Below are 71475 nucleotides of genomic sequence, written 5' to 3' on the forward strand. Positions count from 1 at the left end.
TTGGCCGGGTGTGATTCCCAATCAGAGACAGCTGTCGCTCATTGTCTCTGATTGGGGATCATACTTAAGTAGCCTGTTTGCCTACCGTTGTTGTGGGATCTTGTTCCGTGTTAGACTCGTATGTGTTTAGCCTGAGGACTTCACGTTACGTTGTTTCTTGTTTTGTTTCATGTTTATTTGATTGAATAAACATGTTCGCATACCACGCTGCACCTTGGTCTGACCCGTCTCTCAACGATCGTGACATTACTATTGACAGTAATAATAGTAGAATACACCAGGTGCAATTTCCAAATTTTGTTGTACATCAGCAGTTTCTCTTATGTCAGTCACTGGCGGTCACTCAATTAGCCATGTCAGCTAACAATTTTTTGATTGGTATTTAGTTTAGCCAGCTATCTAAACTTGCATGTCAATTAGGCATGCAGGGCATGTGCCCAGGAGCCCTGACCTCCAGGGGGCCCTCATTGATTTTGTTGGTCATTCTCACTCAGATATCATATTAACATGGCATAAGTCATTACAAGAATTGCAGAATTGCAGGAAACCTGTTTAAAACGGCCAAAACAATTCTCCATCCCATGTCAAAATTGATATAATTGCAGGAAATTAGCTGTAAACAGGGGCGCAACTTTCACTGGGGATGGGGGGGGTCATGTCACCACCACATTCTGAAATAGCATTTTTGTCCACCCCAGTTTTATCATTGCAATGTGATACAAAAAACGGCAAGGGTGTGCTTTAGGACCACGGGGATGCCTCCGAGTGGTTGGATGGCTGTTTGGTGTGTTCAGAAGGCTGGATTTAGGACCACGCGGACACCACAGAGCGGGCCGACAGGCTGTGTGAAGGCAAAGCTTCTGGAAGGCTGACCAGCGCGGGAGAGTTGAGCATAGTTCAGTGTGTATGTGTTGCGCTCTTTCACCAAGTTGTAAAAAAAAGCAGAGCAGAAACTGGCTACTATTTAGTTGACTGATTTAGCTGGTAAGGTAACTGCTGTTTAACTTAACAGAAAAAAACTAAACTAGTGTTTATTCGCAGTGCTGAGCTAGTATTGTAACTGACATGCAACGTTAGCTAATGTTTCATCCCGTCTTGACTGAGGTGAATGAATAAGCTACGCTAGTAGTAGCTACCACACCCAGGTCAGCTCTAGCCTCTAGTTATCTGACAGATAGCAATATGAGGTGGCTATTATTACTAACAGCTGTTGTTTGTATGGAAATGTTTTGTAGCCTTTGTTTTGTCCCGTTTCAGAAGTAAATGAACTTGGATGGCTTTCGCCAGTTGATTCGTGACAGTTCGTGACAGTACCCCCGACGCACAGCTCCAGCAGCGCGCCGACACCGGCCTCGGGGACGGCCTGGAGGACGCGGAGCAGGGCGAGTCGGATGACGACGATGGAAGTCCCTCAACAGAGAGGGATCGAGGATATCCCTCACAGGGACCCAGCACCGTTCCTCCGGACCATACCCTACCCACTCCACAAGGTACTGAAAGCCCCCCACCCGGCGCCTCGAATCCAGTATGGAACGGACAGAGTACGCCGGCGCCCCCTCAATGTCCAAAGGAGGTGGAGGGACCTCCCGCACCTCAGTCTCCTGGAGCGGACCAGCCACCGCCGGCCTGAGGAGAGACACATGAAACGAGGGATTAATACGGTAATCAGGGGGGAGTAATGTGACCTCGTTGATTCTCCTCAGGACTTTGAACGGCCCTACAAAACCGCGGGCTCAGCTTCCGGCAAGGCAGGCGGAGGGGCAGATTCCGGGTCGAGAGCCAGACCCGATCCCCCGGTACAAAGACTGGGGCCTCACTGCGGTGACGGTCAGCGTTGGCCTTCTGACGACACACAGCGCGTTGGAGGTGATCATGGGCAGCGTTCCACATCTCCTCCGCACGACGAAACCAGTCATCCACCGCAGGAGCTTCGGTCTGGCTCTGGTGCCATGGTGACAGAACCGGTTGATAACCTAAAACACACTGAAATGGCGTTAGGTTCGTAGAGGAGTGGCAGAGAGAGTTCTGGGCATATTCTTCCCATGGCAGGAACACCGACCACTCCCCCGGCCGGTCCTGGCAATAGGACCTCAGGAACCTACCCACATCCTGATTTACCCGTTCCACCTGCCCATTACTCTCAGGGTGGAACCCAGAGGTCAGGCTGACCGAGACTCCCAGACGTTCCATGAACGCCTTCCAGACTTTTGACGTGAACTGGGGACCTCGGTCAGACACTATCATCTGGTACCCCATAGTGCCGGAAGACGTGAGTAAACAGGGCCTCCGCAGTTTGCAGAGCCGTGGGGAGACCGGGCAGAGGAAAGAGGCGGCAGGCCTTCGAAAAGCGGTCCACAACGACCAGGATGGTGGTGTTCCCCTGAGAGAGAGGCAGATCAGTTTTAAAAAATCGACACTCAAATGAGACCATGGTCGTTGTGAAACTGGTAAAGGTTTTAACTTACCCGCTGGGAGGTGCCTAGGTGCCTTACTCTGGGCGCACACTGAGCAGGAGGAAACATACACCCTCACGTCCTTAGCCAAGGTAGGCCACCAGTACTTTTCGGTCAGGCAGCGCACTGTATGACCGATACCTGGGTGACCAGAGGAGGGTGACGTGTGTGCCCAGTAGATCAGACGATCACGGATAAGCGCAGGCACGTACTGCAGCCCAGCTGGACACTGCGGTGTAGATGGATCTGTGCGTAATGCCTGCGCTATATTCGCGTCCATACTACCGGCGCCACAATGCATGAGTCTGGCAGTATGGGGGTATTGTCTCTGGGCCTCTCCTCTGTATCATACAGCCGGGACAGTGCGTCTGCCTTCACGTTCTTCGTACCCGGAATGTATGACAGTGTGAAATCAAACCAGGTGAAGAATAGGGCCCACCTGGCCTGGCGAGGGTTCAGCCTCCTCGCTGCCCGGATGTACTCCAGGTTACGGTGGTCCGTCCAGATGAGGAAAGGGTGTTTCGCCCCCTCGAGCCAATGTCTCCACACGGTCAGAGCTCGGACAACAGCCAACAGCTCCCGATCACCAACGCCGTAGTTCTGCTCTGCCGGGCTGAGCTTCTTTGAGAAGAACGCACAGGGGCGGAGCTTGGGTGGCGTGCCCGAGCGTTGAGACAGGACTGCTCCCATCCCAACCTCGGACGCATCCACCTCCACTACGAACGGTAGTGATGGATCGGGGTGGGCCAGTACCGGGGCCGAGGTGAACAGTTCCCTCAGGTTACTGAAGGCCCTGTCAGCCTCAGCAGACCAGTGGAGCCGGGACGGCCCACCCTTCAACAGAGATGTAATGGGAGCTGCGACCTTGCCAAAGCTCCGGATAAACCTTCGATAATAGTTGGCGAAGCCAAGGAAGCGCTGCACTTCCTTTACCGTGGTTGGAGTCGGCCAATTACGCACGGCTGCAATGCGGTCTCCCTCCATCTCCACACCTGTGGTAGAAATGCGGTATCCGAGGAAGGAGACGGACTGCTGGAAAAACATACACTTTTCTGCCTTAGCATAAAGGTAATTTTCCAACAGTCGGGCCAGTACTTTGCGAACCAGGGACACATGCTTGGCGAGCATAGCGGAATACACCAAAATGTCATCAATGTAGACCACTACACCGCGACCAAGCATGTCCCGAAACACCTCGTTCACAAAGGACTGGAAGAATGAGGGAGCATTCATCAAACCATAGGGCATCACCAGGTATTCATAATGCCCCGTGGTTGTGCTTGTCACAAGCTGGGCTAGAACTCCGGTCTCAGATGTGGAGAGCTGGGGGGTTCTACCCCTTAGCCACAGAGGAGGTATAGTTGGACCCAAATGAAACACCCAAGGCAATACTCCAGGCAAGTAGATTTAATGTAAAAACAAAGGTTCTTCGCACTTCAAAAATAGTCCAACAAAAGTTCGTCTCCGAAGGAGGTATATTAACAGAGGTAGAGTAACAAAACAGGAGGCAAAACAAAATAACTCCACGAGGGAGAAAAACAAACTAAAGATAACTTAGAAAAGCTTACTTGGAAAGACACGGTGGGACAAAGCAGGAGACACATAGCCAGGACTCAAAACCAAGTGAGAAACAAGGGGAAAACACACAGCTAAAATACTCAAGGGGAAACAAGGCACAGGTGACCTGGATCAAGCTAATAAGGACACACGAGGAAGAACTAAGGCAGAGGGGGAACACCGATGACCTCTAGAGGCCCGGAGACAAACAGGAGGCAGGAAGCTGACAGTACCCCCTCCTCTAGGAACGACTCTGACGTTCCTTCCAGAACACCCCTGGCCTCAGGGTGCGAAAATCTCGGATCAAACCTGGGTCCAGGATGTCCCTGGCTGGAACCCAGGAGCGCTCCTCTGGCCCGTAGCCCTCCCAGTCCACCAGATACTGCAGAGAGTTCTGGACCCTCCGGGAGTCCAGTATCCGGCGGACTGTGTAGGCTGGCTGGCCGTCAATGATCCTGGGAGGTGGCGGGGGTCTGCGTGGGGGGGGCAAAGGGAGAAGACAAGACAGGTTTAAGTAGTGAAACATGGAAAGTGGGGTTAATTCTAAGGGAGCGAGGGAGAACCAAACGATAAGAAACAGGGTTAACTTTTCTAGCTATGCGGAAAGGGCCGATGTATCTCTGGGAAAGCTTCTTGGATTCGACCCGGAGGGGCAGGTTCTTAGTGGCCAACCAAACTCTCTGACCAGGCTCGGAAACTAGGGGCGTCGGCGGTGGCGATTAGCCTGACTTTGGTATCTCTGGGAGGTCCGAAGGAGGGTACGCCTGGCCTTCTTCCAGGTCCGCCTACAGCGTTGGACAAAGCGCTGGGCCGAGGGAACACCAACTTGCGCCTCTTCCTCTGGAAATAATGGAGGGTTGTAACCGAACTGGCATTCGAAGGGGGACAATCCGGTGGCTGAGGACTGGAGGGTGTTGTGGGCATATTCAGCCCAAATGATATAGGTGGCCCAAGACGTGGGATTACTGGCCGCCATACACCGCAGGGTGGTCTCCAGATCCTGATTAATCCGTTCCGTTTGGCCATTAGACTCTGGATGGAACCCCGACGATAGGCTGGCTGTGGCCCCAATAAGCCTGCAGAAGGCCCCCAAAACCGGGACGAGAATTGGGGACCTCGGTCGGAGACCACGTCCAGGGGAATACCAAATATCCGGAAGACATGGTTCATGAGGAGCTCGGCAGTCTCCTTAGCCGAGGGCAGCTTGGGCAGGGGAATAAACCGAGCAGCCTTAGAGAACCGGTCTACCACCACTAGGATGACGGTGTTGCCCTGGGATGGAGGAAGTCCCGTAACAAAGTCCAGAGAAAGGTGTGACCATGGCCTTCGAGGAATAGGTAAGGGCTGGAGCAGTCCCTGGGGTCGCTGGCGTGTCGACTTTCCCTGGTTGCACACAGGGCAGGCCTCAACATAGACCTGCACGTCCTTCTTGATGGACGGCCACCAAAACCGCCGTCGGAGGAATTCCAGTGTGCGAGCACTGCCTGGATGGCATGTCAAGGGCGACTCATGACCCCACTGCAAGACGCGGGCCCGAACAGAGAGAGGAACGTACAGGCGACCGGCAGGACCACCGCCTGGATCGGGCTCATGGACAAGGGCTTCCGTGACCACTCTTTCTAGTTCCCACTGAAGAGGTGCGACGATCCTAGACCTCGGAATAATCGATGCCAAGGGCTTCTCTTGTACCTCTGGAGAATAGGCTCGAGACAGGGCATCCGGCTTGACGTTCTTGGTGCCAGGTCGGTAAGACAGGAGGAACTGGAATCGATTAAAGAAAAGGGACCATCGTGCTTGCCGAGGGTTCATCCGCTTAGCCTGTTGGAGATATTCCAGGTTCTTGTGGTCTGTGAGAACCTGGAAAGGGTGCTGAGCCCCCTCAAGCCAATGGCGCCACTCTTCCAAGGCCAGTTTTACCGCAAGCAACTCTCGATCCCCCACGTGGTAGTTGCGCTCGGCCTCAGACAGGCGGCGAGACATGAAGGCACAAGGGTGTAATCTCCCATCCTCACCCCTCTGTGACAGGACGGCTCCCACCCCCACCTCTGAGGCGTCCACCTCCACCACGAAAGGTCTTTCTGGGTCAGGGATCACCAGAATCGGAGCAGAAGTGAAGCGGCGCTTGAGATCCTCGAAGGCCCCTGCTGCTTCCGGACCCCAGTGAATCTTGGTCCCTCCTCCCTTGGTAAGCGTCGTCAAGGGGGCTACCACCGAGCTGAAATTCTTGATGAACTTCCGATAGAAGTTAGAAAAGCCAATGAACCGTTGAACCTCCTTGACCGTGGCAGGTGTGGGCCAGCAGTGGACCGCTTTGACCTTCTTGGGATCCATCTCTAGGTGCCCGGGAGTGACAATAAACCGAGAAACTGAGTCTGAGAAACATGAAATTCACACTTCTCAGGTTTAACGTAGAGGTGATTGTCAAGGAGCCTCTGGAGAACCCTGCTAACATGCCCCTCATGCTCCTTCAGAGACCTCGAGAAGATGAGGATATCGTCCAGGTACACGAAGACGAACAGATTAAGCATATCCCGGAGAACATCATTAATCAGGGCTTGGAATACTGCGGGAGCATTGGTGAGCCTGAACGGCATCACCCGATATTCATAGTGCCCTGTGGGCGTGTTGAACGCCGTCTTCCATTCGTCTCCTTGCCGGATCCGCACGAGATGGTAAGCATTGCGGAGATCCAGTTTAGTAAAAATGGAAGCCCCTTGAAGCAGCTCAAAAGCAGTGGCCATGAGAGGAAGGGGGTATCGATTCTGAACCGTGATCTTGTTGAGTCCCCGGTAATCAATACAAGGCCTAAGACCCCCGTCTTTCTTTTCAACAAAAAAAAAGCCCGCCCCAGCCGGGGAAGTAGAGGCATAGATGAGGCCGGCTGCCAAGGACTCCTTAATGTAGGTGTCCATAGCTGCGTGCTCGGGGAGGACAAGGAAAAGATCCGACCTCTAGGGAGGGCAGCACCCAGGGAGTAGCTCAATGGCACAGTCATACGTGCGATGAGGCGGTAAGGAAGTAGCCCGGGCCTTGCTGAACACTGCCTTGAACCGATGGTAAACACTGGGGACTCGGGAGACGTCAACAGACTCTTGAAACTGGGTACTAGGGGCTGAGGGACTCTGAAGCATGCAGGTGAGTTGGCAAGTGGGACCCCAGCTTAGAATGGTGCCCGTAGGCCAGTCGATCTGGGGATTATGTCTGCATAGCCAAGGGTGACCCAGGATAATAGGATACTCGGAGAGTCAATGAGATAGAAGGTCTCCTCCTGCTGGTGTTGAGAGATGGTAAGTCGCAGGGACTGAGTCGCCTCTGTAACCTTTCCTGGTTCCAGAGGTCTGCCATCTAAGGCTGTAACTGCCTGGGGTTGAGGAAGTAGTTGGGTAGGGATCTTAAGTTCCTTAGCCAAGGTTACATCCAGGGAAATCACCTGCGGCACCGGAATCGATCATAGCCTGGACCCGATGCTGGTGGCCCTCCCAGGACAGAATGGCTGGAATAGCCAGGACAGCGTTAGTAGGAGGAGCTCTAATTCTCCCCATCACAGCCCTCCTGTAGCTGGGCGGGGACAGGCGTTTCCTGAAAGCTCGGGGCAAGTGGAGCGGAAGTGGCCGGCAACCCCGCAGTAGAGGCACCGACGGCTCCCTCATGCGACGTTCCCTTTCGTTGGGAGAAAGCCTGGAACGGCCTAACTGCATGCTCTCCGGGAATCCTGGAGCAGTTCAGGAGCCGGGGAAGCTCTGAATGACGGAGTCCAAACAGGAGAAACAGAGCTGCTCAGAGGAACTTGGGACTGAGACATCTGGCGGCGAGCCGTTCTCCGCTCTCTTAGACGATTGTCCAGGCGGATGGCCAAGGCTATGAGGGACTCGAGATCTCCAGCTGGTTCTCGGGTGGCTAACTCATCTTGAAGGGGCTCAGATAACCCTCCCTGAAAACAGACCCTCAGCGCTTCATCATTCCATCCGCTCCTTGCTGCTATGGTCCGGAAATCAATGGCAAAATCTGCCGTGCTTGGGAGCCCTGACGGAGAGACAGTAGGCGCTTGGGAAGCCTCCCGCCCACTGACAGGATGATCGAACACCCGCTTGAACTCTTCTACAAATGCAGCGTGGGAGTCACAACAGGCCTCCTGGGACTGCCACACCGCAGAGGCCCAGGCGAGCGCCTTGTCTGAAAGAAGGGTAATGATGTAGGCAATCTTGGAACGGTCTGTGGGAAAACTTGAGGGTTGGAGCTCGAAGGTGAGGGAGCATTGGGTGAGGAAACCCTGGCAAGAGCTGGGATCCCCAGCAAAGGGCTTGGGGAGGTGGTAGTCGGGGGCTCCGCCACTAGAGAAGGCCTGTCGTCACTGGGGGTGACCTGGGGGAAGGGGAGAGAACCAGGGAGGCGTTCAAAGAGCTGGCGGAGGGAACTCATCATTTCGGCCAGGAGTTGAGAATGACTAGCCATCAGCTCTTCTTGTCGGCTGAGAACGGCTTCATGGCGCTGGAAAGAAGCCTCATGTTGAGTGATCACCGCCAACAGGTCCTGGGAACTGAGTGTTTCTGGGTCCATGATTGACTTGGTTTTTCTGTCACAAGCTGGGCTAGAACTCCGGTCTCAGATGTGGAGAGCTGGGGGTTCTACCCCTTAGCCACAGAGGAGGTATAGTTGGACCCAAATGAAACACCCAAGGCAATACTCCAGGCAAGTAGATTTAATGTAAAAACAAAGGTTCTTCGCACTTCAAAATAGTCCAACAAAAGTTCGTCTCCGAAGGAGGTATATTAACAGAGGTAGAGTAACAAAACAGGAGGCAAAACAAAATAACTCCACGAGGGGAGAAAACAAACTAAAGATAACTTAGAAAAGCTTACTTGGAAAGACACGGTGGGACAAAGCAGGAGACACATAGCCAGGACTCAAAAACCAAGTGAGAAACAAGGGGAAAACACACAGCTAAAATACTCAAGGGGGAAACAAGGCACAGGTGACCTGGATCAAGCTAATAAGGACACACGAGGAAGAACTAAGGCAGAGGGGAACACCGATGACCTCTAGAGGCCCGGAGACAAACAGGAGGCAGGAAGCTGACAGTGCTGAATGCTGTCTTCCACTCATCTCCCTCTCGGATACGCACCAGGTTGTACGCACTCCTGAGATCTAATTTAGTGAAGAAGCGCGCTCCATGCAATGACTCAACCACTGACGGAATGAGGGGGAGAGGATAACTAAATCTAATCGTCTCCTTGTTCAGTGGTCGATAGTCAATGCACGGGGCGCAGACCGCCGTCTTTCTTCACAAAAAATAAACTTGAGGAGGCGGGTCTAGTGGAGGGACGTATGTACCCCTGGCGCAGGGACTCAGTGACGTATGTCTCCATAGCCTCTGTCTCCTCCTGCGACAAGGGATACACATGACTCCTGGGAGGTACAGCGTCTACCAGAAGGTTTATTGCGTAATCCCCCGCCCGATGAGGTGGCAATTTAGTTGCTTTATTCTTGGAGAAAACTTGTGCCGGATCATGGTATTCGGGGGGAATGCGCACGGTGGAGGCACCGTCTGGACTTTCCACCGTGGTTGCACCAACGGAAACACCCAGACACCTACCCTGACACTCTCGCGACCACCCCGTGAGAACCCTCTGCGGCCATGAGAAAGTGGGGTTGTTGAGTGCTAGCCACGGAATACCTAACACCACAGGGAAAGCAGGAGACTCAATGATGGAAAAAGTGACCTGCTCACAATGCGTCTCATGTGTGATCATGGTGACTGGTACCGTGACTTCCTTTATCAACCCAGACCCTAATGGTCGACTATCAAGTGCTCTGATGGGGCGTGGAATGGATAGTGGAACTAATGAAATGCCCTGGCGGCGTGCGAAAGTTTTATCCATTAAGTTCCCAGCTGCGCCTGAATCTACTAGTGCTTTACACTTGGGAACTCTCATGTAATCAGGGAAGTATATGGGTGTGGTACAGTGCGCAAGTGTGAGTGTGAGTGCTCAATACCTGGGGTGATGCGAGAGTGCCCTGCCGGCTGCCTCCTGACCCAAAAGAGCACTAACGACAACGTGTGGTGGAATGTCCCTTCGTGCCATCCGATTGGCACTGGCGCTGTCGTCTTCCGCTCTCTCTGTGCGCGGTACCACTGGTTGCCAGCAGGTTATCCAGACGAATGGCCATGTCCACCATTTCAGTAAAAGACAAACTGGTGTCACGGCAGGCTAGCTCCCGTCGGACGTCCTCCTGTAGATGGCACCGGAACTGGTTGATCAGGGCCCGCTCGTTCCACCCGGATCCTGCTGCCAGAATCCGGAACTCCTGTGCAAACTCCTGTACTGTCCTCGTCCCCTGCCTCAAGTGGACCAGCTGCTCACCCGCCTCTCGACCCTCGGGCGGGTGATCGAAAACCGCCCCCCGAAATAGGCGGGCGAACTCCCTGTAGTCCTCCAACACGGCTCCTCCTTCTCTCCAAACCGCGTTGGCCCACTCCCGAGAGGCAGGAAATGAGGACGGACACCTGCTTTCGATCTAATGGTGCCGGCCTGACACTGGAGCAGTACAGCTCCAGTTGGAGAAGGAATCCCTGACATAGAGCCGGCGTCCCATCGAACGCCTGTGGTCGAGATATCTGGATCCCTCCGGGTGCTGTGATGTAGGTGGCTGGATCCGGTTGGCCAGCTGGTCTCGACGGATCGGTTCCTCTTCTCTCCAGGCGTTGGACGACCTGAAGAACCTGACCCATCGTTTCCCCCAAGCTGGCCAGCATAGTGGAATGTTCCTGGACCCTTGCCACTATTCCAGGCATGCGCTCCTCTCCTGCTGACTCCATAGAGGTGAGTGATTCTGTGATGAGGTGTGAATGACGGAGTCAGGCGCAGGAGGTAAAACACCGAAATCCAGAGTTTATTCAGTGTACATGAATAAAGCGCAGCAAGCGTCAAAACGAAACTAGCACAAGGGAAAAATCCACCTTGGCTACATACAAGGAAAGAGTAGCTCAACCGCGCTACTCACTCTCACAATGAACAATCACTCACAAAGGACAAGGGGGCAGAGGGAACACTTATACACAGACTAATGAGGGAATGAGTACCAGGTGTGTGTGATTGACAAGACAAGACAAGACAAATGGAGTGATGATAAATGGAGCGGTAGTGGCTAGTAAGCCGGTGACGATGAACGCCGAAACCTGCCCGAGCAAGGAGGAGGGGCAGCCTCGGCTGAATTCGTGACACTGAGAAATATGGGTGATCAATATTTAGGCCTATTTCTATGCAATGTAGTAAATTATAGCCTAATCATAGGCCTGTTTAGGAAGTACATTTCCTTGGAAGATAACTGCCCAGTGCTTCTCCGCCCATGCATAGGCTTTAGCCTACTCTATTTAATTGAGACCACACGCACACCTGATCTCACAGGTAAATCTTGGTGGGGCATACTAAAAAAAATAAGATTACATGCATGCCAGCAAAGCCACTACACAACACACCACAACACTAAACAATACATTAATTGCACTACAACGGTGGCAAACAATGCCCACAAACTGTTAGGGCATACATAAAGCTGTCCCAACAGCAGAGTCCCAACAGCAGTCCCAACACCTTACCACTGCTACACCTCGCTATCAGTGGAGCCTTGTCTGGCAGCGAAACAGTTCATTCAGCCTCATTTACTGCCTTTTAAAAAAAACATAGCTGATATGGTTGACTTGCTTAAACAAATGTGGTTTCTACTGACATTTGAGATGTACAAACTATGGCATAAGGGGACGACGAGCGGATAAGAGGCAATCCGTAATTTCGATTAAGACAATAATGAGAGAGCTAGGACGGACATAGTCAATATAGCCCTCCTGTAGCTCAGTTGGTAGAGCATGGCACTTGCAACGCCAGGGTTCGATTCCCACAGTGGGCCAGTATGAAAAATGTATGCACTCACAAATGTAAGTCGCTCTGGATAAGAGCGTCTGCTAAATGACTAAAATGTTTTAAAAAATAACTTTTTGTTCAGCACTTTTGAAATGTACAGCGACAGAATTCAGAACATGGGCCGTTCTTACAGTATTCTCCCTGTACAGTCAGAACAGTAGGATAAATAAAGGGGGCATATAAGCAGACAATTAAAGCTCTTACAATATTAAATGATGACATTTCTCTAAAACAGGTTATAGGCTACCTGTGCACCACCAAGTCAGAACAGTAGGCTAAGTTATGAGGGGGAAAGGGACCAAATTATTAGGGTGAGGCACATGGGCTACTAACATCTTACTACACAACATACACTTAGTATTACTTTCTTAGCTACAGTATACATATCTCCCTGGCATATTACATCATTTATGCAGCAGCATTTTTGGACTCACCTTGTTCTGCTGTGCTCACAGATTTTGTCATCAAACTTTTTCATCAAAGTCTGGCATTCTCTTGATTTATGGTGCTTTCAAGAAAACTGGGACCTCGGGGGAAAAAACAAGGTCGAATCATGACGTCAGTTATCTTCAGGACAGAGCTCTAGAAAGAGGCCCGACTTCCCGACTTGCAATTCTGAGTTGGATGACCGTTCAAAACTTATTTTCCCAGTCGGAGCTCGTTTTTTTCAGAGTTCCCAGCTATCTTGAACACACTAAAGTCTGAGATTTCCCAGTTCCGAGTTTCCAGTTGTTTTGAACGCGGCAGAAGTCATGCTTGATTGACAGCATGGCCAATGTTGAATGTTAGCTTGTTATGTAATGTCCAATGGGCGATGTGCACCGATACGTTTTATCTATAATTTATCTTCATTATTTATCTTCATATGAAAAGGATTTGCCTGAATATTGTCGACTTGATTCATGATGATGACTGCTAGCTTGCTAGCTAAGATTTAGAAAGTATGATGTTGACATGATCAATCCAATCAAAGCTGCGGTAGGTATAACGTGATTTGACGTTATTTTATCTGTGGCCAATGACCTTGAGCCTTCTTGGATGGGCACTTCTAATGTAACTCAATGGCAGCACCCAAGGGACTTGAATTTCTGAGCTCTCCCCTTAGATTTTGTGGTGACATAGTGTCCCCATGAGTGACAGAACACTGAGCCAATCATGGCACAAGTAGAGAACATTACCAACCCCTACGCTCCTTATTTTCCGTTGGCTGCCCCACCACCACAGAAAGCACTGAGCTAGGCTGAAACACCTGCATTTTGGAGCTGCCTTACTCAAGAAAGAAAAAAAGAGACCATGTTTGTATGTGGCTTTATAAACTTTTTTTTACATTGTTTGCAAACTGATATGTGATACGTATCTGCCCCACCTGCCCTGAATGACGGGTCGCCACTGGGAAGCAGCAAGAACGATGACAGCTACACTTGCTACCTTTTGCATAGGTCTATTGGATATTGCATACCTTTAAGGACTATTTGCAGGCAAAGACCAATAAATGGGTAATCAATACTTGCTGAATATGAAAAGGCGCAATGCTCGCTCACCATAGTAGCCTAACCTATGTGCGCGTTGTGCCTTTTACTTTTCAATTATTATTCTTTATTTTTTATTGTACTTCGACTCACGTTGACTGAGCGCCCTCCACTTCGTTCCATTATCAATATTTATTTACAGACACTGTAGTAAACTACAGTCTAATCATATTTAAGTTAATTTTACATTCAAGTTAACTGCCACGTTATTCTCCGCCCATGTAGTCAGCCTACTCTATTTCAATGGGACCAAGCATACGAGGCGCACTTGAACTCTCACGCCCAACTAGGAGAGGTAGGCTACTGAAATTGAAGCAGCGAATTCTATGTGTGAATAATGCAAAAAATATGTGCTTTTAATACAATGGGTAGGCTAACGCATACAAAGCAGAAAGAGGACCGTTTCCAAATAATCTGTGGGACAACAAAAATATTTTAATCCCAAAGTCGTCTTGTCTGACCGCCCACTCCTGTCCACAGCATGAAAAATGCAGACCGCAACGCAATGATCTCTGTCGGGACCCGCAGCTCTCGCAGGCATCCCGCGGGAAATCAGCCCTCTAGTGCAGTCAGTAGGCCTACACAACGCTATGCTCATCATGTCTTATCAGATGGTGACAGGGGTCACAGCAGGATCAGACAGCCAGAGAAGACCAGTCTACTGAGCTCAGGTGAATTCAGCAGTTTATTAACAATATCAGTGAATGATACAAAGTTCCATCTTGAATTAATGGGTAGACCTACAGGAAAGCAGCTTAAGCTTAAAGCTACAGTCTGGGATCAGGGAATAATGGTCATTTCAATTATTGAACCATTGATTATATTATTAGATAATATTATAAAAATATGAGGAAGACCTGATAGAAGCTATTGATGATGTTGAATGGATACAGATATGTTTGAATGCCCAGTCATGTTCATATAATCTCAGACATACATTACTGCAGTTTAAGACCATCCATTATCCCAGAAACCCTAGACCCACTCCAATTTGCATACCGCCCCAACAGATCCACATATGATGCAATCTCTGTTGCACTCCACACTGCCCTTTCCCACCTTGACAAAAGAACCACCTACGTGAGAATGCTATTAATTGACTACAGCTCAGCGTTCAACACCATAGTGCCCTCAAAGCTCATCACTAAGCTAAGGACCCTGGGACTAAACACCTCCCTCTGCAACTGGATCCTGGACATCCTGACGGGCCGCCCCCAGGTGGTAAGGGTAGATAACAACACATCTGCCACGCTGATCCTCAACACAGGGGCCCCTCATGGGTGCGTGCTCAGTCCCCTCCTGTACTCCCTGTTCACCCATGACTGCATGGCCAGGCACGACTCCAACACCATCATTAAGTTTGCCAACGACACAACAGTGGTAGGCCTGATCACCGACAACGATGAGACAGCCTATAGGGAGGAGGTCAGAGACCTTGCCGTGTGGTGCCAGGATAACAACCTCTCCCTCAACGTGATCAAGACAAAGGAGATGACTGTGGACTACAGGAAAAGGAGGACCGAGTACGCCCCCATTCTCATCGATGGGGCTGTAGTGGAGCACGTTGAGAGCTTCAAATTCCTTGGTGTCCACATCACCAACAAACTATCATGGTCCAAACACACCAAGACAGTCGTGAAGAGGGCACGACAAAGCCTATTCCCCTCAGGAGACTGAAAAGATTTGGCATGGGTCCTCAGATCCTCCAAAAGTTCTACAGCTGCACCATCGAGAGCATCCTGACTGGTTGCATCACTGCCTGGTATGGCAACTGCTCTGCCTCTGACCGCAAGGCACTACAGAGGGTAGTGCGTACGGCCCAGTACGTCACTGGGGCCAAGCTTCCTGCCATCCAGGACCTATATACCAGGCGGTGTCAGAGGAAGGCCCTAAAAATTGTCAAAGACTCAAGCCACCCTAGTCATTTTTTTTTTTTCATTTTCATTTTTTACTTATCTATTTTTTACTTAACACTTATTTTTCTTAAAACTGCATTGTTGGTTAAGGGCTTGTAAGTAAGCATTTCACTGTAAGGTCTACACCTGTTGTATTCGGTGCATGTGACAAATACAATTAGATTTGATTTGATTATTTGCATATGTTATGGCCTTGTGAAGGCTGGCTGAACTCTGGAGAGTTTTTCATCCATAAAATGAAGTTCATGGGGGCTCCCGAGTGGCACAGCGGTCCAAGGCATCGCAGTGCTAGATGCGTCACAGACCCTGGTTCGATCCCAGGCTGTATGACAACCGGCCTTGATCAGGAGTCCCATAGGGCGGCGCACAATTGGCCCAGCGTCGTCCGGGTTAGGGGAGGGTTTGGCCGGGGGGGGGGCTTTACTTGGCTCATCACGCTCTAGCGACTCCTTGTGGCGGGCCGGGCCGGGCGCCTGCAGGCTGACCTCGGTCGTCAGGTGAACAGTGTTTCCTCAGACACATTGGTGCGGCTGTCTTCTGGGTTAAGTAGGCGGGTGTTAAGAAGCGTGGTTTGGCGGGTCATGTTTCAGAGGACGCATGACTCGACCTTCGCCTCCCGAGCCTGTTGGGGAGTTGCAGCGATGAGACAAGATCGAAATTGGGAAGAAAAAGGGGGTGAAATACAAAAAAAGACTAAAACAAAAAAATTCAGTTCATGGGTAAAACAATCGTTTCAATATTTTTCTAATTGATTTATATAACATCCCTAAAATATATAAATACTAAATGATCAAATAAGTGTCTACAGTATTTGTCCAAATGTAACTTGTCTTTAATATACTTTTATTGTGTCTCTATGGTTTGGTTTGGGGGGGGCTAGGTCTGATTTCAAGGTTTTACTGCTAACCTACAAAGCATTACATGGGCTTGCTCCTACCTATCTCTCCGATTTGGTCCTGCCGTACATACCTACACATATGCTACGGTCACAAGACGCAGGCCTCCTTATTGTCCCTAGAATTTATAAGCAAACAGCTGGAGGCAGGGCTTTCTCCTATAGAGCTCCATTTTTATGGAATGGCCTGCCTATCCATGTGAGAGACGCAGACTCGGTCTCCGACCTTTAAGACTTTACTAAAGACTAATCTCTTCAGTAGGTCCTTTGATTGAGTGTAGTCTGGCCCAGGGGTGCGAAGGTGAACGGAAAGACACTAGAGCGACAAACCACTCTTGCTTTCTCTGCCTGGCCGGTTCCTGTCTCTCCATTGGGATTCTCTGCCTCTGACCCTATTACGGGGGCTGAGTCACTGGCTTACTGGTGCTTTCCATGCCATCCCTAGGAGGGGTGCATCACTTGAGTGGGTTGAGTCACTGACGTGATCTTCCTGTCCGGTTTGTCGCTCCCTCGGGCTAGTGCAGTGGAGGAGATCTTCGTGGGCTATACTCAGCCTTGTCTCAGGGTAGTAGGTTGGTGGTCTGTTGATATCCCTCTGGTGGTGTGGGGGCTGTGCTTTGGCAAAGTGGGTGGGGTTATATCCTGCCTGGTTGGCCCTGTCCGGGGGTATCGTCGGACGGGGCCACAGTGTCTCCCAACCCCCCAGCCTCCAGTATCTATGCTGCAATAGTCTATGTGCCGGGGGGCTAGGGTCAGTCTGTTATATCTGGTGTTATTCTCCTGTCTTATCCGGTGTCCTGTGTGAATTTAAGTATGCTCCCTCTAATTCTCTCTCTCCCTCTCTCCCTCCCTCCCATCCCGGAGGACCTGAGCCCTATGACCATGCCTCAGGACTACCTGGCCTGACGACTCCTTGCTGTCCCCAGTCCACCTGGTCGTGCTGCTGCTCCAGTTTCCACTCTTCTGCCTGCAGCTATGGAACCCTGACCGTGCTACCTTGTCCCAGACCTGCTGTTTTCAACTCTCTCTCTCTACCGCACCTGCTATTTCAACCTCTAAATGCCCGGCTATGAAAAGCCAAGTGACATTTACTCCTGATGTACTGACCTGTTGCAACCTCTACAACCACTGTGAGTTTTTTTTCCTCTGGTTGCACATTTAACATGCTGGTAGAAATTAGGTAGAACGGATTTAAGTTTCCCGGCCGGGGACTTTAATGCAGGGAAACTTAAATCCGTTCTACCTAATTTCTACCAGCATGTTAAATGTGCAACCAGAGGGAAAAAAACTCTAGACCACCTTTACTCCACACACAGAGACGCATACCAAGCTCTCCCTCGCCCTCCATTTGGCAAATCTGACCATAACTCTATCCTCCTGATTCCTGCTTATAAGCAAAAACTAAATCAGGAAGCACCAGTGACTCGGTTAATAAAAAAGTGGTCAGATGACGCAGATGCTAAGCTACAGGACTGTTTTGCTAGCACAGACTGGAACATGTTCCGGGATTCTTCAGACAGCATTGAGGAGTACACCACATCAGTCACTGGCTTCATCAATAAGTGCATCGATGATGTCGTCCCCCACAGTGACCGTACGTACATACCCCAACCAGAAGCCATGGATTACAGGAAACATCTGCACTGAGCTAAAGGGTAGAGCTGCCGCTTTCAAGGAACGGGACTCTAACCCGGACGCTTATAAGAAATCCCGCTATGACCTCCGACGAACCATCAAACAGGCAAAGAGTCAATACAGGACTAAGATTGAATCGTACTACACTGGCTCTGACGCTCGTCGGATGTGGCAGGGCTTGAAAACTATTACAGACTACAAAGGGAAGCACAGCCGCGAGCTGCCCAGTGACACAAGCCTACCAGACGAGCTAAACCACTTCTATGCTCGCTTCGAGGCAAGCAACACTGAAACATGCATGAGAGCACCAGCTGTTCCGGATGACTATGTGATCACGCTCTCCGTAGCCGATGTGAGTAAGACTTTTAAGCAGGTCAACATTCACAAGGCCGCAGGGCCAGACGGATTACCAGGACGTGTACTCCGAGCATGTGCTGACCAACTGGCAAGTGTCTTCACTGACATTTTCAACATGTCCCTGACTGAGTCTGTAATACCAACATGTTTCAAGCAGACCACCATAGTCCCCGTGCCCAAGGACTCTAAGATAACCTGCCTAAATGACTACCGACCCGTAGCACTGACGTCTGTAGCCATGAAGTGCTTTGAAAGGCTGGTCATGGCTCACATCAACAGCATTATCCCAGAAACCCTAGACCCACTCCAATTTGCATACCGCCCCAACAGATCCACAGATGATGCAATCTCTATTGCACTCCACACTGCCCTTTCCCACCTGGACAAGAGGAACACCTACGTGAGAATGATATTCATTGACTACAGCTCAGCATTCAACACCATAGTGCCCTCTAAGCTCATCACTAACCTAAGGATCCTGGGACTAAACACCTCCCTCTGCAACTGGATCCTGGACTTCCTGACGGGCCGCCCCCAGGTGGTAAGGGTAGGTAACAACACATCTGCCACACTGATCCTCAACACGGGGGCCCCTCAGGGGTGCGTGCTCATACATCTGCCACACTGATCCTCAACACGGGGGCCCCTCAGGGGTGCGTGCTCAGTCCCCTCCTGTACTCTCTGTTCACCCATGACTGCATGGCCAGGCACGACTCCAACACCATCATTAAGTTTGCCGACGACACAACAGTGGTAGGCCTGATCACCGACAACGATGAGACAGCCTATAGGGAGGAGGTCAGAGACATGGCCGTGTGGTGCCAGGACAACAACCTCTCCCTCAACGTGACCAAGACAAAGGAGATGATTGTGGACTACAGGAAAAAAAAAAAGAGGACTGAGCACGCCCCCATTCTCATCGACGGGGCTGTAGTGGAACAGGTTGAGAGCTTCAAGTTCCTTGGTGTCCACATCACCAACGAACTATCATGGTCCAAACACACCAAGACAGTCGTGAAGAGGGCACGACAAAGCCTATTCACCCTCAGGAGACTGAAAAGATTTGGCATGGGTCCTCAGATCCTCAAAAATTTTTACAGCTGCACCATCGAGAGCATCCTGACTGGTTGCATCACCGCCTGGTATGGCAACTGCTTGGCCTCCGACCGCTAGGCACTACAGAGGGTAGTGCGTACGGCCCAGTACATCACTGGGGCCAAGCTTCCTGCCATCCAGGACCTCTATACCAGGCGGTGTCAGAGGAAGGCCCTCAAAATTGTCAAAGACTCAAGCCACCCTAGTCATAGACTGTTCTCTCTGCTACCGCACGGCAAGCGGTACCGGAGTGCCAAGTCTAGGTCCAAAAGACTTCTCAACAGCTTCTACCCCAAGCCATAAGACTCCTGAACAGCTAATCATGGCTACCCGGACTATTTGCACTGCCCCCCCACCCCATCCTTTTTACGCTGCTGCTACTCTGTTAATTATTTATGCATAGTCACTTTAACTCTACCCACATGTACATATTACCTCAACTACCTCAACTAGCCGGTGCCCCCGCACATTGACTCTGCAACGGTACCCCCCTGTATATATAGCCTCCCTACTGTCACTTTATTTTACTTCTGCTCTTTTTTCTCTCAACACTTTTTTTGTTGTTGTTTTATTTAAAAAAATAATAAAAAAAATGCACTGTTGGTTAAGGGCTGTAAGTAAGCATTTCACTGTAATGTCTGCACCTGTTGTATTCGGCGCATGTGACCAATACAATTTGATTTGATTTGATTTGATTATTATTTGACCCTGCTGGTCATCTCTGAACGTTTGAACATCTTGGAGAAAAATCTGGCCTTAATGGCCATGTACTGTTATAATCTCCACCCGGCACAGCCAGAAGGGGACTGGCCACCCCTCAGAGCCTGGTTCCTCTCTAGGTTTCTTCCTAGGTTTCTGCCTTTCTAGGGAGTTTTTACTAGCCACCATGCTTCGACATCTGCATTGCTTGCTGTTTGGGGTTTTAGGCTGGGTTTCTGTATAGCACTTTGTGACATCTGCTGATGTAAAAAGGGCTTTATAATTAAAATGTGATTGATTTGATTGATTGATAATGCAAAAAAATTATGAAAATGGAAGGGCGGGGCTTGGGTCTGTGCGTGTGGGTGTTTGAGTGAGAAAGACACAGTGGAGAGCCAACCAGTAATAGCACAGCCCCCTTCATTATCGACGCATTGTGCCGTGCCGACAACATCAGAGAACCATTCCAGACTCTGAAGTCAGGAGGACTTCGAGAGTTAGGTGTTAGCCATACTAAGATGCCATTGTCTTTCTTTTAAATTGATATAAATTGGTTCGTGAATAAACAGATAAATTAAGTTATTCTTAACACACCAACAGCATGTTATGGGCGGGGTTATGTCCAGCTGGGCGGTGCCCTCGCGCTGGACTTGTGCATGTTGACCACGCCCCTTCTGCATTTCGGAGAAGATGGCGTCGCAAGTACAGAGAGGAGTGCCTCTAAGTGCGGTAAGCATATCATGATATTTGACACTATCTATAATCTGTTGGGATTTGTATGTAGAAGTAAATTGCTGTGCAGTAAATTTAGAAGTATGGCGATAGTCTTGTTGGTTCGATCGCATAATGTGATGTATGTTTTGGAGCTAGCTAACCAATATCCTTTGGGAATGTTGATTGCCGTTAGCGCGTGCGATATTGATAACCCCCAGTCCCCATACAAAGTGGAACATCTTTTGAACAGCGGAGCTGGATATTTCGGTGTTGTCGTTTGCTAGATAAATACATAACTATTTCTGAACTTGGGGAAAATATATACTTTGTAGAGGCGTTTCTCATCATCTCATGTCATGCGGTGTTGTTGTGGTGACGTGCAATATTTTTCTGTGTCACACACCGAGTAGCCCAATGGCGCTCATCCACTATTGTCAAAAACGAGTTGCGTCGAGAGATTCGGAAATCCGGGAGATTGAATTGTGTTCAAATCAAAGCGCCAGATTGCCTAACGGGCGTGTTTTCACGGCGTTGTAAAGCAGATGGCAACCACCACGAAACAGCGTATGGGAACGTGAGCAGATTACGTTGAAAACAACGGTCGGCCATCTTGGACGCTGTCTCCAGTTCATAGCTATAATATATACCCCAATGATTCCACTCCTCGGTCACAGTATGGTTGCTGTTGCTGCATCCAAGCTATCTTATGCCATTCAAATGGGGAAATAGTGTCAATTTTCACCGTATAGCCAATAATGACCACATTGGCCCGGACATGCATCTTATATCATTTAAAACGATCCTCTCCATGTGACCTGGGGTCTGCTTGGGGAGGCTTCTGAATCTACAGGCGTGTGTGTGTTTGAGAGGAGGGGGAGGTTGAAGATGGAGAGGTTTGTGTGAGATGAATGAAGGCAGTGAGTATTGGGTGTGCTTTTCACACTTTAAACTCACAGGTTGTGGGGATGGACCCACGTAGGTTAATCAGTCAGGACATGTAGGTTAATCAGTCAGGACATGTAGGGTTGTCAGTCATCTGGGAATCAGTCAGGACATGTAGGTTAATCAGTCAGGACATGTAGGGTTGTCAGTCATCTGGGAATGGAGTAGGCCTGAAAAATAAAAAAAGGAGAGCTGCACACTCTAGGAGCTCAGATGCAATAATATAATAACCAGATAACCAACGTTTTGACAGACAAGCTGTCTTCATCAGGGTATAATGACAAACACTGCGGGTCTGTGTGTGTCCTTTGACACTATATAAACTAGTGACCCGGTGTGTGTGTCCTTTGACACTATATAAACTAGTGACCCGCAGTGTTTGTCATTATAGCCTGATGAAGACAGCTTGTCTGTCAACGTTGTTTATCAGGTTATACAATTATTGCATCTGAGCTCCTAGAGTGTGCGGCTCTCCTTTTCTTTTTCAGGTGTTCTACTCCGCTAGCCAGCACCTCGCATAAACAGATGTGCGTTTCTTTCGCCTCCAAATGGAGTAGACCTAATATAATGTTTCCTGAAGGAGGTGGTAATATACCAAATTTGATCCATTTAATGTCATCAACATAGGCTAACTCTACTCCTCCCTTAACAGCTCTGTCCCAAGTTCCTCCACACAAACTCCACCAGCCACACCTGGCCCTTCAGCGCCATCGCTGAATTAATAGGTGAGTCATCATCATCAGCCGTACTGTCCAGTCGCCAAGTTAACCGGTGTCACCTGTCATATTTGTCCAATCGCTGTGTCCAACTGTGAGTCGTTAAGTCATTCCTGTCCAATCGCTGAGCATCATGGTGTTAAAATGGCTACTCTCAGAGGCAATGTTCTGCACTCACTTTGTGACCTATTTTATCCTGCTGAGCGTTTCATTTTTGGATGGGATTCTTTTCCCATCCCAACAGTGTTTATGGATGGGTCTTCTTTGTCCCCTGGGGTAGACTTATAGACTGACCCACAGCGGTCCCTGGGGATGTCTGTTTTCCAGAGTAGGGTTGCAAAGGGAGGAAATATTCTCAGTAACTTTCAAAATGTACTGTACTTTGGAAACGTTTGGGAATTTTCATAACATGGAATCTAACTTTTTGATGTATGCTACATGTAACCTATGCTGTATGACACACTAATGTGCATGCAAATGAAATGTTCCATGCATGGGGAGTGCATTTTAACACGACACACTGAAGAGCTTAAGATCTCTGAACCCTACAATGAGTGGGAATATAACCTCATTGATGTTCAATGAATATCACTCTCAATTCAAATCACACTAAGGAATATGCTATTTTCTTTCCCCTGCCATGCCTTCCCCTCCCCTCCTATACTCACTTTGCCTCTCTACCTTTCTACTACCATTCCCCAGACTGTACTAAAAAAAGTTATTGTTCTAGGCTGCTATCGCACATAAACTACTCAAGATCGACAGAGAATGCTAAAGCTCTCTGAACCCTACAATGAGTTGGAATATAACCTAATGGAAGCTCAAGGACTATCACTCTAAATCCCCTGTCTTGCCTCCTGGCCCCTCCTTTCTAGCTTTCTCCCTTCTCCACTCTCCCAAGTTGGCAGTCATGGATGTTGCATATAAGAACATTTTACCCTTGCTAAGAAATAATCCATGTGCTAGGCTGCTCTGTCACATAAACTACTCGAGAGCGTCAGAGAAAGAGGGAATTCAAATATACGCCGTAATGCCTCTCTGATACCCTACAATGAGTGGGAATATAACCTAATGGATGTTCAAGGACCCCTGCCCTCCTCGGCTCTCCTTCCTCACTTTTATAATAATAATAATAATATGCCATTTAGCAGACGCTTTTATCCAAAGCTACTTAGTCATACGTGCATACATTTTTTTGTGTATGGGTGGTCCCGGGGTTCGAACCCACTACCTTGGCGTTACAAGCGCCGTGCTCTACCAGCTGAGCTACAGAGGACCTTTTCCTCGCATCTCCTTGATTTGCTTTCGAATTACGTCATTGTGATTATACTTTTTTTTTCTTGAACCATATTACCATAGTTTCTGACAATTAGCCTACAGCAGTGTGTCTGGATAAGGCACTTTATCCCGCAGGCTAGGCCTATAGCCTATCTCACAGCAGTCCTGTCCCTGGGGTGGTCTTTTTCAACAGACACTTTCAGCCTCCATGATGATTAATCCCGTTCCCTTATCACGCGGCTCCAGGCTAACATTTTCCCCTGGTGGCACTAACTTTTTCAGTTGGCGGCACCAGCCCATAATTTGGTTGCACCATCCAAATAAATTCTTGCAACGTCACGCAATAGAAATAATAGGAGTAATCATCTTATAAAGTGATTATAAGGTCATTCACAAAGCTTTAGTAAGTAGTGTGTAATAGACTACTGAGATGGTATTCAATAAATAAGTTGTTACATCTAACAAGTCTAAGCAGGAATGCATGATTCAAGATTTTTTGATATGCAACCTAATCCAGTGATTGTCTTGCATTTTTTAGTTATATTTTCATGTCAAAATAGGGCGCCAGAATGTCCAGATTTTTTTTGTGAGAATGTGAGAGGCTCGCTCATTACAGCAGCTGGCCCCAGCGAAACAGGCACAGCGGGAGGGCAGACAGTTTCATTAAAAGAATCATGAGTATAATGCAGTTTGCTGTTTAACCAAATCAAGGTTTTATTTGCCCCAAAAATAGGACATTTTGATTGAGGTGACCAGGTAGAATGTGTAGCCAATTAAAATGTAACTCGCACAGCAAGTCATAGGGTCGACTAAATGGTTGCAGTCTGGAGCCCTGCTTATCAGTCATTGAGCAATGAGCAGTTTCTCAGGCAGGTCTCTGTTGCTGCAGTGCAGTCTGCCTGTCTGCAGTCTGTCTGCCAACCCAGTTTAGTATTCAGCCTGTCACCAGATACCGTCTCAGATGTCCATCACATTTCTTTGCATGTCTCTGCTACAGTTTCCTCCTATCTCCTTCTCTTATCTCCATCTTTCTCTGTGTTCCAGTATCTCACACTCTTGATTTCCTTCCATACCCCTCACTTTTCCTAACCCATTCCACTCTTTCTCTCTCTTTCTACCTCTACCTGGAGCAATAAAGGCTTAGGATATAGCAATATCTCTCATCAGCCCAGTGTTTCCCATCTAGCCAGTACACACACACTGCCAACCCCACCTCGCCAGTGTGGCTTTGGACAGGCCTTTGGATTCAAGCCTGCTCCAGACAGAATAATGGAGAGAGGGGGAGCTAGACAATAGAAGATAGTAGTACAAAGATGGCGGTAGGGAGGAACATTTGAAAAGGAGATGGCTGGATGGATAGCGGGAGGGAGGGATTTTGAAGATAGTTCTGGGGAGAGTGAGACCTGACCACATGTTTGTGTTAGCTGATGTTCCAGTAGTGTCTTGAAGATGTTGCATCTACAGCAGAGGCTGGGGTTGCATCCTCTGTTACAGCTGTCAAAGGCAGCCTGTTGTAATTGTCCACATTGCACAAGCAAAGGAGGACATATTATATCTATCACACTTTACATTACACAGCTTTGAATGTTATCTGGGGTGTCTAAAACCCTGATGCGTGGTAGTTTTCCACAGTATTAGCAACACAGATGGCAATGTGGTTTGGCTTGGACTCCTATGCTGGTTTGGCGTGGATGTGTTGGCGTTGGGCAAATGGCTTGGGTGGTCTGCTATGGTGGCATACACTATGAAAGGGATTCGTTATTTGTAAAACAACATAGTGTAAAAACAATATTTTGTCAAATGTCATTTCTAATGTATTCTGTTCATATTCCTCTATGCTTACAAGTCCTCTATTTCCATGTCTTTCCCCAGATAATGCCTATGATCCAGATGTCAATGCCAAGCAGTTCTGGATTGATAAGACCCAGTTTAAAGGCCAAGACTGCCTCATCTTCATGGACAATGGAAATGGGCTGGACTATGAAAAGATGCACAAGATGCTCAGGTATGGACAGTTCTCTTAACCACTACCACTACTTTAGCAGGGTGAATCAGGTTAGATAAAAGCCTGGACAAAAGTCCTGCAGGGAACACCCCCTTCGGGACCATCACGTGACGTCCTGATGACACTGGTGAATGTCCTGAGAACGTCCTGACCTGGTCCTCCATGACGTCCAGGGAACTTACAGAAGTCCCCCAGAGAACGTTCCCTTGGGACCATCATGTAATGTCTTGACGATTGGAAAAACAAATGTTCAGAGAACATCCTGAAAATGTCTAAAGGGACGTTCCCGGAACAAACCAGGGACAAGTAAAAAAATTAATAATGTATGCTGTGCTATAAGAATGCAAGTTTATGATTCATGTACATAAAAAAACATTTTTCTCTATCTTTCTCTCTCCTCAGCTTCGGTTACAGTGAGAAGACAGTCATAAACGGCCAGCACCCGATTGGTCTCTACGGTAACGGTTTCAAGTCGGGGTCCATGCGTCTGGGACGAGACGCCATCGTGTTCTCCAAGTCGCTAGATGGAGACTCCATGCATGTGGGCATGCTCTCCCAGAGCTACCTGGCACAGATCAAAGCAGAGCAGATCATCGTACCCATCGTCTCCTTCCAACGCGTCGGACTCAACCAGTATATCCTTTTATAGAGAGACTATACACACACACACACATCATAGTGCTTAAACTGTCATCACCTTCAAACAGTTTGGACAGGTGGGATGTAGATCTATAGATGTACTTGTACACAGTGTCATTTGATAGTGCCAATCTTAAATACGGCTAGCTATTTAGGTCTATCGGTTGTATTGTTCCTGTGTGTGTTGTCCTTGACTTCTGGTGCACTCCGTGTGAATGAGAAGCACAAGGCCAGTCTGCAGGACATCCTGTACTACTCTCTCTTTAAGACGGAGAACGAGCTGCTCACAGAGCTCAAAGCCATCAACTCCACCTGCTCCACGGGCTCTTCAGGAACACGCATCATCATCTGGAGCCTGCGCAGGTCAGACACATACACACTTGAGTATTTCTCTCTTACAGATTCCATATAAGGACATTTTCCTCTCTTTCCTTCTCCCTCAACTACGTGGAATTGACTTTCAAATGTCACTTCTCCTTTGAAATTGCCACTCTCTCGGCCATCAGATTACTCCCTTGGTGGAATTGTAGGTTTCACTTTCGCCTTCCCCTTGAACATAGTCAAAACCTAAAATTCCACCATTAGGGGTCAGCCCTGAGGCCCTTTTTGAAGTGTGGAGCAAGTAAAACCGTTGAGTAGGAGTCTATACAGTAAGTGTTTATTTTTGTCCACAGGACATTAACAGGACAAACAGAGTTTGATTTCACAACATCCAGTTACGACATCAGAATCCCGTTGGATGTCTTGGAGAGCACCAGTGAGCAATACAGGCGGTCGGAGCTGCTCACAAAACCAGAGAGTTACTACTCGCTACGTGTAAGTATTAGTATAGTGATGTTATATTGACGTTCCATACAGCATTTCACACAACAGAGCGTAGCTTTAGCTGGATTGAAATAATTTATCCTTTGACTAGTGCAGCATTTTCCAAACTCGGTTTTGCCTAGCACTACACAGCTGATTAAAATAATCAAAGCTTGAGTTGATTATTTGAATCAGCTGTGTAAAGCTAGGGCAAAAGCCAAAAGGTGCACCCCTTGGGGTCCCCAGGACAGTGTTTGGAAACGCTGGACTAGTGTGTTATCATTTGTATGTGTGAAATAGCCTATTTTATTTCATTTTTTTCCTAGTGTTGTATTTTGATTGATTGTTGATTTATTTTTTATTTTAACTTTATTTAACTAGGCAAGTCAGTTAAGAACAAATTCTTAATTACAATGACGGCCTACACCGGCCAAACCCGGACGACGCTGGGCTGATTGTTTATTGTATTCTCTCAATGTGTTGTTTGTGTGCTCAGGCATACTGCAGTATTCTGTACCTGAAGCCGCGTATGCAGATCGTCATTCGAGGGCAAAAAGTGAAGACTGAGCTCATCTCCAAGAGCCTGGCATACATCGCGAAGGACTATTACAAGCCCAACTTCGTGGTATCCTACCCCACCCAGGAGCCTCTGTGGATGGCTTTACTGTGTGTTGGTGTTGTCACATCCTGGAGACACTACTTCTGTTTTGTTTTGGAGGGAAAATAGAAATAGTCAAATATGGGTACTATGCTCTACATACAAGAAATACCATCAGCTACTGCCATAGACACAATGCTTTTATAAGCTTGCAATAATAATCAGTTACTTATGTTTAACTAATATTAGTTCAATACATTCCATAGCTAGATGTTCATGTTCAGCACAGTGATACAATAGGGTATTTTTCACAAAGGGAAGAGGATATGTGTCATCTGCTCTCCTTCCTGTTTGAGGCCTTAAGTCCTGTACCAGAACAGACGTATTCCCATCACCTTTGGGTACAACACCAAGAGCAAAGACCAATACGGCATCATGATGTACCACAAGAACCGCCTCATAAAACCTTATGAGCGAGTGGGCGTTCAACTCAAGGTAAAAGAGTGTATTTGTATGTTTGTGCGAGTGGATTGTGCATGTGCATAAGAAAAAGTATTGCCATCTATTGTGGTACTCTGATGCCTTATGTCCTCCATCACTGACCCATAACCACCTCTACCCCCGTCAGGCCAACATCCAAGGTCTCGGGGTAATTGGGGTTATCGAGTGTAACTTTCTGGAGCCCACCCACAACAAGCAAGATTTTGACAATACCGACAAATACAGGTAAGGACTCTTACCACATATAGGTGAGGAGGAGAGTGCTCCCTTCAAGAACACTTCCTGAAGAACTGTTTTCCACTCAATGAAACAAAACAATCTGACTATTTTGCAGCTATCTGCCCACACACTTTAAAGATAGTGTACTTTCAATAATTTAGCTGGATAAATCAGCACTATGTAAACTGTCATTGTTTATTTCTTATTTTCTTTGTGCAGGAAAACCATCAACAACTTGGGGGTAAAGCTGGAGGACTACTGGAAAGAGATCCGCTTTAAAAGAGACAAAGAAGATCCTAACAGCACCGTACCAGTGGAAGACACCATGTAAGTAAAACACTCCTCTGTCTTCCTTTCTCCTTTCCTCTTTGTCTCCGTCCCTCCTCTAACTGGTTCTTCTGTGTATCTCTATCCCCATAGGAAGCGCCCGGACCAGAACTGGGTGCAATGTGACACCTGCCTGCGCTGGAGGAAGCTGCCAGATGGGATTGATTGCAGACTGCTCCCAGAGAAGTGGTTCTGCCACATGAACCCCGACCCCCAGTTCAGGTGTGTCCCGAACCCACCTAGATCAAATGAACATGCTTATAACATGTTTTGTGGGCCCCCTCGGTCTTTGTTTGTATGTTTGTGTGCATGTCTACTTGCCTACCGGAATGTACAGTGCAAAAGTATTCAGACCCCTTCACTTTTTTCACATTTTGTTACGTTACAGCCTTATTCTAAAATTAATTAAATTGTTTTTTCCCCCTCATCAATCTACACACAATACCCCATAATCACAAAGCAAAAACAGGTTTTTAGATATTTTTGCAAATTTATAAAAAAAAAAAAAAAAAGACTGATATATCACATTTCCAGAAGTATTCAGACCCTTTACTCAGTACCTTGTTGAAGCACCTTAGGCAGCGATTACAGCCTTGAGTCTTCTTGGGTATGACACTTCAAGCTTGGCACACCTGTATTTGGGGAGATTCTTCTCTGCAGATCCTTTCAAGCTTTGTCAGGTTGGATGGGGAGCGTCGATGCACAGCTATTTTCATGTCTCCAGAGATGTTCGATCAGGTTCAAGTCCGGGCTCTGGCTGGGCCACTCAAGGATATTCAGAAACTTGTCCCGAAGCCAGTCCTGCGTTGTCTTGGTTGTGTGCTTAGGTTCGTTGTCCTGTTGGAAGGTGAACCTTCGCCCCAGTCTGAGGTCCTGAGCACTCTGGAGCAGGTTTTCATCAAGGATCTCTCTGTACTTTGCTCCGTTCAACTTTCCCTCGATCCTGACTAGTCTCCCAGTCCCTGCTGCTGAAAAATATCCCCACAGCATGATGCTACCACCACCATGCTTCACCATAGAGATGGTGCCATGTTTCCTCCAGACGTGACGCTTGGCATTCAGACCAAAGAGTTCAATCTTGAGAATCTGGTTTCATGGTCTGAGAGTCCTTAAGGTGTCTTTTGGCAAACTCCATGCGGGCTGTCATGTGCCTTTTACTGAGGAGTGGCCTCCGTCTGCTCACTCTACCATAAAGGCCTGATTGGTGGAGTGCTGCAGAGATGGTTGTCCTTCTGGAAGGTTCTCCCATCTCCACAGAGGAACTCTGGAGCTCTGTCAGAGTGACCAAGGCCCTTCTCCCCGATTGCACAATTTGGCCGGGTGGCCAGCTCTAGGAAGATTCTTGGTGGTTCCAAACTTCTTCCATTTAAGAATGATGGAGGCCACTGTGTTCTTGGGAACCTTCGATGCTGCAGACATTTTTTGGTACCCTTCCCCAGATCTGTGCCTCGACACAATCCTGTCTCGGAGCTCTACAGACAATTCCTTCGACCTCATGGCTTGGTTTCTGCTCTGACATGCACTGTCAACTGTGGGACCTTATATACACAGGTGTGTGCCTTTTGCAAATCATGTCCAATCAATTGAATTTACCATAGGTGGACTCCAAGTTGTAGAAACATCTGAAGGATGATCAATGGAAACATGATGCACCTGAGCTCAATTTCGAGTCTCATAGCAAAGGGTCTGAATACTTATGTAAATAAGGTATTTCTGTTTTTTATTTGTAATACATTTACACACAAAAAACAACCAGTTTTTGCTTAGTTATTATGGGGTATTGTGTGTAGATTGATGAGGGACATTTTTTATTTAATCGATTATAGAATAAGGCTGTAACGTAACAAAATGTGGAAAAAGTCAAGGGGTCTGAATACTTTCCGAATGCACTGTATGTATTTGTATGTGTGTACCAGTGTGTGATGTTGCCATGGCAGTATATGGGCATTCATTATCAGCTGCCTTTTCCAGGAGCTGCATGGTGGAGGAAGAGCCTGAAGACTCTGATGATGACCAACCTTCATACCAGAAAACCTACAAGCAACAGTGAGAATCCAACCATATACTGTAGAATTAATGCTGCATCTAAAGATATTTTGAATGCATAACTGAACATCTAGGCTATTTGCAGATAATTGACCTTGAGGCTGAAACATGCATCATTATTTTGTCAATGTATGGAGTGAAAAACCAACGTTAGGCCTTCCGCAAAATGCGGTAAGATTGATAATAGTGCTTTGTGTGATTTGTTGATGGAAGCAAAATAATCCTGACATATTTCTGATGCTGGTTCGCGGCACAAGTTGCTTGTGTTGTCATTATGCTGCGAGTTTACCCGCCACAGTTGTCATGTTTGGTAGTAGCCAGGCCATTTATTCTAGTGCAAAACATTTGAATTCTACCGAAGGTTTAGCTGGACGCAGATAAAGAAAAAAGAAAAAAACATGTTGCACAAATGGCTGACAACCGCGTGTATATGTTTAGACTTACTTGTTTTCAGAATTTACTATCAAACGCAAAGTAGCTAGCTGGCATGCATAGTCACCTTCGTGCTTGAAGTTGAGTGTGAAATCGCACGTGCCTAAAAATAAGGACGAATGAGCAGGTGTTCAGATTAGAAAAGTCTAAAACCCAAAGAACTAGAAAAGTACATTTCCTGAAGAAAATGTGGTGTGGTTGCTAGCTTGTTTTAAAGTATTTATGGTTTTGAAATATGTATAGTAGTGGTAGTGTCTGCAGTAGTAATGGTGGTGACTGGTTGTAGTTGAAAAAGTAGGTAGATGGAAAAATGGATTGGCTGATTGATTAATTGATTGGATAGGATATCCTGAACATGTTAAAGTTGGTTTGGTGTCTTTAGGGAAGAGGGACCCACTGGCAGGAGAAGGGCACCCATTCCCTCGGAGCACATCTGTCCCCAGGGGGATACACAAGTCGAGTCAATAGTTGAATTTGAATCTACTTGAAGTTATGAACAAAGCAAATTGATAAAATTTGCAGGAAACGTTCATGACATGATTTGTCTGATTTACGTACACAGGGTTGTGTGAAGATTGTGGCTTATCCTTCAGACCTGTTAGGAAAGAAAAGTCTGTGTCAAATACTGGATGTTCAAATACTATACTTTGAGGGTTTTCTCTAGCCTGCCTGGAGTGTCAGATGGTCAGATTTGCAATTTTGGGACTATTCTATTGGTCCAGTAAGCCAGGCAAGCTCAGTCAAGCAAAAATAAAGTGTATGTGTGTGGGTACATGTAGTGATTCACACTTGTATCCCGAAGCCCTGGGCAAACGCAACACGCAACCATTGTTACATTTTATGGAGAGTCCTGCATGGGCATGACATTTTAGCGCAAGCCCTACCCATGCCGTTGCCGTATAGGCCCTACCCTACCCAGGCCGTTGACGTTCAGGCCCTACCCTACCCAGGCCGTTGACGTTCAGGCCCTACCCTACCCAGGCCGTTGACGTTCAGGCCCTACCCTACCCAGGCCAATTGCTCAACCCGAAATTAGAAATAAAGTAACTTCCTTTGTTAGTATCTATAGCTGATTGTCTTTGTCTGTCCCTCGCTCCCTGCGCTGCCCCATGCACTGTGAGTATCCAGAGTAATGGCTCCGTTTGGGCTGCTCAATGATGAGACATGAGAAGCTGACGTTAGCTAGCTACTTTTCGTCACTTTAAACAGCTGTAACTTTTTTTTTATTATTATTATTTACAGCTGTTTTGGGCCTCCCGAGTGGCACAGTGGTCTAAGGCACTGCATCGCAGTGCTAGCTGTGCCACTAGAGATCCTGGTTCGAGTCCAGGCTCTGTCGCAGCCGGCTGCGACCGGGAGACCCATGGGGCGGCGCACAATTGGCCCAGCGTCATCCAGGTAGGGGAGGGTTTGGCCGGCAGGGATATTCTTGTCCCATCGTGCACTAGTGACTCCTGTGGCGGGCCAGGCATAGTGCATGCTGACACGGTCGCCAGGTGTACGGTGTTTCCTTTGACACATTGGTGCGGCTCGGCTGGGTCGTGTTTCGGAGGACGCACGGCTCTCGACCTTCGCCTCTCCCGAGTCCGTACGGGAGTTGCAGCGATGGGACTGTAACTACCAAAAATAAAACAAGAAAAAACAAGAAATGTTTTGCATTGTTGCATTTAGAGTGAATGGAATGTTGAAAGTGGTGTCACACTGGGACCTTTAGAATGTTGAGGAAATCCCATGGAAGTGGATGGAGGACAAAAATAAGGACAAAAAGCTTACAGTTTAAAAAGTATAAAAGATGTCAAAAAGTTGTATGTAAGCAACTCAATCCAAACGGTGTAAGAGGAGTAGCGTGCAGAAGAAGAAGTATGTCGAAGATTTAAAGTGGGGACTCATGCTTTAAGCCCCTCTAATAATAAGACTATGAGAGAAATCTGGAGTTGTGCATTGCTTTCAGCAAGCACACCTAACTGTTGACTTGACAGATTTTGGAAAACAGTAGGAAAGGAGTTAACGTTGTACAGTCAGGTCCATTATTGGCACCCTTGTAAAGATTAGCAAAAAATTATGTATAAAATAAATAATATAATTACTGAGCTATATTGTTTTATTATTTTATATCAATACAAATAATTGTTCAGAGAAAGAGATTTTGTTTAACAACTAATACATTTTGTTCTAAAAAATCTACACTACCGGTAAAATATTTTAGAACACCTACTCATTCAAGGGTTTTTCTTTATTTTTACTATTTTCACCTAGTAACCTTTCGGTTACTGGCACAACGCTCTTAACCACTAAGCTACCTGCCGCCCTATTTTGATTTGTTTAACCCTTTTTTGGTTACTACATGATTCCATATGTGTTATTTCATAGTTTTGATGTCTTCACTATTATTCTACAATGTAAAAAATAAAGAAAAACCCTTGAATGAGTAGGTGTTCTAAAACTTTTGACCGGTAGTGTAGATGTCAAAACTATTGTTACCCTTTAAGATTCTTAATTAAATCTGCATTAACAGGCTACTTTTTAAAGTTAATCTCAGTTTAAGGAACTGTATTGTGGCCTTCCATGGCTTCCTGTTTCACTGGGGTATAAAAATGAGGTAACACGCATGTCATCCATCACCATGGGAAAAGGCAAAGAACTCACAATCGAAAAGAGACATACATGGTTGTTGACCTTCATAAATCTGACAATGGCTAAAAATAATTTTGAACCCCCCAAAAAAATACAACCTACCACTATTAGGGCATCAATTTAGAAGTTTAAAACCGCTGGAACAGTGGTAAACCTGCCAGGTATTGGACGCATGTGTATCTTGGCCCCACGCACAGTGAGGAAGATGGTTCGGGAGGCAAATAAAAGAGCCAAAGGTGGAGAATTACAGGACTTCATCGCATCAACGGGTCGCCAAATCTATAATTAGACGCCACGTCCATGCCAATAGGCTCCTTAGAAGGGTTTCCAGAAAAAGCCTTTATTGAGAGCAACAAACAAATGTACATGCCTAGAGTTTGATAAACGCCATTGGCACTTCGATTTGAACCGGTGCTATGGTCAGATGACATGAAAATAAAGCTCTTTGGCCATGCACACCAGTCAGTGGTGGGTTAGGCGTCAAAATAAGGATGCATATGCAGAACATAACCTCATACCTACTGTAAAATATGGTGGTGGATCTTGACTAAAATGTAAATGTTATGGGGCTATTTTGCTTCCACTGGTCCTGGGGCACTTGTTAAGGTCAACAGCATCATTAACTTTACCAAATACCAGGACGTTTTAGCCAAAAACCTGGTTGGCTCTGCCAGGAGGCTGAAACTTCGAGGCCACAAGTGGATCTTCCAGCAAGACAATAACCCCAAGCACACATCAAAATCCACCAAGAAATTGTCACAAAATCAACATTTTGCAATGGCCATCTCAGTCCCCTGACTTGAACCCCATTGAAAACCTTTTGCTCACCTTTATCAAGGGTGCCAATAATATTTTACCTGATAGGCTATTCCATAGAATGTGTATGATGTCAGCAGGTGAGAGATTAATGCAATTATGGCTTTTCATTTTCAATTAAATCAAATCTCAATGGTGCCAGTGTTATTTTCTTAAACATTGTTTTCTATGTCAGTCAATCTGTGCTCTATTTCACAGTGAAAGGAACACCAAAATGCAGCAGGAGTGGAAACGACAACAGGTTAGCTATTTCTGTCTGTGTGTGTGTGTCCGTCTGTGTATGTGTCACACCCTGGTTCATGCCTACCGGTATGTTATGCCCATACATGTTTTGTTCTACCTTATATGTTGTGTACCCTGCCCAAACTACCCTGTTGTGTATGTCCTAATGCCTGGCCCTGGTGTGTGTGTGTCAGTATGAAGATGAGCAGAAGAAGTCCGAGCGGATGCGGATCGCGGCGCTGGCTCGGCAAAACGAGGCTCTGAGGCGCCAACAGGAGGACCTGAAACTGCAGCTTATAAAGACATCGGTGGGTCTAGCTATGTCATATAGCAGCGCCTAGTACAGAGGCCAGGAGGACTAGCTAGTTGAATAAAAACAGCCAATACGAAGTCTTCCTACTCATGTCCTTCCCTTCCTCTGTCATGTGTAGAGCTTCAGGACAGCTGTACAGATGTCTCCAGCTGCTGCTCCCCCCACAGTCAGAGTTAATGTGAAGGCACCACTGAGCTCTAGGGCTTCCACAGCGTCACCACTCAGTGCTAGGCCCAGATCTTCTCCTCTCAGGATCTCTCCCCTCACACAATCAGGTACGTCTACTGGGAACTGCGTGTGTTATGTTGATGGCGATGTTTCTGATAATGTAGGTGTTGATATAAATGTACAGGGGGGAAAAAAGTATTTGATCCCCTGCTGATTTTGTACGTTTGCCCACTGACAAAGAAATGATCAGTCTATAATTTTAATGGTAGGTTTATTTGAACAGTGAGAGACAGAATAACAACAACAAAATCCAGAAAAAACGCATGTCAAAATTTTTATGAATTGATTTGCATTTTAATGAGGGAAATAAGTATTTGACCCCTCTGCAAAACATGACTTAGTACTTGGTGGCAAAACCCTTGTTAGCAATCACAGAGGTCAGACGTTTCTTGTAGTTGGCCACCAGGTTTGCACACATCTCAGGAGGGATTTTGTCCCACTCTTCTTTGCAGATCTTCTCCAAGTCATTAAGGTTTCGAGGCTGATGTTTGGCAACTCGAACCTTCAGCTCCCTCCACATATTTTCTATGGGATTAAGGTCTGGAGACTGGCTAGGCCACTCCAGGACCTTAATGTCCTCCTTCTTGAGCCACTCCTTTGTTGCCTTGGCCGTGTGTTTTGGGTCATTGTCATGCTGGAATACACATCCACGACCCATTTTCAATGCCCTGGCTGAGGGAAGGAGGTTCTCACCCAAGATTTGAAGTACATGGCCCCGTCCATCGTCCCTTTGATGCGGTGAAGTTGTCCTGTCCCCTTAGCAGAAAAACACCCCCAAAGCATAATGTTTCCACCTCCATGTTTGACGGTGGGGATGGTGTTCTTGGGGTCATAGGCAGCATTCCTCCTCCTCGAAACACGGCGAGTTGAGTTGATGCCAAATAGCTCGATTTTGGTCTTATGTGACCACAACGCTTTTCACCCAGTTCTCCTCTGAATCATTCAGATGTTCATTGGCAAACTTCAGACGGGCCTGTATATGTGCTTTCTTGAGCAGGGGGACTTTGCGGGCGCTGCAGGATTTCAGTCCTTCACTGCGTAGTGTGTTACCAATTGTTTTCTTGTGACTATGGTCCCAGCTGCCTTGAGATCATTGACAAGATCCTCCCGTGTAGTTCTGGGCTGATTCCTCACCGTTCTCATGATCATTGCAACTCCACGAGGTGAGATCTTGCATGGAGCCCCAGGCCGAGGGAGATTGACAGTCCTTTTGTGTTTCTTCCATTTGCGAATAATCGCACCAACTGTTGTCACCTTCTCACCAAGCTGCTTGGCGATGGTCTTGTAGCCCATTCCAGCCTTGTGTAGGTCTACAATCTTGTCACTGACATCCTTGGAGAGCTCTTGGGTCTTGGCCATGGTGGAGAGTTTGGAATCTGATTGATTGATTGCTTCTGTGGACAGGTTTATTTTATACAGGTAACAAGCTGAGATTATGAGCACTCTCTTTAAGAGTGTGCTCCTAATCTCAGCTCGTTACCTGTATAAAAGACACCAGGGAGCCAGAAATCTTTCTGATTGAGAGGGGGTCAAATACTTATTTCCCTCATTAAAATGCAAATCAATTCATAACATTTTTGTCATGCGTTTTTCTTTTCTTTTTCTTTTTGTTATTCTGTCTCTCACTGTTCAAATAAACCTACCATTAAAATTATAGACTGATAATTTCTTTGTCAGTGGGCAAATGTACAAAATCAGCAGGGGATCAAATACTTTTTTCCCTCACTGTATGTCTCTCTCTCTTCATAGGGACCAGCCCTTCCTCCAACCACATGCCCATCATCTCTAGCGTGTGCTCTCTTTCAACCCCTCCAGCCCCTTCAACCCCTTCAAGGTAGGCCCACTGTCTTGAGTGGTTTTCTCTCTTCTCTTGTATGCTCTCTCTCTCTCTCTTAGTGTTTGTACGACATATCATTGCCACAAGACACATAGAAATTCTGTCAATAGTCATTGTTATTAGTTCATTAGTGCATAATAAGCCCCATACCCTCTCTGTAGAATGAAGAGAACATTGGCAATAACCTCTGAAAGGGACACCAAAAGACCCAGGGTGAACGGTTTCCACCAAAACACCTCTATGGGGACTGCATCAACGGCGGCAGAGACTAATGTGTCATCCCCGTCAGTCATCATCCCTATTGACGATGACGATGATGAGATCACAGATGACGATGACATTGTTATCTTGGAGACCAACAGCACCCCTATTCCAAAGAAGGCAACCTTTGACATGGCCAAGGTAAAGTCAGAGAGTAGGGCCGTGGAAACACCTTCTGGCACTGGCAACGTTAAGACCAATGGCATAGGAACAAGCTCCATGGAGACGGGAACCGCAGCGACCAACCCCTCCCCTCCACCACCTCCCTCAGAGCAGATGAGCATCACCACCCAGACAGACATACGGGGCGAAGTGAAGGATGAAGAGGAGGAGGAACGAAAGAAAAGGGAGGAAGGAGAGAAGGAAAGGGAGAAGGAGAGAATAGAGAACCGGACAAAAGTGAAGAACAAAAAAGAGGACGACAAGAAGAAGAGGGAGAAGGAGGAAAGAGAGAGGAAGAGAACAGAACCAGGCCCATCCACACCATGCCCATCCACACCAGGCCCATCCTCTGCAGGCCCATCCACACCAGGCCCATCCACACCAGGCCCATCCTCTGCAGGCCCATCCACACCAGGCGCATCCTCTGCAGGCGCATCCTCTGCAGGCGCATCCTCTGCAGGCCCATCCACACCAGGCCCATCCACACCAGGCCCATCCACACCAGGCCCATCCGCACCAGGCCCATCGTCTGCTGGCCCATCAGCCCCAGACCCATTAGACCGTCCTCTGATTGACTTCCGTAACCTGTCGGAGGCCCAGGAGCAGCAGGACCAGCTGCTGGAGCTCATGCAGGCTGCAGCCCATGAGAGGGACCAGTTCAAGGAGCAGGTCCACAAGCTGACCTGCCAGCTCCATGACCTGGAGGGCAGCATGCAGGAGCTCTCCCAGGCCGCTGTGAAGAGAGAGCAATGCCACCAGGTCTGTCAGACTGGAACAGGGGGTGGAGAAGGAGAGCAGGCGGAGGGGAGGAAGGTCAGTGACCAGCTGGCTGTACAGGTGGACACTCTGCTCCAGGACCTCAGCAACGCCAACTGTGAACGTGACATGCTACGCTCCCAGGTGAGTGGACATTTTGTCCCCCTGCCTTTATAGATATGCTGTTGATATTTTACCGTACCATGAAAAATACTGGATTGATGGAAACCTGATGTACCAGGTGTGTGTAGGATGAAGAGGTGGTGATGGGGCAATGTACCATGCTGTGTGTAAATGAACATGAATCAGGGTGTCTATCTGATGTGATTTCTTATCTCCCTCCTCCACATAATCCTCTGCCGACCATTCCCTTCTGTGCCCTTGTCTGCTCTCCCACCCCCAGGTAGAGGCTATGAAAGAGGAGAGGGGCAACCTCTGGTCCCAGTGTGAGACGCTGCAGCTGGACGTGGTGGAGCTGAGGAGGGAGAAACAAGAGTGGGAGAGAGAGAAACAAGAGAGAGAGAAAGAGGAGCGAGAAGCAGCTCAGGCTGCCCAGACAGAGAGGGGAGACATAGCGGTCACTAGTGCTGCTAATGGCTCGACCTCGGAGGCGCCCCAAACGTGAGGATAAGATTTTCACTTTTGTTTCCTTCAGTATTCCTGTATGGTCATCAAATCATCGGTGCCTTCAGAAAGTATTCATACCCCTTGACTTATTCCACATCTTGTTGTGTTACAGCCTGAATTCAAAATTGATTAAATATATTTTTTTCTCTCACCCACCTACACACAATACCCTATAATGACGAAGTGAAAACATGTTTTTAGACATTTTTGCACAATTATTTAAATGAAATACAGAAATCTCATTTACATAAGTATTCACACCCAAGTCAATAAATGTTAGAATCGTCTTTTGCATGATTACAGCTGTGAGTCTTTCTGGGTAAGTCTCTAAGAGCTTTGCACACCTGGATTGTACAATATTTGCACATTATTCTTTTGAAAATCTTCAAGCTCTGTCAAGTTGGTTGTTGATCATTGCTAGACAGCCTTTTTCAAGTCTTGCCATAGATTTTCAAGCCAATTTAAGTTTATTGTCCCTGCTGAAAGGTTAATTTGTCTCCCAAGTGTCTGTTGGAATGCAGACTGAACCAGGTTTTCTTCTAGGATTTTGCGTGTGCTTAGCTCTATTATGTTTTGTTTTATCCTAAAAAACTCCTGAATTCTTGCAGAGGACAAGCATACCCATAACATGATGCAGCCACCAGCATGCTTGAAAATATGAAGAGTGGTACTCAGTGATGTGTTTGTGTTGGATTTGCCCCAATCATAACATTTTATATTCAGGACATAAACTGCCTTATTTGCGAACAGGATGCATGTTTTAGAATATTTTTATTCTGTACAGGCTTCCTTCTCTCCACTCTGTCAATTAGGTTAGTATTGTAGAGTAACTACAATGTTGATCAATCCTCAGTTTTCTCTTATCACAGCCATTAAACTCTAACTATTTGAAAGTCACCATTGGCCTCATGGTGAAATCCCTAAGCGGTTTCCTTCCTCTCCGGCAACTGAGTGTATTGATACACCATCCAAAGTGTAACTTAAAACTTCACCATGCTCAAAGGGATATTCAATGTCATTTTTTATAATTTGTTTTTACACCCATCTACCAATAGGTGCCCTTCTTTGCGAGGCATTGGAAAACCTCCCTGGTCTTTGTGGTTGAATCTGTGTTTGAAATTCACTGCTCGACTGAGGGACCTTACAGATGATTATATCTGTGGGGTACAGAGATGAGGTAGTCATAAAAATAAAAAAAATCTATGCAACTTATTATCTGACTTGTTAAGCACATTTTTACTCCAGAACCTATTTAGGCAAACCATAACAAAGGGGTTGAATACTTATTGATTCAAGACATTTCAGCTTTTCATTTTTTATGAATTTGTAAAATTGTCTAAAAACATAATTCCACTTTGACATTATGGGGTATTGTGTGTAGGCCAGTGACAGTCTCAATTTAATCAATTTTAAATTCATACTGTAACACAACAAAATGTGGAAAAAGTCAAGGGGTGTGAATACTTTCTGAATGGCACTGTACATGTTGATCACCATTTTTCTGTTTCTGTCTCTCTCTCTCAGACTGAGGGAGCTTCGGAGGAGCATTGGTCGTCTCCTCGTCACGTTTGTCCCAGCGTTGGACCTCGAACAAGTCAACTACGACTGTCCAGTCATCGACGAGATCCTCGACCAGGTTCTTACTGATGTGGAGACATTGGGGCCTGCGTAGGGGCCTGGGGGCGGGATATGGATGGAGGGGTTGTCCTCCATCTAACTCTGTGAGGAGAGGCAGACCTGGAGATGGTCACAGAGACTTCCTGCCTCTCCTTTTACCTCAGCGTTTTTAAATTTTTTAAAATGGATTTTCTATGGATTTTTTTACAAGTGAAAGAGGGAATGAACTGAAAAGTATTTATTTGTATTGCTGTACAAACACTTTTATATTGTTCCATGACCATGGTGGTACTTAATGATGCAACAAACCGTAAGCTATTTTGCACTGAAACTTTGGGGTTACTGAGTTCAACCTCTCCTTCTCACAGACACTTACTACTCCAATGTGGATGGAGGCTCTAGAATCTTGTCAGTGTTCCGGGAAGATGTTTTTCTCTTCGACTACAGGTGACCACAGTGAACTTTCCTGGAATGACGTCAGGAACAGAGGAGTTTTCAGTTGATGAGTGTAGGGATGTAATCTCTGCCATGGACTGTTCTGTGGCTTGGTAGAAGGACACCCTTCTCTCCCAAAACAGACCTAGCAATCAGTTCTACATCGTTCCTAGATCAAGACAGATTAAGTTCAGTATTCAATGTTGCATTCACTCTTATGTGCTCATGTTCATTTATTTACTAAGAAATATTGAAGCCTTTTTCACCCAAATCTTGAGTTAACATATATTTTTTATTTTGTATTGTATGTTTTATAACTAGGGGTACCATATCCATAAGCTCTCCCCTCACTCTTGTCACACGTTTGTCTTATCAGATCCCTCTCTGTTCTTTGAGCTGAGACTGATGTTTCTCTTGAAATAACAGGGTTTTTGCACTCCAGAGGATTTCAAACGTATTCCTACCTCTGGGACACTAACAAAATTGTAAATTATTAAGTAAAAGTTCTGTATGCGGGCGGAGATTGTAATGCAAGAGATGGGGGATGAGTCCAGAGAAGTATTTCAAAGCAGGATCAAAGTGTTAGCCAGCTCAAACCACTCCAAACCTTCTAGTTCATGAAGAAAGATTGACTCATTGAGGTCCATATTCAACTGAACCTTTATTAATAAACTGGAAAATCAGCAGCTATATCTGGAATGTTAACAAAGTTAACTGGTTAATTTATTCATCCTGGTTAATTTATTGATTTGTGATTTATCCCTCAATTGGGATTAGAGCGTGGGAATGTGTTTTGTTTTCTCGACAAGAGGACATTTTGGTTGTCCTTTTAGCAATGCAACTGTCCCGGATGTATTATTTCTTTTAAAAATATATTTATTTTTTTCACTGTTCTAACAATGTGTTATGTGACTTTTATTTCAATGTATAGCCCCTTACGTCACTGGCAACAAAAGATACACACATTAATGCTGTAATACATTACCAACATTGCTTCTTAAAGTATACAGTATGCAATGAAAAAACAGTAGACCTAGAAAGCCCAATAACATTTACTGACTAACAAATCCTCTGTCACTTTCACAATTCCATACATGATCAGTAATAATTCACTTGGTTGGGAAGGCATCAAAACTGAAGCAATAAGGTCATTGTGTCATCAGAAGAGCACCTAGCAAGTGCATATTTGATGAATGGCTGAAATTACATTACATCAATCACTTACAATGGCTTGCATGTCGTCATATGTTATTCTGCTATACTGAAATGTCTTTTGAATGCAGATTGACAATCTTGAAATTACCCATACACAGTATGAGTCATAAAACCCGGAAATGGTTCCAATCGTTTTCATCATTAAGTTTTCCATCTGCGATTTTAGAATTACGTCATACTGTATAAAGTCAGTGTTTCGTGTAGGCTTACCTTGGCGTGACGTTTTGATAACTGCACAAATCTCTCTCGGATAAGGTAACTTGTATCAATAATTCGCGTTGAGAATGTTTAAGAGTAAATTGAGGCGAATATATTGATAAAATCTCACGTTGTCCGAGAGAGAATTACACAGCTATCAAAACGTTACGCCAAGATAAGCCTACACCAAACACAATTAATTGACAATGTGAAAAATGAATGGCGAAAAACAACAACATTGGAACCATTTCTGTGTTTATATGGGTATTATGGGTGTTTTTATGTGTCCACTGTGGCGGACTATAGTAATGGCGTCTTTTTGTAGGCACTAACCACCATGGTTCGTTAAATGAAGCTTATGGGAAAATCTATGGAGTTTTTGTAGGGTTTTTGGATAAATGCCGAAAATAAGGTCTGTGGCAAACACAGGCTTAGGAGATCTTATAGGTTTTGTTCTATGAGATAATCATCAGCTAACATCACTGTCTTAAGCATTTGTCATTGGAAAAAAACGTTGCATAAAGGCATAATTCATTAATGTCATGTTAACTCATAGAACAAAACATATAAGATCTCATTAGCCTGTGACCTTATTTTCGGCGTGTATTCCAAAACCCTATTATTTCCCCGTTAGTTTTGCCCATAGGAATGGCTGTTTTTAGGACTACAAGCTGGCGAGCTCTATAGACACCAAGTCATAAACCCCGCCCATTTCTACAATTTGTCTTCTTACATTTGATTTGAAACCTAACCTTAAATTAAGACCAAAAAGCACTTTTTTGTGTGTGCCAATTTTGACTTTGTGGCTGTGGAATCTGTGGCTATAGAAGCTCGTGTAAACCCTGGACTACTCTGGTATTACCCGCCCCTTCCCCTCTCAGCCTATCAGTGCTTACTTCTCTACCGGAAGTTCTGGCCGAACTCTACGCGGGAAAGCAATGTTGTTTTTCGCTGCTCTCTGATTGTTTACTCGACTCCTCGCGGGACGCAGCAGAAAAGTTAAACAGTGGAAAAAACTGGTAGGCAGAGATAAATGCATATCTGAATAATGAAATATTTAATATAACATAAATGTTCATGTGTGTTCGCAAGTGGGTGTACTTCATCTCACAGAGCTAACTAATTAACCTAACTTGGCCCTGGCTTTACTAAGCAAACCAGTAGCTACCAAGCTAACTCTTTAAAACAATGAATGTAACTATAAGCATTTGAAAGTTGGTAATGGCCCAACTTTCTCCACTGCCTTCTCAGTATGTATTGCAAGTGACTGTCGGTGTCAACAACACAACAGCTGTTGTTTGTTCAGTTGCTGTAACTAGCTAACTAGCTAGTATCTCTCTGTAGCTATGCCATCTTTACTGTTAGCTACTCTCTGCCTGTATTTAGTAGCAAGATGAAGGTGATAACATGTGAGATTGCGTGGCACAACAAAGAGCCTGTCTACAGTCTGGACTTCCAGCACAACTCTGAGGGCTGCATACACAGGCTGGCCACAGCAGGAGTGGACACCACTGTCAGGGTGAGTAGCTACTAACGTTATCTGTTTAAAACAACACCACCATTGTCGTTTAATCATTCCTTCTCTGGGGTTGTTTCAAGGGTCCAATCTGGAATTGAGACCAGTCTCTATATCTCTCTATTGCTCTCTATCGTTCATTCTCTCACATACATACACGCACACACTGTGAACACTTTGTATGCATTAGCAGAGTGCCTCACACACACACAGAGAGAGCTTAGTAAGGGAACTATTTAATAATGCATTGTATGGTGATATGCTATTAAGAGAGACAATGACCTAACGAGTGTAGTGGGTCTGTGTGATGCTGTAATGTGTGATGTCACTTCCTGTGGTCAGTTGTGGCGTGTGGAGATGGGGCCTGATGGGAAGGCTGTGGTGGACTTCCTGTCCAACCTGGCACGGCACACCAAGGCTGTCAACGTGGTGCGCTTCTGCCCCAACAGCGAGCTGCTCGCATCTGGAGGAGATGGTGGGTCTCGACGTAGTAAACGTATATATCAACACAGCGGGACTGTAATATATAAAGATGTGATTAGATACAGTATATTGCCACCCTTGCATGATTCACTATTTCTTCTAAAATATGTTGAAAAAACATATGTTTATACGTGTATTTCTTTGATTTACAACTGCACAGGACCAAGAGAAGAAAAATATCTAAGCTGAAATTATTCAAAATCAGAATTAATTTGGTTAGAGGTAATTATTCTCATTTACTGTGTAATTAATCAAATCTGTGATACATTGCAGGTGCCTACAGGGTAAGAATTGCCATTCAAACGGTTTAAAAAAGATAAAACAGAACATTCTTCTCCATTGTAAAGTGCAAGGGTGCCAATCAATGCTCTATAGCCTATACAGTATACACTAGATTACTGATCAGGGCGCTGTGTTGAAGCCACCATGCCTCCATCTTGGTACTCTCCCACCATTGTAAAAAATAGTTTGGAAGCTATAGAAATGCTTTGTTAATGTCTGCATTTGTCTTTGCCGCATTCATTCTATTACAGACACCTTAATTCATACTTTTAAATTATATTATGTGAGCTAAACATAAAAAAGATATAAAAACAATTTCCTTAAAATATCATTTTTAGACATGACTAATGTTACTGTCCCCACTACACCTAAAGAATAATTAAATACATGTAATTTTGTCCTTGCAACATCCTACTGAGGAGTGCCAATATGGCCAACCGGTGGCTTCAAAGCAGCTCAATGGCCAATACATAACATCAGCAATCCAGGGTTTATATACAGTGGGGAGAACAAGTATTTGATACACTGCCGATTTTGCAGGTTTTCCTACTTACAAAGCATGTAGATGTCTGTAATTTTTATCAGAGGTACACTTCAATTGTGAGAGACGGAATCTAAAACAAAAATCCATAAAATCACATTGTATGATTTTTAAGTAATTAATTTGCATTTTATTGCATGACATAAGTATTTGATCACCTACCAACCAGTAAGAATTCCGGCTCTCACAGACCTGTTAGTTTTTCTTTAAGAAGCCCTCCTGTTCTCCACTTATTACCTGTATTAACTGCACCTGTTTGAACTTGTTACCTGTATAAAAGACACCTGTCCACACACTCAATCAAACAGACTCCAACCTCCACAATGGCCAAGACCAGAGAGCTGTGTAAGGACATCAGGGATACAATTGTAGACCTGCACAAGGCTGGGATGGGCTACAGGACAATAGGCAAGCAGCTTGGTGAGAAGGCAACAACTGTTGGCGCAATTATTAGAAAATGGAAGAAGTTCAAGATGACGGTCAATCATGTCCAGGCCCGTCTGAAGTTTGCCAATGACCATCTGGATGATCCAGAGGAGGAATGGGAGAAGGTCATGTGGTCTGATGAGACAAAAATATAGCTTTTTGGTCTAAACTCCACTCGCCGTGTTTGGAGGAAGAAGAAGGATGAGTACAACCCCAAGAACACCATCCCAACCGTGAAGCATGGAGGTGGAAACATCATTCTTTGGGGATGCTTTTCTGCAAAGGGGACAGGACGACTGCACCGTATTGAGGGGAGGATGGATGGGAACTTGTATCGCGAGATCTTGGCCAAGAACCTCCTTCCCTCAGTAAGAGCATTGAAGATGGGTCGTGACTGGGTCTTCCAGCATGACAACGACCCGAAACACACAGCCAGGGCAACTAAGGAGTGGCTCCGTAAGAAGCATCTCAAGGTCCTGGAGTGGCCTAGCCAGTCTCCAGACCTGAACCCAATAGAAAATCTTTGGAGGCAGCTGAAAGTCCGTATTGCCCAGCGACAGCCCCGAAACCTGAAGGATCTGGAGAAGGTCTGTATGGAGGAGTGGGCCCTGCTGCAGTGTGTGCAAACCTGGTCAAGGCCTACAGGAAACGTATGATCTCTGTAATTGCAAACAAAGGTTTCTGTACCAAATATTAAGTTCTGCTTTTCTGATGTATCAAATACTTATCTCATGCAATAAAATGCAAATTAATTACTTAATCATACAATGTGATTTTATGGATTTTTGTTTTAGAATCCGTCTCTCACAGTTGAAGTGTACCTATGATAAAAAATTACAGACCTCTACATGCTTTGTAAGTAGGAAAACCTGCAAAATCGGCAGTGTATCAAATACTTGTTCTCCCCACTGTACATCATTGGTGCCACGTGCCAGTATATTTGACTGCATCTGTATGACAGAAAATGGTTTGCCATAAAGATATAACATATATAGCAAATATAACTATAGCATAGTTGACAAATAAAATGGAACAAGGGTGATCAGCATCTCCAATTGTAATCAATTGATGCCAACACTGAACAATAATACGCTATTTATATTTACATTTTAGTCATTTAGCAGACACTTATCCAGAGCAACTTACAGTAATGAGTGCATGTCTTTTTTGTACTTTACTATGTTCAAGTCATAGCTAGGCAGAATCTCAAACCGAACACTTGGCCCCTAAACACTTTATATATTGCCCACTTGCTGATGTGTTCGATAGTGATCACTCGAGTCTGCAAGTGTCTTGGCCAAAATGAGCATTGAGACGATGCACACTCGATGTCCCAACTGCCACTTATCAATATTCTAAATCCATTCGCGAGAATGCTTCCTGCGCCCTGTCTTGTGGAATGGCTCACTTTGAAACTCGTGCAGACGCATACACCGATAGACAGTGAGAAAACGACATGTCTCTACTCCTGCACAAAATATGTGCGAGTATTTCCATCGTCAGTGACTTCATCTGCTAATTTAGCTTGTTGTAGACTGCTTTGATAACAAATACTCAGTCCACAGTTTGTTGTTCCATGTGTGTGTGCTAATGACTGTGTTGATGACTGTGTGTAACAGATTCAGCCATCCTGCTGTGGAAGCTGAACGACAGTAAGGAGCCTGAGCAGACCCCGTCGTTCCAGGAGGAGGAGGATTGTCAGCTCAACAAGGAGAGCTGGAGCGTGGTCAAGACCCTGCGGTGAGACCCTTTAATCACTCCCCTTATCTATAATACATTGTTCCCTCCCTGTGTATTACTTCATAATCACATTCGTGACTGTTTGTGTGTGCATTGTTTAAATGGTGTTGTGTTTTGTAGGGGACACATTGAGGATGTGTATGATATCAGCTGGACCCGGGATGGGAACTTCATGGTCTCTGGTTCTGTGGACAACACTGCCATTATGTGGGATGTAACAAAGGGTAAGACGTGTCTATTCAGTTACAGTTGCGGCCAAATACTGTATATTGGCACCCTTGCACTTTTCTTAAATAATTCCCTATGTCTTCTAAAGTTAAAATTGAAGAAAAACATTTGGTCTCCTCACCTTATTGGATTTTCAACATTGCAGAATTAATAGTATTTTTGTAAACTTTTTTAAAACTTTTAATTTAGAAAATAAAGACATGGCATGGACAAATTATTGGCACCAATAAGGTGTGGTGGCCTAAAGTTTAGTATTTAAGAAATCTGCAAGGGTTCCAAAATATTTGGCCACAACTGTATACCTCTGTGTTGTCTATATTGTGTGTATTGTATGTGTGTGTGGATGTTATTCAGTAAGGGATAATCAATGAGGGGCTATGCGTTCTATGAAAAATAATGAACAACGTGGAAGGTGTGTTCCACGATGCGCTAGCGGAGTGTAACTGACATTCCACAGAGTTGCATTATTTTCCAGAGAACGCATAGAGCCCCGAGTTGATTATCCCTTTTATACCATGGCTATAATTTAACACATTTGCCACTAGAAATGTGTTCAACATCCACTGAAGTGGAGAGCAAGTTTACTAGATAGCTACAGTAGTTGCTGTGGTAACCAAACAACCAGACTTGCTAGTTTAGCTAACCAAACCATCAGTCCTAGAAAGCCATTATGAAAATGCCAATAATGTTTTCAATTCAGCTTTTGCTTTCAAAAGCAGCTCAAACATAGAACATGTAAGAATGAACTATAGCCATTTATTTATACCGTGCAAATATACCGAGCGTTATAGGGAAATAATGCATGCTCTAGAATGCCAATCAGAAATAAGTATAACACAGGTAATAACTGTTGTATTTCTCAGGTCAGAAGCTGTGCATCTTTAACGACCATAAGAGCTATGTGCAGGGAGTGACCTGGGACCCGCTGGGCCAGTATGTGGCCACACTCAGCTGTGACAGGTAGGAACACAACACACACAGCCACTGGTCTCCCGTAAGATGCCATTTTGTCTCTCCTTTTATCGGTGATCAGTGGGACTAACATGATACGTAAACAATGAACCAACATGGACTCGTAGATTGATAAGGTCTGAACCTTCTTAAACAATGTGATATGATTGATAATCTGACTGTCTTCCCTCCCTCAGGGTGATGCGTGTGTACAGTACTCAGAGCAGGAGGAAGGCCTACAGTGTCAGTAAGATGAGCTCTGGATCAGCTGCGGAGGGAGAGGTCAGTATGAGCTGAGTGGACAAATGTTCTCCCATAGATGGGTTAGCTGACAACGTCAAGAAAACCATGTGCATGCTTCAATGGGGCAGAAGTCTGTGTTGTGATTCTGCATAGCCAGATAGCTACCAACAATGACAAGAAGCTACCATGTGGGGAATCGTAAGTGACTTGCTTCAGCCAGTTTCATCTTGTTCTTGATACCATGTCTTGTTTTGAGGTGTTTTGACTGATTTCATGCCAATGCTAATATGGCTAAACTTCGGTAGCTAGCTAACCAACAACTGTAACGATGTATTTGAGGCAAGTGCTCATTGTGCCAATGTATTTATGTTTTACAATAAACATTGGAGACGAACTATAGCTTACATGTTGTCAACACTCTAAGCCAACTCCGTCTGTTTTGCCCCGTATGTGTCAGTTTTGTTGCTAAACAACCAACCCGTCTACACACACACACACACACTTTACACACACAATTTACATTGACACTAAACACAATCATACACACACCGAACATTCATTAATGTCTGTGAGCAGGTGAAACAGTACCGAATGTTCCATGACGACAGCATGAGGTCTTTCTTCAGACGCCTCACCTTCACACCGGACGGCTCCTTCCTGCTCGCCCCAGGTAAACACACGCACCCGCACACACAGAAACAATTAAGCCTTGTTCATATTGGCAGTTTGAAGTGACTCAAATACTATTTTTCTGCATCCGATTCGAATCAGTTTTATTTCCTGCAGTCTGAACAGCCAAAACAGACATGGATTCAGATATTTCAAGCCACATTTTAAACCACCTTCGTAGGTGGTTTGAAGTCAGATACAAAACTGATTCTTGGCCATGCGACTTGTCTGAATGTTCAAATCTGATTTATTTAAATTATTTTGCATATCTTGTTGCTTGCTAGCTGCTCTGTTGACAATTTGACAAGAACATGTGGTAGCTTGTTAATTGTTTACAAACAAATTAGTGAATGTGCTAGAAAGCTAAACAGCTATCTAGCTAGCTAGTTGACTGCTGTGTCCCTCTCTGTGTCCCGCTCTGTGTCCCTCTCCCCCCCCCCCTTCCTCTGTCTGTTTTCTGTCTCTCTCTGTAGCGGGGTGTGTGGAGGCAGGGGAGAACATCACCAACACCACCTACGTCTTCTCCAGGAAGAGCCTCAAGAGGTAACTGCTGCCAACCAATAGCCCTTTGTGGACAATACAGATTAATTGAACTGAAACTGTCCAGGTCTGGAGTTAGCTGCTCTCTCTGGGTCTGTTGCTCTAGGTCTGTATTTCCCAACTCCAATCCTCCAGTACCCCCAACAACACACATTTTGTTGGATAGCTTGATGATTAGTTGACAAGTAGAATCAGGTGTGCTTGTCCGGGGACTGGAGTTGGGAACCACTGCCCTACTGTAGAGGTCTTAGAGCTTGGTGATATGGACTAACATCCATATTGCCATAAATTGCCTGAATTGATGCGAGAACAATACGTTTATAACATTAATGTGCACCATTAACAAAAAAAGAATTATCCTTAAAACTACTACTACTAGTTTGATGGTTGTAGCCATCAATTGTCCTATTAACAATCACCCATATTAGCAAACATTTAATTTACAACTTCACATTTCGTAATGAACGATATCAGCCAAATGCCTGCAATAAGTGATCAGTGTCGATCATTTTCAGTTTATCGTCCGAGCTCTAAAAGGTCTTGCTCTCTTAGTGTGTATCTGTGACTGTATCAGAGTAAGTGTAAAACTGGATGCATCCTAGGCCCATAGCTCACCTGCCCTGCCCTGCTAAAGCCACCCTGGCTGTACGCTGTTGCCCCGTCTACTTTGAGCTGAGGACCAAGAAGGGAGAGGGTAAAGACACACAGCTCTTCTACTGATTATTACTCATTTATATATTTCATTTATTCAGCAAACTATATTACCCAAGATATAAAAGGATAGCTAACTCCCTTCCTCTCTCTCCCTCCTCCCCACTCCTCTCCCTGCTCCCCAGATGGCAGTGCCCAGCCCCTGCCCAACACGTTTGGCTTGCCCTACAGACTGTTGTTTGCTGTGGCCTCCGAGGATTCCATCTTCCTCTATGACACTCAGCAGACCCTACCCTTCGGCTACGTCTCCAACCTCCACTACCACACACTCAGCGACCTCACCTGGTAGACACAGACACACACACACACACACACACTCTTCCTTGAGGCAGATACTGTATCTTCTATTTCTGTGTTTTTGATGAGCTTGAGGTAGAAGATTCCTTGACCACAGATTTAGGATCCGATGACCCTACTACTCCCAATCCTAAACTGCACTGAACAATATCTGATCCTGTATCAGTGTTTAGGGGTAACTTCTAACTACTGTTTAATTTGTTGTTGTTGTTGTGTGGCATTGTTCCAGTCTGTGGTGTTTTCACCCAGTCTCTTTAGTGATGTCATATCCTTTTGTAGGTCTCGAGACGGTTCCTTCCTGGCGGTGTCGTCTACAGACGGCTACTGCTCCTTCCTGTCCTTCTCCCCTGGCGAGCTGGGCACCCCCCTCAAGGAGCCCCCCGTCCTGGAGGTCGTCACCCCTGGCAACGGCCCTGAAAAGAAGGGCAAGAAGGCTGCAGCGGCCCGCACGGTGTCCCCTGTCCCCAAAACCACAGAGAGCACCGCCCCTGTTCACCCCAACCCTAAAGAGGCCCCCAGCACCCCCCTATCCTCCCTCACCTCCCCTGCCACTCCTCTGGCCCCTGGAGGAGAGGAGAAGAAGAACCCTGGCAAAGCCAAGCCCCAGCCCCGTAGGATCACCCTCAACACCCTGGAGGGGTGGGGCAAGCCCAGCACCCCCAAAGCGCCTGCTGCTAGTGCCCCCAAAACCCCCACCACAGCCAGCATCAGCACACTCGCCACCCCCCAGCAGCCTAGCCTTACCCCCAACACCCCCCTCAACCCCTCTACCCCCAACACCCCCCTCTCCCCCTCTATATCCCAGCCCTGCCTCACCCCAAAGGCCCAATGCAGCAGCGGTAAAACCCTGGGCCCCAGCACCCCTAAAGGACCCGCCCCCAGGTAAGAGCACAAATACAAGATGTCATGGATCATGTCATTACTTTTTTATCCACAGACCATTGTGTGTCTGTGTTTGTGTGTGTCTTTACCTGTCTCTGTTTATATGTATGCCTGTGAGTCAGAGTTGGTGCGTGTATAATGTGAGAGTGTGAGTAGCTTTTTGCATGCTAAAATGTACCTTGATCCTGGTTGAATCCCTCATTATGTGAGCCACCGCTACAATCAAGGGATGGATGAAACCCTCGCTGTAATGGCTGCCCCTGGTCCATAATCTCATAACAATCCTGATCTCAGTAAAAAAGAGAAAAAATCTCACTTTTCCTGCTAGCACTGACTTTGCTGATAACTACTTTATTGAAGAAAAATTTACTTACTTTGATATGTGGTTGTCCCACCTAGTTGTCTTAAGATGACTGCACTAACTGTAAGTCGCTCTGGAAAAGAGCATCTGCTAAATTACTCAAATGTAAATGTAATGCTGCTTGATGCTATAGCCTAGATGCTAAAACGAGCTAGCCTGAATGTAAAGGCAGCACACGGCATGTAGGCTACGCTCTCTCTCGTTAATGCAAGACTATGGTAGGTAAATATATGCCACATCACTGGATGGAAATGAGCAGTTAGATGGGGAGAGGCTGGTGGGAGATGGGAGCACCTGCCAGGCAGCATGCTTAGTGTAGGGAAGGACATTGAACCATTTTTCCCCTACTGTTTCCATTTATGGAAATGGTTGTGAATTATTTTGTAAACTTAGATTTTCAGATGCTGCAGATGACTTTCATTTTGTGTGTGTGTGTGACAAAATAATGAGAGCGCTTGCGGTGTGTTTGGTCATTAGCTACTGTCTGTCAGAACAAAACCCTGTCTGGTATTCAGGGTTTGTTGAACCCCCCACAGCTAATCAAATGCTGATTATCCTGAGAAGCTGCCGGCAGACAATGGATGGGCCGTGTGTGTGACATCAGTCTATATAAACACAGATTGAATGAGGAGAGAAGGGGCAGAAGTGAAGTTCGATTTGTTATTATTTGCAGGTTTACTTTTTATCAATGAATCCTAAATAAGGTGGGAGTGTTTCTTATGTAGGCCTACACTAATAGAATAATAGCTGTATGTTGAATTCTACTGTGGTCTTAGATGGGACTAATTCCTCAGCCACCTACTCAAGAGCCGGGTAGAATCCCCCTCGAAGTCACAGTTCTCTCGCTCTCTTACCTTCTGTTTTCAGACGGATATCTCTGACTCCCTTCGTCTCCAGATCTCCAGCTGCCTTCACCACACCCTCCTCCACAGAGAAAGCCAAACATGGTCAGTATATCCAGCAACAACTAACGCCGGGATTGGCCAAGCACTTTACAACAAGGCCAGCGATTGGCTATGGACAGTATTATCATTACCGGTCTTTGTAATGGGGTCTGCCTCTGAGAGCCCAACTAATGAAACAAAATTAACATCTGAGTATACTAAATTATGTGAAATCTTATTCCTAAGAACTGTTTGTTTTATCCAGTCCAGTGTTCTGCCTGTGATTGATGCATCTCTTTTGGTTCAACTTATTCCCCCAGAACGGCCCTCTCCCCCCACTGACCCTGTGTGTCAGCCCCCAGAGTCCAAGCGGCCCAAGACCAGCACCCTGGCAGGCAAGACAGGGGTGGCTCCAGCCTCAGGGTCCACACCCAACCCCTAAGGACCCCACGCTACCAAGAACACTGAAGCATGAGTACAGAGCAGCACAGAGAGAGTGGTGTCAACATGCAACTCACATATTATCATCCTACACACACACACACACTTTGACACACACTATCACATTCGCACTCTCACACACACACTTTTGGAGTCTAGCCTATAAAACTGCATAGAGACTGGTGTTCTCAGCTAACACTCGCGTACATGCTCACAAGAGTTCACAGAGCGAAGACTGGCGTTTCCTCCTAACATTATTCTGTACGTTTTTGTAACTTGACGTTCTGAATCTGTAGCACCTTTTGGTGGATAACCAGGTTGTTATTGTAAAATGAAAATAAAGGATAAGAAACAAGAAGTTTAAGTTAAGATAAACCACCTCAGTCCAAATGAAGCCTAGCTCAAGTATGAAACGCAATGGACATTGACTTTTGTCTGAATTATTGTCTGTATTAGTGTTATATTGGTACACTATATATACAAAGTTATGTATACAACGTATGTGAAAACCCCTTCAAATTAGTGGATTCTGCTATTTCAGCCACACCTCAACCCCATCAAACACTTGGAACGTCGAATGCAAGCCAGGCGTAATCGTCCAACATCAGTGCCCGACCTCACTAATGCTCTTGTGGCTGAATGGAAGCAAGTCCCTGCAGCAATGTTCCAACATCTAGTGGAGAGCCTTCCCAGAAGAGAGAAGGCTGTTCTAGCAGCAAAGGGGAGACCAACTCCATATTAATGGAGTTGGTCCCCCCATGATTTTGGAATGAGATGTTTGACGAGCAGGTGTCCACATACTTCTGGTAATGTAGTGTATATTTTTGTATATGAATGTCTGTGTATAATGCTGTGGATTTTGGTAACATTTTTATACAATAATGCTTGTCTAAAAAAAGAAATGTATTTGCTGCGTCTCTCAAAAAACATTCCGATGAAAAGCAGTGTACTACTACTACCACTACTACCAGGGGTTAGGGACCCATCATACTACTACCAGGGTTAGGGACCCATCATACTACTCCCAGGGTTAGGGACCCATGATACTACTCCCAGGGGTAAGGGACCCATCATACTACTACCAGGGTAAGGGACCCATCATACTACTCCCAGGGGTTAGGGACCCATCATACTACTACCAGGGTTAGGGACCCATCATACTACTACCAGGGTTAGGGACCCATCATACTACTACCAGGGTTAGGGACCCATCATACTACTCCCAGGGGTTAGGGACCCATCATACTACTCCCAGGGTTAGGGACCCATCATACTACTACCAGGGTTAGGGACCCATCATACTACTACCAGGGTTAGGGACCCATCATACTACTACCAGGGTTAGGGACCCATCATACTACTCCCAGGGTTAGGGACCCATCATACTACTACCAGGGTTAGGGACCCATCATACTACTACCAGGGTTAGGGACCCATCATACTACTACCAGGGTTAGGGACCTATCATACTACTCCCAGGGGTAAGGGACCCATCATACTACTACTCCCAGGGTTAGGGACCCATCATACTACTACCAGGGTTAGGGACCCATCATACTACTCCCAGGGGTAAGGGACCCATCATACTACTACCAGGGTTAGGGACCCATCATACTACTCCCAGGGGTTAGGGACCCATCATACTACTACTCCCAGGGTTAGGGACCCATCATATTACTACTCCCAGGGTTAGGGACAATGTTCCCTCTAATCACTGAACAAATTTCAGGTCTGCTGAGCACAAACTTGAATGTTGTGAAAATTCTGTGCAACTTCTGGCACGCGTTTATTGTGAACACTGAGGCTGTACCCGCTTTAACTTACAGTTATAACAGTGGCCTAGTAGGCTACTGTGGCTATTTGATCATACTACTACTGTTTTTATATTCAAGCACACGAGCATGGCAAGACATTCTTTACATAGAGAAAGCAGGTCTCAACTGCCCTGATCTCCTTTGGAGATGAGACTGTCTAGATATACCGATTGAATGGAATGGCTCTAGCATGACACTATAATTTACTTACAGTCATTTATACATGTTGAACTACAAATAGAAAGAAGAAAGTGGAGTTGGATTGGACACACTCTACGAAAACTGGCGGTCCTTGAAATGGAACCCACATGGAGAAAAGAAAGAGAGGTTGACCCAGAAACACTTGGAGGAGATACGTTCAGGCAGAGGAAAAACCTGCCCCTGAACCTAGTGAGATGGAGGAAATTAATCAATGGCCTATGTAAGTAAGTCAAAAATGGTAGTTACATCCGGTTTTCAACTAAATCTATCCATCTACCGAAGTGCTAAGGATACCTGACACCTGGCAGACATGGATGTTGAATCGGACAGGTGAAAACAAGTATCCTATTGGCTTATCCAGAACAGTGTATGAGGGAAGGAAAACACGGAGAGGAAGCCACTATATACTTTTAAGACTCGCCCTGTCTGACATTGAGATGAGATTAGAATGGGCTTGTTTGACATTGCAGGCGACTGCTGACTGACTGATCTACAAATCACCTTGCATCATAAATAACGACTCATTATTTGTAGATCAGTCAGTCAGTCACAATTTACCCATGATACATCACGGTTTTGATGCTCTCGAACACGGCCAATGCCTAAGAGAGGGGGATGAGGAGGGGTTGATGAGGGTCACTCCCTGCCTTAGCTATAGGCACAGTCTAACTATTCACAAACCTTCATGAACAAGCACATCCTTTGACCTGCCTGACTACAATGAGTTGAAAGGTCACAGGCAGTGCTTGACTTTGGCAGGAGCTCACCGGAGCTGTGTACCGGCCCCTCAAATATTCTACTGCTTGAGCTCCTGTTCCATCATATAGAATATTAGCTCAAACGTATTGTAGAGCTCCTGCTCCTTTGGAACCCAAATTGAGTCAAGCACTGGTCACAGGAGAGATTATGTGAGAGGCAGACATCTTCTGTAGACACTGGTTTCATTTCACACATAGAGAGATCACAGAATCAATTAAACACCTCATCTTTCATGAGGTGTTTCTGGCATCTGACTCCAGGTAGAAGTTGCCCTTTGACACATACCCAGGATCAGCTTAAAACCTCTGTCTCCCTCTTGTTTTAAAGGTGTCTATCTTTGACTCCTGTCGTAGCCCTTCACCACACCTTCCTCCACCGAGAAAGCCAAACATGGGCAGTATATCCTGCAACAACAATCAGCTTACCGTCCTCAAAACTGACCGTAGATATATGTGAGGCGACAACTTACAAATCTGAGTAGCAATAATAAGGCAGAAAGGTGGAAAGGCTGTGCCACTTGTAGCTTCATAACCCTAGACCAGTATCCTATGAGCATTTAAGAGCCTTAATAACCACTAGAACAGATCACATTGTCTTTCCAACCACAGGTGAATGTACACAAGTACATTTAGGGCAGAATCTGTCATTAGAGCAGTGATGTACTGTGGGGAAAAAAAGTATTTAGTCAGCCACCAATTGTGCAACTATGACAGACAAAATGAGATTTTTTTTCTCCAGAAAATCACATTGTAGGATTTTTAATGAATTTATTTGCAAATGATGGTGGAAAATAAGTATTTGGTCAATAACAAAAGTTTCTCAATACTTTGTTATATACCCTTTGTTGGCAATGACACAGGTCAAACGTTTTCTGTAAGTCTTCACAAGGTTTTCACACACTGTTGCTGGTATTTTGGCCCATTCCTCCATGCAGATCTCCTCTAGAGCAGTGATGTTTTGGGGCTGTCGCTGGGCAACACGGACTTTCAACTCCCTCCAAAGATTTTCTATGTGGTTGAGATCTGGAGACTGGCTAGGCAACTCCAGGACCTTGAAATGCTTCTTACGAAGCCACTCCTTCGTTGCCCGGGCGGTGTGTTTGGGATCATTGTCATGCTGAAAGACCCAGCCACGTTTCATCTTCAATGCCCTTGCTGATGGAAGGAGGTTTTCACTCAAAATCTCACGATACATGGGCCCATTCATTCTTTCCTTTACACGGATCAGTCGTCCTGGTCCCTTTGCAGAAAAACAGCCCCAAAGCATGATGTTTCCACCCCCATGCTTCACAGTAGGTATGGTGTTCTTTGGATGCAACTCAGCATTCTTTGTCCTCCAAACACGACGAGTTGAGTTTTTACCAACAAGTTCTATTTTGGTTTCATCTGACCATATGACATTCTCCCAATCCTCTTCTGGATCATCCAAATGCACTCTAGCAAACTTCAGATGGGCCTGGACATGTACTGGCTTAAGCAGGGGGACACGTCTGGCACTGCAGGATTTGAGTCCCTGGTGGTGTAGTGTGTTACTGATGGTAGGCTTTGTTACTTTGGTCCCAGCTCTCTGCAGGTCATTCACTAGGTCCCCCCGTGTGGTTCTGGGATTTTTGCTCACCGTTCTTGTGATCATTTTGACCCCACGGGGTGAGATCTTGCGTGGAGCCCCAGATCGAGGGGAGATTATCAGTGGTCTTGTATGTCTTCCATTTCCTAATAATTGCTCCCACAGTTGATTTCTTCAAACCAAGCTGCTTACCTATTGTAGATTCAGTCTTCCCAGCCTGGTGCAGGTCTACAATTTTGTTTCTGGTGTCCTTTGACAGCTCTTTGGTCTTGGCCATAGTGGAGTTTGGAGTGTGACTGTTTGAGGTTGTGGACATGTGTCTTTTATACTGATAACAAGTTCAAACAGGTGCCATTAATACAGGTAACGAGTGGAGGACAGAGGAGCCTCTTAAAGAAGAAGTTACAGGTCTGTGAGAGCCAGAAATCTTGCTTGTTTGTAGGTGACCAAATACTTATTTTCCACCATAATTTGCAAATAAATTCATAAAAAAATCCTACAATGTGATTTTCTGGATTTTTTTCTCAATTTGTCTGTCATAGTTGACGTGTACCTATGATGAAAATTACAGGCCTCTCTCATCTTTTTAAGTGGGAGAACTTGCACAATTGGTGGCTGACTAAATACTTTTTTCCCCCACTGTATATTTTGTCTCCATCACTAATTTTGCTTGCTGCATGTCATGCCTTGGATGAAGAAGTAGAAGAGGATGATGATGTTGATTATGTTTAGGTTAAGGACAACAGAGTCTGTTATACAGTCAGGTGCATGTTTGAGGGCTTGGTGTGTGTGTATTTTTGCATGGGTGGTCCACTCTGGTCTTACATCAAACAGTCAGTATGGATAATGATGTTTTGGGGCTGTCGCTGGGCAACACAGACTTTCAACTCCCTCCAAAGATTTTCTATGGGGTTGAGATCTGGAGACTGGCTAGGCCACTCCAGGACCATGAAATGCTTCTTACGAAGCCACTCCTTCGTTGCCCGGGCGGTGTGTTTGGGATCATTGTCATGCTGAAAGACTCAGCCACGTTTCATCTTCAATGCCCTTGCTGATGGAAGGAGGTTTTCACTCAAAATCTCACGATACATGGCCAGTATGGATAATGCCTTACCTAAACTACATACAACTGGAAGCATGTTATTAATTTGATTGTAAAGCCCATAATCCTTATAATAAAGGGACTACTCTACATAGAGTAATATAAAATGAAATCAAATACTGCCACTCCTGCCATTCCAGTTTGGGGTCACATATCTAGCCTACAACACATTATGCATTCACATGAATACATTTAGATGACAACATTGTGGGTGCATTTGTAAACATGTTTATGTTTATAGCCTGTAGCAGAAGAATGCCTGAAAGCTTGGCCTCTGATCACATTTCTCGGTCTGAATGCAAAATAAGATTAATCTAAGAATAGGCCTATATGAATTCCCTAGAGAGGTATTGGCTGATTTAAGAGAAGTAGCGGAATTATTGTATCAATTCTATTTCTCAGTAATCAATTTGGCAATGTGCACTGAGGCAATACTGACGTCAACAACCTATCTTGATGCATTAAAAAAACACTGCCTGACTGGCAGCTCCAATGGCCAATCGCATAGTCTATGGTCGGGGCTCTTTAAAGTGTCTACTAATAGGCATTGACTGAAGGAGGGGGAAGATCCTGTGAGTGTTAGAATGATGTTAGGTTGTCATGTGGTAACCAACAGAAGGTTACGAGTTTTAAAAAATGGGATTATTTGATCATCTGACCTGTTTTGCGTAAAGGGAAGACATATGGAATGAGTCGGATACCACAGACGGGAGTCTTGTGTTGTTTTTGGATACATAATTTTGACATTTTGAACATTTGTGGTGATCGGCGAAACACCTCGATTCACGAATAGGTTGTTCAACTCGCGATGCTGGACAGATAGCTGCATCATCATGTTGCTTCCGAGTTAGCGAAACAAATCACAAGTTACACCAGGGGAATAGTGAGTCGTCGTCATTTAGCTACAAAGGCTACCCGACAATTGCAATTGTAAGCAGAAAAGGATGGATACATCTGTTGATTTGGCTCGTTGGCACTTCAGTGATACATTGTCGCGCCCCGTGATGTGAACTAAGAAGAAAAGTAGCTGGTTACATTGTATCACTTGTTTATGCCTGTGGTTGGCGCGATATTCCTCATTTGTTATTGGTGGGCTCGATTGTAATTAGCCAACATTTTCATTATGGGCATTTGGGAAAATGAAGAATCAAAGTGTATTTTCTTTCAAACTAACCTTGCCACTGAAATATAGTCTATCCAGACCTACATTATAATAATCTGGAATATATTATTCACTTTTTCATTGGCTCCATCATCATCAAATAACCTATTGGATTTGTCAAGGGAGTGTACGTTTAGTCTCTGTTGAATTACCCCTGTTTGTGTAGGATATCCACTCTGACTCTTGATGAGACTGCTCTATTCGGATTATGATCATGACCCTGGAATGTATGGATGATCGCCAAAGATATGCTGACTTCATGGAAATATGCTGGTGACAATTCTCCTATTCTAACAAATCGGTTACATAGTTATTGAGCTGCAGACTGTTATTGGATACTTTTTGATTTTAGTGGCTAAACGTGCCACATTGTCTCAGTGAATGGTTTTAACCACACACTGGAATGCAACATAAATAGCCTATCCAAATAGGTTGCCAATAGGTTAATTTGAAAGTTTCATATGTCTATTTCATCCTATGTTTTCCTGACCCGTCTTTAATCATTTGTAACTGTCCACTGCTGTCACCGCATCCACGTGGAGTTGACAACACCAGACACTGACAACTTTTAGGTGGAGGAAACTTGCAACCGTGACGCACAGACGGCTCCCTCTGCTGTAATCCCCAGACCAGTGCAAGGGGACATAGCTTTTGTTTTTGCTTTCGGACGGCGGAGAGGAAGAGGGATATACTCAATAAGGAAAAGTAGTTTACAGCAGATAAAAAATAAAAGGTCCGGCTAAAATGGCCGGCGACTGCAACTATAAGACACAATACGCGAATGATGACACATTTTCTCCATCCAAATTACCGGACCGAGTGCGGGTGCTCGCGGGGGAGCCCGACGCCTCCCGTGCTGTGACGGGGCGTAAGTCCTTGGGTTGCTCGCCAAACTTCGAGATGATTGACGGACTGCTGTACCGTAAGAAGTTGGAGAGAGGCTTTATCCACTACCGGGAGGTGCTGGACGAGGACCGACGGTTCGGGGCTATCTCTACTTTCCACCGGCGGCGGCCAGGCACGCGCCACCACTCCCTGGAAGACACGTACAGATCAGTGGCAGAGAACTACTGGTGGGAGGGTGAGTCTGGACGGGTGGGATGGTTTATTATCGATGGCATTGTTGCACAGGACAATGATTAAAACCGCTTGGGATGTTCCCCAAAGTGGCCTATAGACCGAAAGATGTCAGTCTAATGTTCTTGTGAGGCTTGGTATAGGCATACAAGAATGGTATAGGCTGTAATTTAAGCACATTGTGACTGACTTCCCCTATGTTGCTTCTCTATAATCTATCATCTAGTGTAAACAATGTATTCCTCTTCTCATCACAAGTGCAGGCGTTAGACAGAGGTGTTATTATAATGCGCCATTAGGCATTTACATTTTAGTAGATGCTCTTATTCAGGGCGAGTTACAAGAGCAATTAGGGTTAAGTGCCTTGCTCAAGGGCACATCAACAGATTTCCCCCCAACTATTCTGCTTGGGGTTTCGAACCAGCGACCTTTTGGTTACTGGCCCAACACTCTTAACCGCAAGGCTACCTTTAGTCAGAAAGATAATGTTGAACTACATTTTGAAGAATGGCTGGTCTTGTTTTGCTGTTCAGAAACATTAGGACCCTTTTGGTTGTCAAAAGCACTGCTTGTGTAATACGGATTGTTTTGTGAATAAAATGTTGGATATGATGATCATTGAAATAACATACATTATTGATTCATCCTCAGGGATGTACTTTCAGATCCGAGACTTTGTCCTGGGATGTCCAGAGTGCCTGGAGCAGAGGAACAAGAGACCCGAGGTAAGAGATGGAACCCTAGAACATCAGCTGATCATCATGCTGATGTGACGGCACCAGAGTATGTGAGCGGAGCTGGCGCGGAGTGTGCCCAATTTGACTGGAGCACGGAGCGAGATTCCCAAAGGCTGGAGCGTCGGCCTTTGCTCCAGTTGCGCTCACTTCATGAGCTCCTGGCATGCCTGGCCCAACATGCATTTGTAGTCTACTTGTGTGCTGCTATAGCTCCTTGCTTTAGCTACTGTCATGGAGTTAGCTAAATATTTTCATAAAGAAACTGATAAAACACACAGGTGCAACATCAAGGTAACTTACAAAGATGGGAACCAAGATCCATTTTTCATTTAATTTGTATTTAATTCTAAGTAAGTCACAGCCTATATGCCCAATTTACAGACTATAATGATTTAATACAACGGAATGTTGTTTAAATGATGAGCGCTTTATGTCCCTACCAGCCTAGTGTTGCACTCGCAAATGCTTCACAATGTATTTCTTTGTAGGCTATAGCCTTGTAATAATAGAAATAATATAGCCTAAATCATTCATTTAGTGTTTCTATGCTCTTTAATACGACATGTAGCCTATTTGAAATGATGAGCACTTCTTACATTCACCTTTTCATGTTTATTCAAATAATTTTCATTTAAATCATATGGTTTGGTTTCAATACTTCAAAACCAAATGGTAGGTCCAGGTCGTCACAAAAATAGATGGGTGTTGGTTAAATTGTGATTTTAATGAATAGAGCGGCAGTTCTTTTTCCTGTTCTCTCTCTCTCTCTCTCTCTCTCTCTCTCTCTCTCTCTCTCTCTCTCCTCTCACCTTTCCCCTCTCTCTCTCTATAATATAATATAATATAATATGCCATTTAGCAGACGCTTTTATCCAAAGCGACTTACAGTCATGTGTGCATACATTTTTATGTATGGGTGGTCCCGGGGATCGAAACCACTACCCTGGCGTTACAAGCGCCATGCTCTACCAATTGAGCTACAGAGGACCACATTGAGCTACAGAGGACCACTGAGGATCTCTCTCTCCCCTCTCTCTCTCCCTCTCATCTCACTCTTTGTCTCTCATCTCTCTCCCTCTCTATCCTCTCTCTCTTTCCTCTCTCTCCTCTCTCTCTCTCTCTCTCTCACCTCTCTCTCTCCTCTCTCTCTTCTCTCTCCTCTCTCACCTCTCTCCTCTCTCTCTCCTTTATCTCTCCCTCTCTCTCTGTCTCTCTCTCTCCCCTCTCGCTGATCTCTCATCTATCTATCTCTCTCTCTCACCTCTCTCTCATCTCTCATATATCTCTCTCTCTCTGTCTCGCTCTCTCTCTCTCTCTCTCTCTATGACATGTTCAATCTTTTCATACTTCCGTCTCTCACGTTCTCTTTTCCTCCTCTCGCTCATGCTAACTTTCCCTCCAACAGAAGCGTGTGGGCGAGAGCCGTCTCTCTCAGACGATGATGTCACACAGTCGTGACGTGCTGAATAAGCTGAGGAGCCAGCGGGAGGCTGGGCTCTTCTGTGACATCACTCTGAGGACAGACGGACGCTCTTACTCCGCCCACAAGGCAGTGCTGGTGGCAGTGAGCGAGTACTTCCAGGAAGTATTCACTGAGATGGACTCCGCCCCTAGTGCCATGTCTGACATCGACCTCACAGGTATGAGACGGTCACACACACACGCCTCTCTGAATGGGGTTTCTTTATCCATTTGTTTCTTTTTTCTTCCATCTGCTCTCATTTTGAGGATGCCCATGTTGTTTTGGCATGGACATGTCGGCTACTGCTCTGAAATGAACTCAACACCACTTTCTACCTCACACTTTCTTTTCCACTTTTCCACTCCGTCATATTTGGTCTCTCCTTCCACTGTTTCCCTTTCTCTCTGATGATCTGTTTTTGGGGCTAGGGCTGATGTTTGTGCCTATATTGAGCCTCTCTTTCTTTAATCTCTCTTTCGCTCTCTTTCGTTCTTTCCTTTCTGCTCTCTCTTTCTCTCACTCTTTCTTTATTTTTCTCTCTCTCTTTCTGTCTCTCTCATTCAGATAAAAATTATATCTCACTAACTCAACAACTTTTTAACTTTCCCTGCCTGTCTAATCACCTCCCTCTCCCTGCCCTGTAGGTTTCAGTGAGTCTAGCCTGGTGTCTCTGTTGGACTTCTCCTACTCCTCTACTCTGTGTGTGTCTGAGGAGGACCTGTCAGAGGTCAGCACTATGGCCCGTCATCTGGGCATGTGGCCTGCCGTGGAGGCCTGCACGGCCCTCCAGAGGGAGCACGGGGACCACACCGCCCGCTACCCCAATACGGAGCACCCTGCCCTGGGCTTCCCATCGCAGAGCCCTGGGTCTCCCCTGGAGCTCCGCCACCACCAGAAGGACAGGAAGAAGGGGTTGGCTAGAGAAGGCAGGGAGAGGGTGGCTGGTGGGAGAATGGTGAGGGGTTTGGATGATGGCTTCAGGCTAATTCTGGATCAGTTCGATGAGTCGGGTGAGGAGAGCCCCACCAGACGGTCGCCCCGTCGCCCCCTCAGACCCAGCCCCCACCCCCCAGGGCAGAACGGCCTCCCCCTCAGCCCCACGCACAGGATGAAGCTCATGGACTTCAAATCCCCCTCCTGTAAAATAACCTCCTACCCCCCAAAAAATGTTCCCTCCACCCCCCGCTCCCGAAACGCCCCCTCCTCCTCCTCGCCCCACACACACACCCGTCTCCTCCGCTCCACTCCTGGGGCCGCCCAGGAGGTCCAGAGACTGCTGCCCAGGACAGAGAGCCCTCCTCTGGGCCGAAAGCCACACCCTGTCCCCCGTCCTGCCTCCACCTCCTCCAGACAGAGGGCTGGCTCTGAGGCCCCCATAGTGAGGGTGGAGGAGGAGGTGGAGGAGGATGAGAAAGATCATTTCCGAGCGCTGGAGAAGTACCGGCTGATGAGCGTGCTCGGGTTACAGAGGACGTCCCTCCTCCCCAGACCAGAGGATCTGATTGGCTGGAGGCAGAAGAAACGCCTCCGGAAGCTGAAAGCCAATAACTATTCGCTGACTAAGCGGCGGAAACCTCACCCCCAGGGGTTGGGGGGGCTTGTGTTCGGGGGGCTGCCCCTGTCCCTCCCTCTCTGCACTACCGCCAACACCCACTTCTTGAACAGGATCATAAAGAAGGAGCCTGAGTATCCAATCAGCATGGAGGACATGAGACTGAAGAGATCCAGGCAGCCCCGGCGGTTTCCGCCCAGCGACAGGAGCATGCGCAGTAAAGTGGCGTTACCGGACCTGCTGCAGCCCGTGTCCAGGCCGGCCTACGGAGGCAGGGATCTCAGACGTTCTATCAGGGGTGAAGAGGTCAGCCACCCCCATCCGCACCTCCCGCCCCGCTCTGGGAACGCCAGAGTTCCAGATCCCAAGAGGAACATCTCTACTATCCGGATCAAACCGGAACCTGCCGACTACGCCATCTCAGCCCCGCCCTTCCCCTCACATGGCCGACGCCCTAACACACACATCCCCCCTCCCAGGGCCCACCCCAGGAACAAGGTTACCATGGAGACTGTCAGGGTGCTCCGCTACAACAGCGGGCGTCTGGTGGCCAAAACCAAGCCGGAGTGGAGTGGCATGAAAGAGGCTGGGAGAGCCCAGCGTAAGCCCAAAGAGAAGAGCAGGAGGACAGGGTGCAACCAGGGAGCAAGGGGGGTCACGGAGAGAGGGCCTGGAGCTCTGAGCAGCAGGAAAAACAGCATCCTCAGCCCTGACCCTGTCCCTCCTCCCCTCCATAGCCATCCTCTGTACAGGGTCATCAAGGAGGAACCAGCAGACCCTCTACCTGTGGCTGGGCCTTTCCCCGAGCCGCCGTCCCCAGAGCTGGGCAAGAGGCAGATCAAGCCCCCTGTCAAGCTTCTAGATCCAGGCTTCCTCTTCAGCTTCTGCCGGCCGGCCGGAGGGCCCATGGTGGGGGTGAAGAGGGAGGAGGAGAGCGTGGATATCTGCCTAACACGGTCTGTCTCGAGGGGGGAGAGGTTTGGTCCAGGGGGGGCCCCGGACAGGGTCCTGAGGGCCAGAGGAGGCCCCCCCACTCTGCTCATGGTGAAGAAGGAGCGGGAGGAGAGCAGTGTGAGCCAAAGTCGAACCAAGAGGCAGAGGCCACCAAGGGCTGTCAACTCTCACCAACACAAAGACCCCCACCTGGTTAGAGCCACAGGGTCAAAGGGTGCATGCACGGCACGGGACATACCAAAGGTACACACCAGGGGTGCATAGTATAGCTGTTCTTGCACGTTCTCTCCTATTATTTGGGACGAGTTTCAATAGTTTCAAGTGGGCTGCTGCTCTTCTCAGTCCTCACCTTATTTCTGTCAACTGCACTGACAAGAAAACACAAGGTACAGTAAATGAAATAAATAGCATAGGTCTACTGAAGGACTTACTTTCACCTGGCCAATTCTCTGAAATCAGTACAGATCAAGGGAAGGAGGCAGTTTGAAACTAATGATATGCAGCCATGCTTTCCTCCACAGTTCTCCAGGGGAGGTCAGGGGTGGGTGGAAATAACCGTTATCTTTCCATAACACCATTTATTAGACTGAGGATTCAGTCAGGGGTTAAATGGCTGAACCAATCCTGTCTGAGGGGAAGGTGTCTAATCATCAGCCTCACTAACTGAAACATTGCTTTCACACTGTTAAAAATGTTGACACTTAACTTTAATGCTCTCTTAGATTACGTTGGGAAATATCAGATCTTGGCAAAGAATACATACTTCTTACTTTTGGAGACTAAATTGAGTTTGATAGCATTCCATATTGATTGCTCAGCCGACACATACATATATCATCAAGCTACAATATGTAATGACCACGTAACTGGGTGCTTGTCCAGCAAAAAAGAGCATAACGTCATCTAAAGAAATCCATGTGTGTTCCTGGCTGTTATCTAACAGAATGGACTCTTCTCCCTTTCTCTCTGCAGAAACAAGCTAAGCCCCTCCACCTGCCTAGCCGAGGCCCCGCCCTGTTGGACTCAATCCGCCGGGCGCGGCTCAAGCAACTGCGGAGTCCTCGCAGTCAGGCCCCCAAGGCCAAGTCATCCCACGTCTGCTTGCAATGCCGGGCCTCCTACAAGGACTGTAACGGCCTCATCATGCACCGCATCAGGCACATCGAGGGCAAGCACTGGCCCTGTCCTGTACGTACTGCAACTGGAAACCAAACTACTACTGTCTTTCTCCTACCCTTACCCTACCCCCTTCACCCCTTCCTACCCTACCCCCTTCACCCCTTCCTACCCTACCTCCTCACCCCTTTCCTACCCTACCCCCTTCACCCCTTCCTACCCTACCTCCTCACCCCTTTCCTACCCTACTCCCCTCAACCCTTTCCTACCCTACCCCCTTCACCCCTTCCTACCCTACCTCCTCACCCCTTTCCTACCCTACTCCCCTCACCCCTTTCCTACCCTACCCCCTTCACCCCCTTCCTACCCTACCTCCTCACCCCCTTTCCTACCCTACTCCCCCTCACCCCTTTCCTACCCTACCCCCCCTCACCCCTTTCCTACCCTACCCCCTACCCATGCTTCTACCCCTCGTCCCTACCCCCTCACCCCTGCCCCCCTCACCCCAACCCTACCCCTGCCCCCTCACCCCTTCCCTAAACTCCTGCCCCTACCCCCCTCACCCCTCACCTCTTCCCTACCCGCTGGTATTGAACATCCCTCCCTCTCTGCCTGGCCTGTAAATATGAACTGAGATGGTATTGAACATACCCCCTCCCTCTCTGCCTGGGCTGTAAATATGAACTGAGATGGTATTGAACATACCCCCTCCCTCTCTGCCTGGGCTGTATCTATGAACTGATTTGGTATTGAACATCCACCTCTCTGTGTGTTGTAGCTGTGCAGTAAGACGTTCTTCAGGATGAGGAATGTGAAGAACCATATCCGGACCCACGACCAGAGGCTGTATAAGTGTCGCAGCTGTATGGCTGCATCCTGAGACCTGACTGGGGAGGGAGGTGAGTGTCCCCTGACCCTCTTAAGGGCAAGATAAACCATAACCGACGTCGGCCATGTGCAGTAGATCACCTGCTGATGTCGACGAGCAGTGGCGATTCAACATGTAGAATAGGCGGGAAATGAACACAAAATGGCAGCTGATGTTCTGAAGTCAGAGGCGACATGACGGCCACTCGCTGCTTTTAACCGTTCAATGGTGTGGTCTGTTTTGTCCTTTAAGCAAGTGTACAGTATATGTCAGCACTGCTCCTATCAATGAAGTTTGCCTTTTATGATTGAATTCCTATCCGTTGTCAGACTAACTCTCCAGTTCCCTAACTGTCCTGTTTGGGTTTTAGGGTTGAAGCTCTCTACATTGACTGAGGTGCTGAAGAGAGGAGAGCACATTGTTGAACTGCAATCTTGTACATGCAATGCATCCCAGGAAGGATGTAATTACTATGACGTTGATGATGATTATTGTTATTTAAATAACCAAACTTAAATTCTTGTTTGCATTTTCAGTAGCTACAGGGGTTTAAACTTGAACGTTACACTCAGGGGGTGGGGCAACTGTGACGTCACTGTATTTAAATGGTCGATGACGTCACAGTTTATGTAAATGAGAAATGTGTAGAATGGAAATGACGGAAATGTATTATGATGAGGATCATTATTTTTCTATGTATAGACTGAATCTTTGAGTGCACTTATACACGACATCACCAAAAGTATGTGGACACCCCTTCAAATTAGTGGATTTGGCTATTTCAGCCTCACTCGTTGCTGACAGGTGTATAAAACCGAGCACACAGCCATGCAATCTCCAAAGACAAACATTGGCAGTCTAATGGCCTTACTGAAGAGCTCCGTGACTTTCAACCTGCCACCTGAAGCACGTTGTGCGTAAAAATCGTCTGTCCTCAGTTGCAACACTCACTACCGAGTTCCAAACTGCCTCTGGAAACAATGTCAGCACAATAACTGTTTTTCGGGAGCTTCATGAAATGGGTTTCCATGGCCGAGTAGATGCACACAAGCCTAAGATCACCATGGGCAATGCCAAGGGTCGACTGGAGCTAGCCACCATTGGACTCTGGAGCAGTGGAAATGCGTTCTCTGGAGTGATGCATCACGCTTCACAATCTGGCAGTCAGACGGACAAATCTGGGTTTGGCGAATGCCAGGAGAACGCAACCTGCTCGAATGCACAGTGCCAACTGTAAAGTTTGGTGGAGGAGGAATAATGGTCTGGTGCTGTTTTTCATGGTTCGGGCTAGGCCCCTTAGTTCCATTGAAGGGAAATGTTAACGCTACAGCATACAATGACATTCTAGACGATTCTGTGCTTCCAAATTTGTGGCAACATTTTGGGGAAGGCCCTTTCCTGTTTTAGCATACCAATGCCCCCATGCACAAAGCAAGGTCCATACAGAAATGGTTTGTCGAGATCAGTGTGGAAGAACTTGACTGGCCTGCACAGAGCCCTGACCTCAACCCCATCGTACACCTTTGGGATGAATTGGAACGCCGACTGCGAGCCAGGCCTAATCGCCCAACATCTGTGCCCGATCTCACTAATGCTCTTGTGGCTGAATAGAAGCAAGTCCCTGCAGCAATGTTCCAACATCTAGTGGAGAGCCTTCCCAGAAGAGAGAAGGCTGTTCTAGCAGCAAAGGGGGGACCAACTCCATATTAATGCCCATGATTGTGGAATGAGATGTTCGACCAGCAGGTGTCCACATACTTCTGGTCATGTAGTGTACCAAAGCTTTGTTGTAAACCTAAGATACAGTATGTTGATGTGATGGAGGGGAGAGTAGACAAGGCCCAGGATAGAATACTTGAAAGTTCACAGGGGTGGAGATGGAGTTGGAGTGTCTTTTAAAGTCAAGACGAGGAGGGATGTTGGGTTTCCTTCTGCTGTCTTCTTTGCTGTTCAGAGATGATATGAGTTGACTAGGGCTTCTCTATGTATCGGTTCTCTAGTCTCACCTTCGGTCAGGGTTTGGGAAAGGGGGTTGGGAGGTAGGAATAGGCCCAATCACTAAAGGACCCCTAAACCCTACGCCCTATGCACTTGTTGCAGATAAAAGGGCAAGGTAGATGTGTTACCATATTGCTTACACCTGTCAAATCCTCTCAGATCTCCACAAGTGCATAGGGTGTAGGGGTCCATTTGGGACTGGGCCCATGAGTTGGCTAGTTGGGGGTAAGGGTCTGCTTCCTCCCTTTGTCTTTTCGAATGCTGCCTATCTATCTATGAAAGGGAAAACTGTCAGGTCTAAATGTGAATCTCTAAAATGTGTAATCAACATGACTGTCTCAATACTGATAAAAAACAAACTAGGCTGTTTGGCCTTTTTTATATATAAGAACCTCCTTCATACTCAATGCAACGCGTGCACATACTATGGAGACATTGAATATGTTCTGACGCTCTCCCTTTGGTTATCTGTAAAAATGGTGATATGGAATAAATTTATGCTTTTGAAATTTTTGACTTTATTTCTTTAAAATGTATAATAGTTTTTCACATATTTGATTCTCTCTTGTTTGTATTATCTTGTAACTGTACAGTAGACAGAGTAGCTATTTCTAAAACTTTTCTCATTCTTGAGTTTGATAAATGGATCAGCTTAGACAAATATATTCAAAACCTTAGGTATTCACTCAGTTATACATAGTATTATGAGTATTCTACATATTTCAGGCACATCATCATGGTTTTACTAACCATACAGTATTTCCTCTCTGCTAATCCAAAGAGTTAGGAGGAACGAAGAAAAGCTGGAATCTACCAGTGATGGTTGCTAATCCATTTACTGTGTCCACACAGCATATAGACAGCATCCGCTTCTCATTGAAACATAATGATGTGATGTCACAGGCATATTCAGATCGATACTGAATGTAACCATGACTCATGTAACACCATGACATTAGCAAGCAGTAGCTGATACTACCACAAGATGGCAGCCAATACTAGATAGTGAGAATTGGCCAGTGGTGATGTTGGTACCTCTGCAAAATGACTAAGGGCTCTATTCAATCTGTTTTGCTGAAGCGTTACAGATTGCTCAATATAAATGTAAAGGTAATTTCCAATTGAACCGACATATGCAGCATTTACGGTAAACGCAGTCTTCGCTAACCAGCGTTAGCAGACACTGCATTCATGGTAAACGCTGCATATGTTGGCCTAATCGGAAATTATCTGAACATTGTCTTTAAACTTCAATCACGCTGTAATGCTGAACTTCCGCAATACAGATTGCATTGAGTGCATTGAGTCACCATCA

General features: G+C 46.3%; 3 protein-coding genes across 5 annotated transcripts; all 3 read left to right on the forward strand.

The window, feature by feature from the left end:
• Nucleotides 1-20741: 20741 nt before the first annotated feature.
• On the forward strand, nt 20742-42580 carry LOC121536844 (MORC family CW-type zinc finger protein 3). 2 transcript variants are annotated; one of them, XM_041844440.2, is made up of 19 exons: nt 20742-20784; nt 22364-22436; nt 25578-25710; nt 26113-26345; nt 26556-26712; nt 27024-27165; nt 27650-27778; nt 28127-28246; nt 28380-28477; nt 28691-28798; nt 28892-29020; nt 30770-30844; nt 34925-34967; nt 35143-35256; nt 35380-35536; nt 37239-37323; nt 37488-38649; nt 38909-39126; nt 40657-42580. In XM_041844440.2, exons 1-19 carry the CDS (start codon nt 20746-20748, stop codon nt 40802-40804), a joined length of 3363 nt encoding a protein of 1120 aa, XP_041700374.2. In that variant the 5' UTR covers nt 20742-20745; the 3' UTR covers nt 40805-42580. The 2 variants fall into 2 exon arrangements, with proteins under 2 accessions (XP_041700374.2, XP_041700375.2); XM_041844441.2 differs by lacking the exon at nt 22364-22436 and having other exon boundaries at nt 20751-20784.
• Nucleotides 42581-43379: 799 nt separating this feature from the next.
• Nucleotides 43380-54458, forward strand: LOC121536843 (chromatin assembly factor 1 subunit B-like). 2 transcript variants are annotated; one of them, XM_041844439.2, is made up of 14 exons: nt 43380-43616; nt 43987-44116; nt 44456-44588; nt 47465-47585; nt 47706-47809; nt 48677-48773; nt 48962-49046; nt 49584-49677; nt 50150-50219; nt 50819-50910; nt 51053-51212; nt 51504-52106; nt 53335-53414; nt 53672-54458. In XM_041844439.2, exons 2-14 carry the CDS (start codon nt 43991-43993, stop codon nt 53791-53793), a joined length of 1887 nt encoding a protein of 628 aa, XP_041700373.2. In that variant the 5' UTR covers nt 43380-43616; nt 43987-43990; the 3' UTR covers nt 53794-54458. The 2 variants fall into 2 exon arrangements, with proteins under 2 accessions (XP_041700373.2, XP_045062365.1); XM_045206430.1 differs by having other exon boundaries at nt 43381-43616; nt 43984-44116.
• Nucleotides 54459-59826: 5368 nt separating this feature from the next.
• On the forward strand, nt 59827-68966 carry LOC121536842. Its single transcript, XM_041844438.2, has 7 exons — nt 59827-61477; nt 62125-62198; nt 63616-63850; nt 64317-66421; nt 67151-67366; nt 68073-68193; nt 68533-68966. The coding sequence occupies exons 1-6, from the start codon at nt 61141-61143 to the stop codon at nt 68172-68174; spliced, it is 3069 nt and encodes a 1022-aa protein (XP_041700372.1). The 5' UTR covers nt 59827-61140; the 3' UTR covers nt 68175-68193; nt 68533-68966.
• The last annotated feature ends 2509 nt before the right edge of the window (nt 68967-71475 follow it).

The sequence above is a fragment of the Coregonus clupeaformis genome, chromosome 23 (assembly GCF_020615455.1).
Source record: "Coregonus clupeaformis isolate EN_2021a chromosome 23, ASM2061545v1, whole genome shotgun sequence".
Lineage (NCBI taxonomy): Eukaryota > Metazoa > Chordata > Actinopteri > Salmoniformes > Salmonidae > Coregonus > Coregonus clupeaformis.

What these genes read in the sequence shown, in the direction of transcription:
- LOC121536842 (XM_041844438.2), top strand. Translation starts at nt 61,141, where the DNA reads ATGGCCGGCGACTGCAACTATAAGACACAATACGCGAATGATGACACA. An exon ending in CGGCACGGGACATACCAAAG is followed by an intron (nt 66,422 to 67,150) that starts GTACACACCAGG and finishes TTCTCTCTGCAG; the next exon opens with AAACAAGCTAAGCCCCTCCA. An exon ending in GCAAGCACTGGCCCTGTCCT is followed by an intron (nt 67,367 to 68,072) that starts GTACGTACTGCA and finishes TGTGTGTTGTAG; the next exon opens with CTGTGCAGTAAGACGTTCTT.
- LOC121536844 (XM_041844440.2), top strand. Translation starts at nt 20,746, where the DNA reads ATGGCGTCGCAAGTACAGAGAGGAGTGCCTCTAAGTGCG. An exon ending in ACGCGTCGGACTCAACCAGT is followed by an intron (nt 26,346 to 26,555) that starts ATATCCTTTTAT and finishes CTTCTGGTGCAC; the next exon opens with TCCGTGTGAATGAGAAGCAC. An exon ending in GTACCAGTGGAAGACACCAT is followed by an intron (nt 28,799 to 28,891) that starts GTAAGTAAAACA and finishes CTATCCCCATAG; the next exon opens with GAAGCGCCCGGACCAGAACT.
- LOC121536843 (XM_041844439.2), top strand. Translation starts at nt 43,991, where the DNA reads ATGAAGGTGATAACATGTGAGATTGCGTGGCACAACAAAGAGCCTGTC. An exon ending in TCCAGGAAGAGCCTCAAGAG is followed by an intron (nt 50,220 to 50,818) that starts GTAACTGCTGCC and finishes GATGCATCCTAG; the next exon opens with GCCCATAGCTCACCTGCCCT. An exon ending in CCTAAAGGACCCGCCCCCAG is followed by an intron (nt 52,107 to 53,334) that starts GTAAGAGCACAA and finishes TTCTGTTTTCAG; the next exon opens with ACGGATATCTCTGACTCCCT.